General features: G+C 33.0%; 10 protein-coding genes and 1 long non-coding RNA gene across 13 annotated transcripts in view; 8 read left to right on the forward strand and 3 right to left on the reverse strand.

Annotated features, from left to right (window-relative positions):
• The window catches only part of LOC129313509 (protein transport protein SEC23 D), a 10,013-nt gene extending 4,066 nt beyond the window's left edge, over nucleotides 1-5,947 (reverse strand). Inside the window, exons 1-9 of the mRNA XM_054956695.1 lie at nucleotides 5,463-5,947; nucleotides 5,119-5,184; nucleotides 3,866-3,919; nucleotides 3,604-3,776; nucleotides 3,298-3,484; nucleotides 3,030-3,175; nucleotides 2,800-2,954; nucleotides 1,988-2,069; nucleotides 1,792-1,907 (exon numbers count right to left, since the gene is read on the reverse strand). Of these exons, the coding sequence (XP_054812670.1) occupies nucleotides 1,792-1,907; nucleotides 1,988-2,069; nucleotides 2,800-2,954; nucleotides 3,030-3,175; nucleotides 3,298-3,484; nucleotides 3,604-3,776; nucleotides 3,866-3,919; nucleotides 5,119-5,184; nucleotides 5,463-5,790 (1,307 nt within the window). The 5' untranslated portion in view covers nucleotides 5,791-5,947. The remainder of the gene's footprint in view (nucleotides 1-1,791; nucleotides 1,908-1,987; nucleotides 2,070-2,799; nucleotides 2,955-3,029; nucleotides 3,176-3,297; nucleotides 3,485-3,603; nucleotides 3,777-3,865; nucleotides 3,920-5,118; nucleotides 5,185-5,462) is intronic.
• Nucleotides 5,948-17,037: 11,090 nt separating this feature from the next.
• LOC129312887 (rho GTPase-activating protein 1) lies at nucleotides 17,038-21,680 on the forward strand. Its single transcript, XM_054955665.1, has 5 exons — nucleotides 17,038-17,649; nucleotides 19,351-19,471; nucleotides 19,745-19,864; nucleotides 20,357-20,587; nucleotides 20,937-21,680. Exons 1-5 carry the CDS (start codon nucleotides 17,516-17,518, stop codon nucleotides 21,477-21,479), a joined length of 1,149 nt encoding a protein of 382 aa, XP_054811640.1. The 5' UTR covers nucleotides 17,038-17,515; the 3' UTR covers nucleotides 21,480-21,680.
• A 2,081-nt stretch (nucleotides 21,681-23,761) lies between these two features.
• On the forward strand, nucleotides 23,762-24,841 carry LOC129314209 (protein FAF-like, chloroplastic). Its single transcript, XM_054957569.1, has one exon. The coding sequence runs from the start codon at nucleotides 23,963-23,965 to the stop codon at nucleotides 24,722-24,724; it is 762 nt and encodes a 253-aa protein (XP_054813544.1). The 5' UTR covers nucleotides 23,762-23,962; the 3' UTR covers nucleotides 24,725-24,841.
• A 1,657-nt stretch (nucleotides 24,842-26,498) lies between these two features.
• On the reverse strand, nucleotides 26,499-31,051 carry LOC129314585 (N-carbamoylputrescine amidase). Its single transcript, XM_054958064.1, has 9 exons — nucleotides 30,754-31,051; nucleotides 29,810-29,858; nucleotides 28,805-28,896; nucleotides 28,467-28,618; nucleotides 28,342-28,388; nucleotides 28,203-28,236; nucleotides 27,725-27,891; nucleotides 27,144-27,240; nucleotides 26,499-26,883 (listed from the first exon to the last, which is right to left on the reverse strand). The coding sequence occupies exons 1-9, from the start codon at nucleotides 30,837-30,839 to the stop codon at nucleotides 26,708-26,710; spliced, it is 900 nt and encodes a 299-aa protein (XP_054814039.1). The 5' UTR covers nucleotides 30,840-31,051; the 3' UTR covers nucleotides 26,499-26,707.
• Nucleotides 31,052-37,080: 6,029 nt separating this feature from the next.
• LOC129312743 (germin-like protein 9-3) lies at nucleotides 37,081-37,721 on the forward strand. Its single transcript, XM_054955429.1, has one exon. It carries the CDS (start codon nucleotides 37,081-37,083, stop codon nucleotides 37,690-37,692), a length of 612 nt encoding a protein of 203 aa, XP_054811404.1. The 3' UTR covers nucleotides 37,693-37,721.
• Nucleotides 37,722-42,604: 4,883 nt separating this feature from the next.
• LOC129314595 (uncharacterized) lies at nucleotides 42,605-43,954 on the forward strand. The gene is made up of 2 exons (XM_054958077.1): nucleotides 42,605-42,794; nucleotides 43,366-43,954. Exons 1-2 carry the CDS (start codon nucleotides 42,650-42,652, stop codon nucleotides 43,743-43,745), a joined length of 525 nt encoding a protein of 174 aa, XP_054814052.1. The 5' UTR covers nucleotides 42,605-42,649; the 3' UTR covers nucleotides 43,746-43,954.
• Nucleotides 43,955-51,424: 7,470 nt separating this feature from the next.
• LOC129314690 (NAC domain-containing protein 90) lies at nucleotides 51,425-52,675 on the forward strand. Its single transcript, XM_054958194.1, has 3 exons — nucleotides 51,425-51,595; nucleotides 51,689-51,975; nucleotides 52,088-52,675. Exons 1-3 carry the CDS (start codon nucleotides 51,442-51,444, stop codon nucleotides 52,346-52,348), a joined length of 702 nt encoding a protein of 233 aa, XP_054814169.1. The 5' UTR covers nucleotides 51,425-51,441; the 3' UTR covers nucleotides 52,349-52,675.
• Nucleotides 52,676-56,325: 3,650 nt separating this feature from the next.
• On the forward strand, nucleotides 56,326-60,087 carry LOC129312530 (vesicle-associated membrane protein 714). 2 transcript variants are annotated; one of them, XR_008593606.1, is made up of 5 exons: nucleotides 56,326-56,663; nucleotides 58,874-59,064; nucleotides 59,229-59,392; nucleotides 59,523-59,810; nucleotides 59,902-60,087. XR_008593606.1 is itself a non-coding variant. In XM_054955182.1 (4 exons), exons 1-4 carry the CDS (start codon nucleotides 56,447-56,449, stop codon nucleotides 59,611-59,613), a joined length of 663 nt encoding a protein of 220 aa, XP_054811157.1. In that variant the 5' UTR covers nucleotides 56,326-56,446; the 3' UTR covers nucleotides 59,614-60,087. The 2 variants fall into 2 exon arrangements, 1 of the variants encoding a protein (XP_054811157.1); XM_054955182.1 differs by having other exon boundaries at nucleotides 59,523-60,087.
• Nucleotides 60,088-62,536: 2,449 nt separating this feature from the next.
• Nucleotides 62,537-64,369, forward strand: LOC129314270 (neoxanthin synthase, chloroplastic-like). Its single transcript, XM_054957655.1, has one exon. It carries the CDS (start codon nucleotides 62,561-62,563, stop codon nucleotides 64,262-64,264), a length of 1,704 nt encoding a protein of 567 aa, XP_054813630.1. The 5' UTR covers nucleotides 62,537-62,560; the 3' UTR covers nucleotides 64,265-64,369.
• A 1,467-nt stretch (nucleotides 64,370-65,836) lies between these two features.
• LOC129312895 (uncharacterized) lies at nucleotides 65,837-67,416 on the reverse strand. The gene is made up of 3 exons (XR_008593756.1): nucleotides 67,248-67,416; nucleotides 66,514-66,579; nucleotides 65,837-65,962 (listed from the first exon to the last, which is right to left on the reverse strand). It is a non-coding gene; the product is annotated as an uncharacterized LOC129312895 (long non-coding RNA).
• A 2,927-nt stretch (nucleotides 67,417-70,343) lies between these two features.
• Nucleotides 70,344-70,521, forward strand: part of LOC129312643 (mitochondrial fission protein ELM1) — a 6,324-nt gene continuing 6,146 nt past the window's right edge. Inside the window, exon 1 of one of the 2 annotated variants that reach the window (XR_008593643.1) lies at nucleotides 70,344-70,521. This exon is cut by the window's right edge and continues 247 nt beyond it. The gene's annotated coding sequence lies outside the window, so the exon portion shown is untranslated. The other variant, XM_054955318.1, reaches the window with a different exon arrangement.

Consider the following 70,521-nt stretch of genomic DNA (forward strand, 5'->3'; position numbering starts at 1 on the left):
GTGTTTTGATTAAATTTGGGTTAGGATTGATTCTGGACAAGCAATCATCATGCTGATTAACTTAATCTTGAAAATATATATATATATATATATATATGGAGACTTGCATGCCCAACAACCTCTGAAATCCTCACCCATTCAAAAAAAATCATTTGGAAGCTAGGTAATTAGTTAAGATTATCAAATACCAGTATCATCCGTATTTGATCAAGTACCAGCAGAATATCAGTTTTATAAGAGAGAAATTTCAAACTTTAGGCATCTATCAATGTATCTGCACCTCAAGTATAAAATCACATAATTGCCTATTGAAAGCAGCAGTTTTTAGTAAAAAGCTGCGTCCAACAGCTAAAGGGCTAGTTTGTTTTAAATTAAAAAATAAGTTATTTTTAGGTAGTTTAGAGGTTTTATAAAAAGAGATTTATTTTGTAGAGATTTTATAAAAAGCAAACATTATTTTATGCTTGGTTATAATAATAAAAAAGTGATTATTAGTTAGTTATTTTTAAATTTTATGATATCTTCCTTGATTTTAGTTTTATAAAAATGGTTTATTATTATATTATTTTAAAATTTTATAACATTTTTGCATATTCCGTCGCTTTAAAACATTCTCTCTCATCCACCACATAAGACTATTTTCAAAAGCTACTCAAAGTGGTTTCTTGAAATAAACAAAAATCTGCTTTGTTTAGATTCTGATTATTTCCAAAAGTTTAAACAAACAAAATAAAAAACTCACAAAATAACTTTTTTTTTTCAAAAAATAAGTAATATTTTTCATGAAATAAGCTAAAACAAACTGCCCCAAATACATATTGCCATGGTTGGCAAAGTTACGGATTGTTTTGCAACTTTGGAGCTCTGTTGAAGAAAAGCATAGAACCTCCTGTCCTTTGTATAAGGGTTCATCAACCACCTCATACTTACCAGAATTTAGTTAAACTTAATTACAACAACAACAACAACAAGCCTTTATCCCACTAGGTGGGGTCGGCTACATGGATTGCAAGACGCCATTGTGCTCTATCATTTATTAAGCTTTTAGAAATATTATTAATTAAAAGATCACGTTCAACAACTTCCAAGAGTGTTCTCTTAGGCCTTCCTCTACCTCTCTTAATCGGACTCAAAGTTATATGTTCCACTCTTCTCACTGGTGCCTCCCTTGGTCTTCTTTGTACATGCCCAAACCATCTCAACCGATTTTCTACCATTTTTTCCTCAATAGGTGCCACCCTCACTTTTTCACGTATGTGCTCATTTCGAATTTTATCTTTACGTGTATGTCCGCACATCCATCGTAACATTCTCATCTCTGCTACTCCAACTTTATGCTCTTGCTGTCCCGTTAGTTAAACTTGATTATCATCATCAAATGTCTTAAATATGAATTTCTTTCCAAAATTACCTACGTTCAATGAAGGTAATTCTCTAATTGCTAGTGTTATTTAATTATATTTAATAGTTACACACAAAGGGCATTTTGGGTAAATTTAATGAATCAGACAATTTCTAAAACACCATGTATTAAAGACCATTTTAGAAGGACTGAATGGAGTATTAAGATAAACCAAAAAACAAGAACAACACAGTATCTGATGGAGAATAACATAAGATTTAGCTTGGTAGATTGCATAGAATACTCAATTGAAAAAGCCCCACAGCTCAAGTTGACATTATTCACATTCTTAATGCATAATTGTATATCACTTGAATGAGCGTATCAAAAGTTCGCAAGCATTCAAGCCTGTAAGTGCAATCTATAGTGGTAGTCAGATGCATTAGTACCTTGAAAACCCAACGTTGTTCTCAAACTCAAAATCATAAGCATATGTGGCGTATGAGTCACAACAAATGATGTGCTGAACATTTTCATATTGGGGATCTGGGAAAAAATGACCATACTGCAATGTAAAAATGCATTAATCCACAAGTAGATGAAAAAAGTGTAATTTGAAAATTTTATCCAATATCACAAACTTACAGAATGACCAGGTTTAAATTCAGTTGATGTTCTTAATCGTAGTACACAACCAAAAGCATATGGCCTACTCAGCATCCGATACCTTCAAAATGAGAGGACCAGGTATCATCAACCACAGTCAAATATTCCAAGGAACTAATACACATCAATTTTATCTCAACAAAACTAGTATTAAATTTCCAAAAAAAATTATCCAAATCAATGATAAGTTTTGGGGAACTAACGGAAAGAAAGACATGTGATTGGAGTTTAGGGTGATTGATGTTGTGTTGAGGGTCAAGTAGAATGAACGATTGGTGAAGTAGGAAATGAGAAAAGAGGAGGGAGTTCTTTATTAATTTATGAAATTAGAATCTAACTTCATAATCAACAAAGCCAAGCATATTCCCAAAAGGAAGTTTCTGAATAATTCATCACAGTTTGCTTCACAAAACATACACTTATATATACTTCCACATCGACCAGAATGATCTAACACATAAGCTACCAATTGCCTTCTAGGTATTAAACGCCTATTCTGTAACACAAATACTTTGCAATTTGGATAATACATGGACTGTTACTTAACATCTTTACAGATTCATAACCATCTAATCCGTCAGTACAAACAACAACTAGTTTTCTATTACTGCTATTTAAAAACTAGCCCCAAAGATTGACTCTTCACATATCCCGTATCCCGGCATTCTTGTGCCTCCTAGAGTACATGTGAATGATAGGGGGAGCTCTACCAATTAAGCAACTATGGTAATTTTACAGCCAAGGCAAGCAATGGGTGGGAGTATTGTGTTACCAAAGAGACTTGGACTTACATGTCCTGGGGCAAAGTTGAATCCTCAATACTTGTATATAATAATAAAGAACCCCCACTTTCAATGCTCAGGAACTTTAGGGATGCCAAATCTGTGTACTCATTTGTTACAGCAAATATGTCCACACAGACACCTGCTTGAACAGCAACAGCAGCCTGTAACATACATGTCAATTCTTCCACTTTTCACAAATAGGAGATATTTTATTAAAATAAACATAAGTACGATACCAGATCTTTATAGAATGGTGTCTGCTCAGGGAGTAAGGCACGGTCTGCATCCTCTCGTTTGCTGGCATATTGCTCTCCATATCTTCTAGTATCCAATTGTCCAGCTCCATAATCAGGAGGACCAGACAAGAAGGCAAAAACTCTAGCTGCAGTAGCATCCAATAGAAACAAGAATTACTTGGAGCCTTTAATCCCACAGTATAATGAACATGAAAACAATATGTTAACTAAAACATAGATAATGAGCTTTGAATTCAGTCATGCACACCTAAAGCAAAGGTGTTTCCATATTCAGATCCAAGGTAATTGAAAAGAGCTTCCATTGCGACCCCAAAACCACGCCCGCCTATCAGAACACCATCCAGTCCTTGACCTGCTGCTGTAGTTCTCTCCCATGAAGTTGTTGGTCTAAGTGTTTCAAGGGCAGATGCAATACGCTCCTTACAAGTTTCCACCTGCAACAAAATTATAGATTTTATACTGGAATCAGACTTTACCTATATATTTAATTGCATTTCAAAATGAGAAAAGAACTCAGAAAAATGTGGCAAAAAAATCCATATCATTAACCTACAGGAGCCAAAAACTGTAACAAAGGCATGACATCTTCAAGCTCAATTGATAAGGTTCCCTCTGTATCGGGAGGGATAAAAACATTTTTTACAACAGGTATAGGACCTTGAACATCATACAACCCTAATTTGTGGCTGAAGGTAGCAAGCCCAAAAAGTGAACCAGGAGCAAGAGCTGCAAACCAAAAATAATGATTAAGAACCAACTTCTAAAGGTTCAATTTTATGCAAGAAAGGAACATACAATAAGATCCAGATATTAACCTTCCAAAGCTGCCAGCAAGGCACTTTTAATGAGATCTAGAAACTCCTCTGAAGCTGCAGGTGAAAACAGAGTACTATATTATTAGGGAAACTATTTTTATATTGATGATTGAAGACTTCTATGGAGAATCAGATAGATAAGGGATAGACAAGAAGGGGATATGAAAAGGGGGGAATTCAAAATCATATAAGTTCCCCCTCTAAGCAATTTCAGAAGTTAAACTAGAATTGCAGATGTGGCTTTTTCATTCCACAAAAGTAGGGCTAAGAAACACATAGCCTCCATCACTTTACAGGCTGCAATATCAGTATAACTATTTAAATTTGAACTTCAACAATTATCAAATCACTGAATATCAGAGATGCTCAAAGCAATAAGTGAAATCTAAAGTTCAAAAGGATATTTGACTCTGCCCAGTTATCTTAAATTCCAAATTATAATTTCAGATGCCACCAAAGGGCTGTGCAGTGACATGTCCAAGGATTTAAACAGATAGAAGAAGCACAAAAAACAAGACAATAGGTTTTCAGTTATAAGAAATTAAATAAGCATCTGAAAACAGCCAATATATAAAGAATACTTTTCATTCTAGATTATCAAAGTGAAAGCATTTCCTTACAACCTTTAGATGTCTGAAAGTCCACACAAAAAACATTTCAAAACAACCATTATCTGAAGAGTGCTTTTTTCTTCCTGATAGGGCTTTTGTTCCTTTTAATATTCACAGTCATCAGACTTGGGGTATTATGAACCCGTGATCTCACACTCATCCTCATTCTTAAAGCAGCTAAGGAGGCATTGGATCCAATTCACAGTGTATCATCGACTCTTCATGAAACAACAACAACAAACGGCCTAATCCCACTAAGTAGGGCGGGTTACATAGATTCTTCATGTGTCACCAAGAAAATAAAATCAAATCAAAATAAGCAACACAGCATGCTAAAATATCCGCTAAATATCTCACTGATTTTACACTTAATTGAGTTCAGTATTCATCATAAGTGCATATTCAGGCACCAAGACCTATCGACGTGGTGAATGAAAATCAATCCAGCCAGGGAAGTACAAAATGTTGCAGTTAAATATCCAAGGTGCGAATTTCTTAACCAAGCAGCCATATTAAACCGCCCCAATTCTTAACATTCAATCACGAAGGTGCAGTTGGAAATTGTCAAAATTGGCATATAAATACGCAGTGATGCAAATATTACAAAATGAAGTAACCATTTATTAACCGCGAAAATCTTACAGGTCAAGTCAACAGCAGCAACATAGACTGGACGAGCATGCATTGCTGCTTCCTCTGATGGTTCCTCTGCAATAAATAACGAGTGAGCTATCTGAACAGCGTAAAGCCTCGTGGTGTGCTATTAACTTTTGTTAACGAACGATGCAGGAAACTGAGGGGAGAACAAATTAACTTCAAGTTTAATGTTTTGCAGTGCTGCCAGAAAATAAATAATACATGCAGAGACTTAACTCCGATGTATATAAAAGTAATTGGATAAGTATGGCGTTACAATTCCGTTTATTTTACTGTGATTACCGCAAAGTTTCCAGTCAACGGATGAAAATCGCCATAAAGGCACCTACCCGGTAATTCAAGATCTATGAAGGAGGACATCATCTCGGCACAGGACTGTGGGCGAGAGTATCGAGTAATAGCCTTGGATGAAAGGCCATTGAGGGTGCCGCAGAGTGAGCAACTCCATGACCACTGTTCAAGCTCGCAGTAAGTATTGAAGTATGCCCAGCAGTTCTCACACCGGGGCAAGAGGTGCCCGTCAGATCCATAAACTGGAGCTTGACCGTTTTCGTCCTTGGCCGCGAAAGGCGTCACCGTCACTCCCCATGGTAAACCGGAACCCTCCTGGGCGTCAGGGTCAATCGGGAAGCGCAGGACAGTTGCCCTCAGTGCCATGACTTCGAGGGAGCAAGAAATGCGCCGATCGTTCAATGTGTGCGCAGACCGCGTAGAACTCGAACGCCCGTTCTGGCGCTTGTTTTTTTTGTCACTTTTCCTTTCTTGCCGTTGTTGCTCGGTTTCTCAGGAAACAGACGGGTTGACCAGGTGGAACTCTACACATGAGTTGTACCATTCATAGTGTGCCACGTCATAAATATTGACAAGCCAGAACCCAAGGGCTGTTTCTCACTTTCGCTTTAAGTTTGATGAAATTGCAGTTTGGCAAGAATTGATTTACAAACATGATTTTAAATAGGAAAATTGAGATGAGATTGTTTAAAACTGAAATTGACCAAAATATCTTCATCACTTTTTGTCCTGACCACAATTTTTGGCACTAACTGGAGTTCGCATCACCGCGCGCGCATCAACCAGAGGGCGGATCTGGGCCCTTCAATTCATTTCAAAATAGATCTTTATTGTTCATTATAAATTAACTTTTGATGGGGATGAAGCAAAATCAATAAAAAAGACAATAAAAAATTATAAATTAATTTTTAATATTATATTTATTAAAATAAAAGTTTATAAAAATTATTAAAAAATAATATTAAGTTTATATTGTCCAAACTATATCTAAATAGGCAATTTATAAAAATTATAAAAAGTTTAATATTAAATTAATTCATCTAAATTATATATGTATTATCCAAAGTACACAAGGATAGTCAATTTAAAAAATTTTAATCAAGCCCAACTAAATCTATACTGGTCAGATTGATGATAAACAAAATTATTAAAAAACTTTAAATTTGATAAAAATTAAATAAAAATAAAAATGAAAAGCTTTAAGTTTGAATAGTTCAGATCCCATGGTGGTGAATAATTTGGTATCCTCTAATGACCATTTTTAATAGCCTAGATTTAATATTAATTTTTTTATAATTTTTATTTTAATAAATATAATATTAAAAATATTTAAAAATTAAATTTAAAATAAATGATGGAGATTATTTTAAGATAATTTGAAGGACCCTGATTATCTCTTGGCTTGATACACGCCGAATGCAATTGCCACTGAATGTGGGAAACAATTACACTATTAATCCTATGTAATTATTACAATTTTAGGGGAATTGCATTAAGGGTCATGAAAATAAAGAATATTACATTTTGGGCTTAAAAATTTTTTATACTCCTAGTGGCCTCTTTTGCAATTTTTTTAGGAGCAAAGGCACAATTTTGCCGGAAGGTTTTTCAGTTAAAAGAGTTAAAAATTTCTCAGTGTTGATGGTGAAAGGTAACTTTTAAGGTCTGTAGATTTTAAAATCTATCCATCCCAAATAGTACTTTGATTAAAAATATTTTATTGAGTTTTGATTAAGGATGTTGTCCATCATTTTTATGCTAAAATAAGAAATAGTTGTGAGGTGGACGTTTGGCCAAAAAAAAAAAGTTGACAGGTGGATGACAAAACTTGGTGAGCTATATAAGTTTCTAACGTGCACAAGGTAAATGTGGCTATTACATTTTGGTGAGCTAATAATTCAGCTGAATGATTTAAATAGCGTCATTCTTGCTTGCTAGTAAAGTGGCGACCGAGATGGTCTTAACTCATTTAATATGTAGTAGTTTTGTTTGATGAAAACATTTAATGGGGCTTTTACATAAAGTAGTAAAGTGCATATGAGATAAAATTTTTGTCACATAAACTGCACTGTGATGTTGGAATTAAAATTTTATTTGTGATTTTACTACTAATATGAGCTAAGGGTTTTTGAACCATGTAAGTTGATTATGAGAATTTTAGAGTGAATAAATTGTTGTATAATAATGATGGTTGACGTGTTTATATTAAACTTTTATATATAAATGGAATAAAATATGACCTAATATAAAGAAAATATGCTGTCAGAAACATTGAAGTATTTGTTGTGTAAAAATAAAGTTGGTTCTAAACGTTGAGTTGTATATTTTGTTAAATCTAGACTACTGATAAACTAAAATCGTATACACTTTTAGTTAAGGATATAATAACCTTGTGTTGTGCATAGTGAATATTGTATTATGCATTGTTTGCCTAACTTATGCATTTTGTTAAGCTTGGCCTACTGATAAACTAAAATCGCATAAACTTTCAGTTGAAAATATATAAACCTTATATTGTGCATAGTAAATATTATGTTGTACATTATTTGCCTAACTTGTGCATTTTGTTAAGCCTGTCCTCCTAATACACTAGACACTTGTTGACTTTTAGTTGAGAATATATGAATATTATTTTATACATAGTGAATATTATGTTGTACATTGTTTGCATAACTTATGCATTTTGCTAATCCTATACTACTAATAAACTGGAATCACATGAACTTGCAGTTGAGAATATATGAATCTTATGTTATGCATAGTGAATATTGTGTTGTACATTATTTGCCTAACTTGTACATTTTGTTAAGTCTAAACTACTGATAAATTAGAATCACATGAACTTTTAGTTGAAAATATATGAACCTTGAACTGTGCATAGTAAATATTATATTATACATTGTTTGATTAACTTGTGCATTTTGTTAAACCTAAACTACTAATAAACTGAAATTGCATGGACTTTTAATTTGTGTTGTGCATGATGGATATTGTACTGTACATTTTTGCCTATTTTGTACACTTTATTTCATTTTCATTGAAACATATACATAATTCTAATTACAAATGAAAAACCAATTCTAAATTACAAAAAAGAATATTAAAATATATACATCATCTAACTAGAAAAATCTAATTCGACAATCCTATGACTTTCTTTTCATTTGCTTGTTCCTATAAGTGCAAGTGGCCGTTCATGCATGACATTATTGGGGTGCTCCATTAGCCAGCACATAATATCATACCTCATACTTGATAGTTCTTGGGTTGTATATTCAGGCATGGTAAACGGAGGATGGTCAATATTCACGGTATTGTTACAAAATGTAAGCCATGTAATGAAATGAACTCCACAATTATTGCTGCACAGCAAAGGTGACGAATTGAGATATGAATCAACATTGATCATGTCATGCTTTAATGTGCCCAATCTACAAGTCAAGAACATTGATCAAAGTCATATCAACATCAATGAAGAGACTATATTATACTATAATACCATGTAATACTACCAAGAGTTCAATCCATGTGACTAATATTATATTGAAATTATCAAGCAACCAAAACTAAATTATATTTTACACGTGTAATGTAAATGTAGAGCTGCTTATACTAATGATGTATCCAAAGTAATTTATTGTCATGCCTAATCATTACGTATGCCATATTTAATTTAGCTATTCCTAATGAGCAAGTTTGCAAAAATCATTTAAACTATAATATAAATAGAGAGAAAAGGAATATAAATTGAGCATCATTTTAAAACTACAGAATAAGCACTCTCAAAATTAATAAGAATCTTGAAATGATACACGCCCAACTCTCAGATTAAGATAGATCGTGTTTTACATCCTTAACTCACATTTCAACTAAAATAGTCAAAGCTTTTCAATTAATTTCCAAGGCTTCAAACTAAAATCAAATATTACTAGAATCGACCTTTACAAATGAAATTCTCGATCTCATTATTCAATCAAGGTAGAATTATCCACAATATCACACCACGAGGAGTATAAGAGAGCTTTGAAGCAATCTTCCTGGCATTTTTAACTCAAGTGAACCGATGATAACATGAAACAAATGGATCATTAACTTTGAGGTATCATCATTTAATTGTCTCATTAATTATTAAAAAAAGAACTTCTTAAAATATAACAAGTTAAATGCTTTGATTATATATTCTTAACAGATCATCCATCAATCTATCATTATATAACAAGTTGAATGCTTTGATTGCAAGCAAGGTTTACATAAGGTCCTCAATATAAACTTAAAAGTGAAAGCCACCATTGTAAGAATGTAGCCGTGACTAGGCTCGTGGCTATAGCTATTAATGGGTAATTGATAAATTATTACTCTTAATCCATGATTAAATAACACTCATTTAACTTAATAGCTATAACCACCAGGTTGTTACTTTTTTGTATATGTGTAAGATCAAGAATCAATAATCTATCAAAAAAGAACCATTCTTTCTAATTTGGGTAAATAAATATTGGTTTTAGGGACAAATTAGATACATAAACTCGTGGATTGATTGAAGGATGTGTATATATAATCACTTAAGAAATCTAATAGGGGAAATCGCATTAAAGGTCTTGAAAATACAATATGATTACTGATTCATAATCAAGTCGCTAATATAGTGAAATTCAAGCCATGTAGAATATCCAACTTACTTAGTGTGTGTCTGATTTTTAGTTTGTCAAAAGCCCATTTGAAAAAAGTCAGTTTAGTAAAAGTCAGTTATTATAATAAAATTTGTGTTTGGATATATTTTTTTAAAAGTTAGTTTAATATACTGAAAATTATTTGAATTGTGATAATAAAATATGCTTTTGAATATATAATTACCAAAAAAATATTGATTTATAATAATTTGTAATTTTTATTATACAAATATAATATATTTGAAATATTTTAAAAATGTGATAACAATTTTAAATAATATAAAATTTAATCTATAATGCTAAAAACTTGATCTCTAGTTATTTGTACCTTTTAAATTTGTGACTTTAGAAAATGTGATAAAGATTTGTAATTTTTATTATACATTAATGCTAGAAATTAACATGATTAATTATTCAATTTACAATGCTAAAAACTTAATGCCTTATTATTATTATTATTGAAATGATGATTATATTTTTAATGAGTTGACTATTTTTTAAATAAAAGAATAAAAGATTAAACTTATGGCAGTATGGTCAAATAACATCATACTTTTTAAAAGTTTCAAATAGTTACGTTTTTTAAATTCATTTTCAACCACTGTTTAGATGTACTTTCAGGATGTACTTTTCTGTAAAATATTTTACACAAATAACTTCTAACATTTTAAAAGTAAAATTTTACTTTTTGAATGTGAAACGTGATAAAACCAAACGGGCCCTCAGTCTTCCAACATTCATTCAAGCGGTATATATTAAACAGAGAAGGAACAATTTCACAATAATCACTCTTCACCCATACGCACAGATTCAACAATGACAGACTTATTATAACTTTAACCACTAAAGCACACACATGCACGAAATCAATGAGGGAGAAATAAAATTAAAGATCCTTACCTTTAAATAATAATGATAGAAGTTAGAAGAGAGGGATGATGTTGCTCGGACAAGGAAGAGGAAGAATATGAGGAATGGCCAGTAATGTGTGAAGTAGGGAAAAAATGAGGGAGAGAACCCATAAAAATGCACAACAGGGGAGGAACAAGAAAGAAGAGCAAATGAAGAGGAAAATCCCCACCAATACAATCCTCTTCCGATAGCATTAACAAGCTATGGCAAGGCTTAGACCTTTAAAAGCAACTTCGTCGAACTCCGAAGATGACCTGCCTTCTCATTTGAGTGCGACAACCTCCAAAGACAACTATTACTCATACCTTCGAGCGCAACAAGGGTCGCACAGCTTTCTCTACCCCCTTTCTTTTCATTATTTCTTTAAAAATAGCCTTTGAAGATGAAACTAGAAAGTAAAAGGAAGAAGATAAAGAGTTGCAAGGGTTTTGTGTAGGTTTTATTTTCAAATCACAAGGGCAAAATTTTCCCTTTGGTTTCAAGAAAAATTGTAACAAAAACCCTTAGGCCTGCAGTGCAACATTAAAATTTTAAACCCAAAGTGCAATAATCTGTCTTTTTAGGGCTCTTAGTATGATTCCCCCTACAATTTTCTGTGCAGATATAATAATATACATGAACAATAAAAAATGTTAGAAACAATTTGATTAATACATTTTTTAAAATTTTCAATTTTTTTTAAGAAAATGATGAATTAAATTAGACTTTTAAATTTGAAAGTTGATGATATTATTTTCTTTTTCACATGATTAAATATTGTCAAATTTGATGCTCACTTTAATATCAACCAACGTATGCATACGAGTTGCTTTTTTTTTTTTTACTCACACACAGTATTTTCTTTTTTGGGAAACAACCTTCCTTTAGGCACGTTTTACGAATATCAGTTTAAATTTAAACAGGGTCCGACGTGATACTTGTTCAAAAATAACAACGTGATGTTTAAATAGCTAATTAATTTACAATTCTACTCCTTTCAAATCATAATATAAATTATAATTAATTAATTCATGATTTATAAATAATGTTAATTAAAACCTTAAATTTTTAAAAATGTCCACATCTTTTTATTTATATTCTTATTAAATATCCTATATAAAAGCTTTGATAATAATAACTAAAATTTTAATACATAATTTGTTTAAAAGGTTAATAAATAAAGTATGAATATAGTTGAAAAATAAATATAAAAATTATCAGATACCTTGTATATTTTGAATTACATAAAGTTTTTAAAAGATGTCTTATACTATAATCTAGAAAAAGTACTCTCTTCATCATAAATTATAAAACATTTTTTAAAAAAATTTACTATTTCAAAATATAAGACACTTTGATAAAAATAAGATTTTATTAATAATACTTTTTTAATATTACTCTTTTTATATATATTTTTTAATATTCTTCCATCAATGGAATATTAAATGAAGGATATTTTTTAAAATTTATATTTTTATTTTAAAAATATGAAATTATAAAGTGTATTTAATAAATTTTATTAATATATAAATTTTTTATTTAAAAATATTTTATAATTTAAGACGTAGAAAGTATTTGATAACTTCAATGATATGGTTTTTCGTTTGTTTTCATCTATCGCTATTTATGGGATTCAACACTGTTTATTTTAATTTTCTCACAGCTGTCTCACTTAACTTTACACATATAGACACGTGTTGAAGTCACCTAAAACAATTGCCTACCCTCCAAAACTAAAATCTCGTCATTTAATATGGATTTTGAACCAATTACTGATTATATGAATTAATACAATAATAAATCCCAATTGACTTAAACCAAATTTTTTAAAAAATTAGATATTCAACATTAGAAATGGAACCAGTAGGGAGCTCCAGAGTTGCCCTTGTCACATACAACTTAATTCACCTTTGATATTACTTTCAATTCAAATTATAAAATATTTTAAAGTAAAATCACACGCACCAATAAAATTTATTAAATGTACTTTAAAATTTTATTTTTTAAAATAAAACATAAAATTTTAAAAATATTTTTTAATACTTCATTTGTGAAATAATATTAAAAAGAAAAATATATAAAAAATAATATTAAAAAATATATTTAATAAAATTTTATTTTTGTTAAAATAATTTATATTTTATGATGCTGAATTTCTTATAAATGTGTTTTATAATCATGGAATCATTGATCATTACCTTCAGGCTCTTTTTTTTTTCCCTACCTGGGGAGAGCCCTACTTCAAAATTCATACTCCCCGTGGGGAACTTAAAATCTCGTGCTTTCCATGAATCTTAAATACACTTTTCAAATTATCAATTCATGATTGAAAAGTCTAATGTTTTTACGACCGTATCAAAATTAAGCTTAATCGTGCTTTAATTTCAACGTCTCAAGTCCCATCATTTCAATAGATCTTAATTATATTAACAAAAAGAAATCCCTTGGCGAACCATTTTAACGTCATCGAGATTTTATAACTCTGCTTAAACTTTAAAGAAACCCGTGTTCCATTAAAAGAAATAAATAAAAATAAAAGTGGTAGGTGAAAGTTTTCGTGCGATGAACTCTTCGTGGACCCAAAAATATCTCTAAGCTAGCTAGTGTTGTCAGTGGAGTCATGTTGATCACGCGGCAACATCACGCAAAGCAAACTATTCACATATGCTTCACGGTTTTGAAATTAATTAAAATAATTACACTTAAATTCTTCACAAGATTACAACATAATTAAACATCACAATGTTTTCTGACAACTAAGTGTAACAAAATAATAATATATATCAATGGTCATTTCTGTTATATTCAGTTATCAATAAATTTTATAATAATATTTAATTGTGTAGAGGAAACCCAGACACTATTTTCTCAATTAATTAGTAATTACTTTTTTCATGAGCATTCAACAACCTATTTTTATTGTTGGATGTGTGTGTTTGTACCTTTGGGTACATGTGTGTACATATGTAACCCTAATAATAATACAGTGATAGACGATGACAAACTACATTTTAATAGAGTTTAGTTGGGAAAATAACAACAAAAGATGGTTAAAAAAAATTTATATCAATCAAAAATTAGTTATTATCAAAATTTAAATGAACTGTTATTAATTTAAAATAAATTATTGTTGAAATCTAAATGATTAGTAATTGATAAAAATCAAACTTAAATCAACAAATATTTATTTTAATTTTAATAACAAATAATCCTTAATTGATATAAATTTTTTTTAATGGTTCTTGATTGATATTTTTCCATTTCAGTTTGTCAAATAATATTTCCAATGATAAACTTTTAATTCTAAATATTATTAATTATTTAAAAGTTGGGACTTCTTTGCCAACCTAACCCATGAACTTCCCGCAATCAGGCAATTAAAGCAACAAGAGGTAAATAAATTAACAATAAATATCATGAGTTCAATGTTTCGATGGACTGAATTGAGATATGATATTATATACCCGGAGGATGTTAAAATATACGAGGGTCATGAGAATGATGAAAGTTTTCCACACAAGATTAGTGCGTAAATAATATCATGATCATAAATTTCTCTCCCACCCTCTCAATCCTTGCTTGCAATTAAATTGGTGATATTTTTGCTTTCTCTCTTGTGGCAAGTTTTCCGCTATGCAATTCATGGGCACTTTTTTGAAAAGCGTACTAGAAATTTAATCATTGTTGTGTATTCAGGATTCCAACTCAATATGTACTAAGTTGGATTATTAACCCCTTAACCAGTTAATCAAGGTGTCTAATAGTAATTCTTAAATTTAGTTATACTTATATTAAAGCGCAAATTGTTAAATTCCTATAGTTTCTCAACGGGCAATAGTTTCTCTAATATATATCTCAGAGAGAGAGAGAGAGAGAGAGAGAGAGAGAGAGAGAGAGAGAGAGAGAGAGAGAGAGAGAGAGAGAGAGAGAGAGAGAGAGAGAGAGAGAGAGAGAGTCCATAAGACCATAATCACGCTCATCGGGTAACACGAGACATATTACGCGTCAAACATCCAATGATTTGGATGTCCAACGCATATCAACCAATTCCACTCATAACGCCAAACTTCTCTTCATTCTCAATCTTAATATGACTAACGTATATGTAGAGAGAGAGAGAGATTTGTTATTCTCATTGTCTACTCGTCCTCCTTTTAGAATTTTCTAACTTCACTTCCAAGGAAAACAATGCACTATCCTTGTATTCTATGTCCAAACACAGTTGTTCTTCTCTACGATGTTATTCATTTTTCTTTTTGTTATCACGTCTAGCTGCGATTTAAGGCAGCTTCTATGTTGGCGGATTTAAATTTAGATTTTAGATTCATTTCAAACCTCACATTTACAATCTTTTGTTTAGATAGTTTTCAAAATTTTAAATGAAAAGGGGAGATGAATTGATTTTCAAAACTGAAATAAAAAACTAAAAATGATAAGTTTATTTCTATTTATTAACAGGCAAGAGATGGGGAAAAACATGAGAGTTATAAAGATATCAAAAGTAAAAACACAAAGATAATAAAATATTTAAAATAATTAGAATTTTAGAAAATTAAGCTGTAGAGAAAATTTGAAATTATAAAGAAATTATTATTTAAAATAGACTTGAATTTGAATCAAAATCAAACTTATAAATTTGTGTATGTCAAAATTTCCTTATAATTCAAAGTCAAATCCAACTTCAAATTCTCATTAATCCAAATATATCACAAAAGAATTCACCTGGCATGCATCAGTATCATCCACTTCTTGTTTCAGGCTCAGAATGAAAGGCTACGCCAATTAATATAACTATATGCTTTACTCTCACTTATTGGTCAGCTATATTTATTTCTTATTCTAGGTAAATTTTAATTCGTTTTAGTTAACTACACATGTTACACACCTACACCCACACGCACAGTACAGCATATGAGTTCTTATGCTTCAACAATATTCTTCGTCTAACACAATCATGTACGGCAGCATCTTACATAGGCAAACTTGACCAATTAAGCGCACAGTATATTTCTATAGTATTTGATATATAAACCTCCGGTACTTTTTGATTCGGTGTAGTCTCAAAGTTTATTTGATAGGTATCATGTAAAGAATAAGATCGAGTACTAATGCTCTATATGTATAGGGCAGTATTATTTAGCATATTTTTGTGTTCGTCGGAAATCAAGGCCAAGTCCAATCAAGATTTTTTTCCAAGCGTGAAACAAAGTTAGGATTTATTATATTCTTATGAATTTTTTTCATGAGTCGGCTTTGTTTCCCCCCTTCTTTCTCACTCATTTCATAAAAAAGATGAATTTCATATGTTTTATTTTGCCTTTTTAAAATATATCTTTTTGAAACCAAAATATCAAATTTGAGTCAGCGCTCATTACTCAAATACAAGGTTTTCACAATATACTATAAGACCCTTTTTGGAAGAGATTGACGATCCTCAATAAAAAAACACTTAATGATGTATTAATTATATTTTTTTAATATTATTTTTATTTAAATTTATTAATCATGAGAGAAAATGTAAGGTAAATTTAAATTTTTTTGTTTAAATATAAATAAAATTAGGAATTTATTTTTTAAAACAAATTTAATGATTTAACAAGATTTTATTAGTTCTGTTGGGTGGTTAGAGCTGCTTTTTAATTATACTTCTAGCAAAATACGCATAACCGTAGTCCAAATTTCCAGTAGTTTTTTTTTTTTTTACCAACAAATTTGCAGTACCATAACAGGGATCCTCACTTTGAAGCTTCTGTCTAGTCTGAACCGTATAGGAAGCGACAAACCTGAAGCGCCACCAAACTCTGTATTATTATATTATCATTACTCTTCCAAGCTGCAACTCGCACCAGCACTGCCCTGATTGAATCATTCTTCCAGATTTTTCTCGCTCTTAATCATTTCCCACCAATTTTCTTCCTCTTTCTGTCTTTCCCTTCGCTTCTGTACTATGATATTATCCTTCTTCTCATTCAGAGACGCGCCCCGTTGTCATTGCTTTCTCGACGCTCCACAACACGCGATACGTAACTAATTTTAAAAATTCAGTTAATGATGCTCACGTCCCACATTCTGCTCACCCTTTTCTTCAAATCAACTCCATCTTCTCTCCCTCTCTCTGTAAATTTCTCGTTGCTGAACAAATCAACAAATCTTTCTCTTTCATTATTGTTTTCTTAGTCCACAATATCTCTCGAGCGTTTTTGGGGCTTCCGGTTTTTTATATTTTAAGAAAAGTCCCTTTTCATTGCCAGCCATGACCGAGGTCTTTCATTACCCTTCCCATTTTTCTTACTCGTCAAGGAGAAGCTCTTCCTCCTCTTCTTCATCGTTTTCTTTTACAGCACTTTCCAGTGATGGCTTTCTCTTTATCCCAGCAACTCAGACTCGCTCGTCTACTGTGAGCGAGGAAGGTTGTAATACGGCGACGTATTCTGACACTGAGGACGGATAATAATCACCGGACCGAACAACTTCCTCTCTCGGCGCTTCTTGCGACGCCTTTCAGGGATCCTCGATTGCTTGTAAGAGTAATGGGAGGGATGGAAATCGGATGGCCGTCTAACGTGCGCCATGTTGCGCACGTCACATTTGATAGGTTCAATGGTTTCTTGGGTTTGCCAGACGAATTCGAACCTGAAGTGCCCAGAAGGCCTCCCAGTGCTAGGTACTTCGTTTTTAAATTAAATTAAAAAAAAAAACTGTTGCAAGCCGTTTTCTCTTTTATATCATTTCTCCATTGTCTATACATATCGCATTCTTTCGATTAGGAATATGAATTATTGTTTTTATCTTTGTTCATGCGAAGAAAAATTTATGAGTGTGCAGTTAATGTGTCTGGGTAGATAGTGGGTGTCGTATGGATTATATTTGTGTGCAGTCAATAAGGAGAGTGAGTGTGTTTGTTTCTGGTAATTGTACTTTGTTTCTAAAATAATTTGAATGATTGAAATTTACTCAAAAGTACTGACGTTATTTTTTCCATGTAAAGACAATTCGGTTTTATATTTTCTGTTCTAGCGGTCATGTAGAGTTTTCAACTGGGGAAGAGGCAATGCCAAGCACGACGATTTTTTTTTTCTTAATTTTTTTGAGTTTTTTGTGAACGTGATCTTTAGTTCGGGATGCGCACGTTGCGTCTTGATGATTGGATCATGGAGTTTAAAAATCATTTTGTTCCCCATCTAATAATTGATGGGGCTTTTGTGATTTTTTGTTTTCCCTTTTAGGGTAAAATCCAAATTTTCAAGTTACTAGGTATGATTCAATGACAAAAAATTTAGATACTTTTCACAAGGTTTTGAGTTCAAAAGTTAGTATTTATACTTTCATTTAGTTGAATCGAAACTTTTTTTATGTTGTCCTTCATAATGGTTGGGTTAGAATGCTGCCCCAAATTCAGTCGTGGGTTTATAACAGTACGAGTAGGTTTATGTTGTTGAAGATCTTCACCTGCTTGATGATCTCGATAATGCACAAAAAGTAAGATATAATTTTTTGTCTTGGTATCAAGCGATTCTCTAGTTGTAAATTGTATTGTTAGTAGTTCGTACGCTTAGAAATTGCTACTAATTGAACAACATCTTTACTTTCATGCATTCCCATGTAGCATGAGTTGTCTTAATTGCTGCATAAATGTGCCATGGGATAGATCATCTAACAAGCACTGTGCTATATATGGCATGCATGTAATTTAATTGTGTTTTGCAAAAATAAATTAGCAGGGGAGGGTGGGTAGAGAGGAATAGAAGGCACAAATCTTAATATAACATATTACGACATAGGATGCTTGTGCTTTAGGCAAATTATATAATAAATAAAACATAAAGTCTCATATTAGTTAAAATAGAATTAAAAGAGGAGAGTTGAGGTTATAAAAGAGAAAGGACGGCATGAAATATATTATAGAAATTGATTTTGATTAGTTAATAAAATACTAAATATTATTAAAGGCGTTTATCTTTTTCGTGATATTTGGCATTCTGTTGATCTAATTAAAACTGTTTGTTTCCATTAAAAATTCGAGAAAATGATTGTTTCCACTGGATAATATCTAATATATCTTTGTTATAAGCTTTTCATTATTCAATAATGTTTGTTAAACAATTTTTTATGATAAGAATACGAATGTCTTTTTTCACTCGCACCCTGATTTTCTTTCACTTCCCGTACGTTGCAATTAGCATGTATCTTCCATGCTTGATTTTGCTTATACAAATAAAATAATGAGCAAATTTCTTTTTATGTTGGTTGTATGGGTCTATTTATGCTTGAATGTTAACTAGATTAGGATTCCTTTATTGATAATCTGTTTTTGCTTATTCTTCATGCAAGCACTCTAATTATTTCTTTTAATTGTCACCTATAGTGCAACTGTTTTTGGAGTTTCAACCGAATCCATGCAGTTATCGTTTGACTCCAGAGGGAACAGTGTGCCAACAATTCTGTTATTAATGCAAAGACGCCTGTATAGTGAAGGAGGGTTGCAGGTTTTAACCAATATCATTATTATCTTTTCATTATCACTTTCTCTCTCTCTGTTTTTTTTTTTTGGGTTCTATTTTACAGCTTCTTCTCACAATCCAGACTTTTTAGCTACTAGAAACACTATGCATAAAATAGCCAAACAGGACTGTCCTGCTTAACCTCTTCCTCTTTTCTATTATCTGCTCTAGACTCTAGAGGGACTTGCTCTCTGTTTAAGTTACTACCGTTTGCCAATATGATTATATCTGGATGAATTGTTAAATTTACTTGTGCAGGCAGAGGGCATATTCAGAATTAATGCAGAAAATAGTCAAGAGGAATATGTTAGGGAGCAATTAAATAGGGGAGTGGTCCCTGAAGGCATTGATGTACATTGCTTAGCAGGACTTATCAAGGTATAAAATCGCAAGATAAATTGCCTTTGATTCCTCTCTTCCGGTGCACTTTTTCAGATATCGTTTTATTGGAATAGTTGTCACGTCTCGCGATATTATACTGGTGAACGAATTCGCTCTCAGAATTTATGATATTTAGGACTAGTTTATTGCTACAGGTCTAGTGAATAATACAACTATATAAACCGACTATAAAATTGACTTAAAAGTACAATCATGTATAATGATTTAATAGCGAGTTAAATGTTGCATCCATGATATTGATTTACCTCTACCTATGTGTAGATTATTGCTGATAAAGTATGTTTTGTGTTTTATGAATATTATGTGAATATCTATGCGCTTTGACATGCTCGTGAAAAAATTTAAGGTCATGCGCTATCAGTTTCTGTGGCAGCTGCTAACTATCTGCTCTCTGTTTGTGTGATTTTGTTTTATGCCTAGTTTGCTCTCAATCTAACAATTGGCTTGATATTCTTGTACATTATCAAGGCTTGGTTTAGGGAACTGCCAATAGGCGTTCTGGATTCCTTATCACCTGAGCAGGTAATGCAAAGCCAAACTGAAGAGGAGTGTGCTGAACTGGCAAGGAATCTACCTCCCACTGAAGCTGCCCTCTTGGACTGGGCAATCAATCTGATGGCTGACGTTGTCCAACATGAACATCTGAATAAGATGAATGCACGCAACATTGCAATGGTTTTTGCCCCTAACATGACTCAGGTAGGTTCCTCAAAGTTCTTAATTCTGAAGGAAATGCAATGAACAAGTGGCATGGTACTGTCTCACCATATATTGCGGCCTCCCACGATGAGTGGAGCTAGAGGCTGAAAGTTGCACACTCTGAAAATTGCGACTCTCGTTAAGTTTTAAATTTATATATTTATTCTAATTTATAGTTATTCTCTTGGGATGTGCTGTCTCCCCCTTTTAAGTGGGTGTCTAGTGAAGTCATTTCAATCCAAAGAATAAAGATGCCGGTCTGATGGACTAGTGGTCGATCTATATAAATTTGATTATGGGTACAATATGTCAGTGACAATCTGACAGAATTCTGACATTCTGAATGCAGATGGCAGACCCTTTGACTGCATTGATGTATGCAGTTCAAGTGATGAACTTCTTGAAGACACTGATACTCAGGACGCTGCGAGAAAGAAAAGATTCTATAGTAGAATCTTCACCTGTTTTTTACTTAGAGCCCTCTGATGATAATAGTTACCATGGCCCCATACAGTTCTGCCAGCAAGATTCTGCCAAAGATAATGAAGAGGCTCAGGCCTTCACAATTGAAAAAACTGTCTCCGAACGTAACCCTGCCCCTGATTCCCTCCAAGAGACTAACTTAACATCTGGAGGAGAATCTGGCAGTTTGGTAACCTCTTCTGAAAACCCAGCATGTCATGAGGATTTGTATTGTGAGTATCCACCAAAAGGAAATGTTGTGAAGAGTAAAACAGGCCAATCCAACAATTCAAATTCAAGAAAGGGGTCGAAGAAAACCAGAGACCAGCAACCTACGAACCAAAGAACAACGACTGTTGAGAAAACTAAGGGAACTGGTAAACTGAGTCGCATAAATTCAAGATCTGATAAGGCAGAACCATGGCGGTGAAACAAGAACAGCCATACTGGAGTAAAGTTATTCTATAAACATTGTGGTACTGTAACTTTGTTTGATTGTTAAAGTGTTTATTGTATTGTATTGTTTCTTTTACTTCCCGGACTCTATGAATGCACTAAATTGTAACGAATTCTCGATCTGTTTGTTTACTTGTCTTCTCATATTTATTCCTGAATGATCGTTCCAATGTAATTGTTGCTTTATTCATAATACTTGTGGATTCCTACATTAAAATGAAACTCACTCTCTCTCTCTCTCTCTGTCACAAACACACAGAGGCAAAAGTTGTAGCTCTAGAATGAAAGTTGGTTGCATTACACTTTCAACCATTTTAACTTTTAGTTGTATCAAGAAAATGTTAATTCACTTTCATTTGAAAATTTCATCTTTCCATTTTCCCCTTTGATATTTTGCAGTTCAATCATGAAATGCACGTCCTTATATCAGATTTTTAGTAATATATTTATGCAGTATGATTTGTACGATTGAGAAGAGTCAGGTCCACCATATATGCACAAAATTGATGACGTTTCATGGGAGGTGGTAGACAAGTAGAGGAAAGAAAACCAGGCGATAACGGAACATTGGACTTTTATTTTATTTTGCAAAAAACGTGCAAGGAATACATCTGTATTAGTTGTATTTATATGCACATCATGATAAGCCAGTGAAAACGAGGGCAGAGAACCAACCATTTCCCATATAGGAGGATACAAGGGAGAATTATTGAAACCGAATATTCCTCGTGTTCCTTCCAGCAGTATAATTACAGGAGGTAAAACTTAAAAGGCTGGCAAGCACGCACGTTGCGGCTGGTATCCTGCCTTCCACTTCAACTGGTTCAAAAATCAGCATAAATATAGGATAGAAGATGCTTATTTGGCAGTAAAAATGACAGTTTCACCTTCTGTATATATGATTTTCAAACTTACACTTCACGAGAAGTGGGTTAGATAAACCTAGAAAAAATAGTAATTACCAATTACCCATAAATTATAGCGTAAAAGAGGGTTGTAGCATTGATTCGTTATAAAGATATCCTCTGTAATATATACAAGACAGATAATGCCATCCGAACCAAGGGCAAGTTGTCCTAAAAAGTCTTGATTCAAGCGGCACTTGCTTTGAATTTTAGTGTGAAAACTTGATGTATCCTGAACCAGGAATATGCATGTTTCTCTTGTAGACGAGTCTCCCTCTTAATAATTGCAATTGACTTGTTTTTATTTATTTTTGTAAAGACTTGATTATAGCAAGAGTTCAAACCTTGAGTTGCTGGATGAGATCATCCCAAAACCTGTGATCAATAATGTTCCTAATATCATGAAAAATTATGAGGCACTATTCAACGACTAGATAGCGCTCCATCTGTCCAATCATTTTATAGCCTAGTTAGATGATTCACACCACCTGGTGAACAACAATCCACTAGACAAAGACACATGGCGTTGGCATGGGCAATCACATCAGCAAAGCCTGGACGCCACCAATTTGGCTTTTAACATTCTAAGAAGGTTGTGGTCCTCTCCCCTTTTTCCTGCCGAAAGGGAATTGATGAAATGCTATGATTATGCCCTTAACTTAGCGTATCAAAGAAGAAATGACATATATGCATTTTACTGTCATTTTTGTCTCTCTTGCCCCGGTGTGAGAACTGCTATGAAAATTTTATCCATGTCAAATCAAATTTTATCGGCCCTATGAAAATTTCTACCCCAAACTGGACGCTTGTTTTGGTAATTTCACCAAGGTTGTTATGATTGTTCAATTCAACAAGAGGAAAAATTATATTTTAGCCTCCCACAAAATTAGTGCACTTTTAATCTGTACATAGAAAAATAATTTTAAACTCAGTTGTGGACATACTTTGATATTTAAGATAAGATATATTGTCTGTGACTTACAATATAAATCTTAAATTGTATTGTGGTAAAAATATAAAAAGAATCATCAATATCAATATTAATATTAAAATTACAAAAAGTCACGTTATTCACAAATTATGAATGCAAATCCATTTTAAGATAAATTTATGTTTATTTTAAATTTTCCTTACAGCTATTATAGGACCCTCTTTTAGTTTAAAAGAAAGTTAAGTTTTTAATGTTATGTTAACATGCTTCCTCACACAAAATCCACCATAATTAAAAAAGGAGTGATTATCAAGCTCATGTTTGTTTGGTTCTAAAAACACTACTGATATGCTCTTAAGTGAGTATAATAAAACCCAACTTCTACATATAGTAAGGTGAATCTCACCCAAATTACTTAAATTCAGACCAAGCTCAGCACCTAACTACCCATTTAATTCCACAGTCCCCACTATCACAAAAAGATTCCAAAGATCAGAGTTTACTCTTGGCTTTAGCTTTGCAGCTCATGCTACTCTCGTGCCCTTTTTCTTCTCTTCCCTTTCTCTCCATAAATAAAGCATTGATCTTCCCATAGAAGAATACTGCACAGAAAGTTCAGCCATGGCCGCTTGCAAAAGTCTACAGCACATCTTCGAAAACCCATTGCCAGAAAACCCAACTCTACTCGAATCGCTCTCACTTAGCCAAATCAAACCCATAAAACCCATAGAGCAAAGCTCCTTCATTGAGATGTTTGGTGAGCTCCATTTCAAAGAGAATCCAGACTTATCCTTTCCTCCATCAGCGTCTTATTCTTCAAACTCAGTAGACTCAGTTCCCCAGAAAGATACTGCGAGAGCTCCAGAATCAAAAAGCGGCGCCAAAAGTCTCCGGGGCAGTGAAAGTCTGCAACTTTGCACTGAGGGGCTTGGCTTTGAAAGCTCAGATGATGTGGAAGAATCGAAGAATGGAATGAACGAAAACTGGGAGCCGCTGAGTGTGAAAGAGGAGATTCCTTTAGGAAATTCAAGCAATGGAGAGCACTCTGGGAGGAGGTCTAGAGGAGGTGTAGGAGAGACACAGTACCCTCCTCCGATTTCTCTCATAGGGAAGAGCGGGAAGCCATCGGTTTGCTTCAAGTCTTACAGGGACAATGGGAGATTTGTGCTGAAGGAAATAAGAATACCTACCAAGGAATTTCTTCATGCTCATAGGGAAAATGGAAGGCTGAAACTTAACTTTGTTCAGCCTGATGGTGACATGTTTCTACAGGAGGAGGCCGAGGACGAGGAAGCTGAAGAAGAAGAAGAAGATCGTGAAAATGGAGAAAGTGGTGCAAGTGAAACAGATCAAGTAAATGTAGATAAAGATAATGATGTCTAAATCAGAAAGGTATCAGTTTTTAATAAGAAAACGGAATGATCTGTATTCATGAGTTAGGTGCAAGGCCTAGCTCATTTTGTATCGATTCATGGTAGGAATTTCTTCGATACTTGTGTACGTGATCTCTTCATCAGTATAGTATATCCGTTTGTTTTTTAAAGTTAGAAATTTGGGCGGCCGGGTCTCTTCGAGCCGAACAGGCCTGGCCCCTGAAAAACTCAAATAATCAAGCCTAACCTGAATTCTTTCAGGCTTCAGGTAGTTCGAATATTTGAATTTAATTTTTAAAATAATTTTTAATTATTTTTTTACTTTGAAATTAATTATTTTATTTTATAAAAAATACAAAATATATTTTTTTAATACTTAAACGATGTCTAGGACTCAAATATATGGTATTTTAGTATAAAATAATCTAAAATTTAAAGAATTAATTAATATTTATTATATTTTATATATTTTTTAAAAATATAATTTTCTTATTTGGATATTCGGGTCCAGCCCGAACCCGATCGAGCTTGACCCAAATTTTTTCAGGCCTATTCTGATCGGCCCGAATAGGCCCGAACATAAAAAAGACATCTTTTTTCTAAGCTCAGCCTTAAATTTTTTCGGGCGGATTCAGGCTAACCCATCGGGCTTGGCCCGAATTGTTGACTCTAATTTTTTTTTTTATACAGAAACTATTTCGAATCAAATCAGAGAGCTTCACTTGGTAAATGAGTTTTGTGAGATTAAACTGACCTGACGCGTTCTCTATTTCCTACAAATTGAGCAAGTCTGTAACCAAAAATATTTGACTCACTTAAAACTAGTGATGTTCAGCATGCGACTTTCTTTATTTTTTTAAAGTGCATATGAAACTTAATGACAAATTATTTTAGGTTTAGGTATATAACCCATCATTCGAGGATTATTTAAAATATATGCTACACAAATTTTAAATCCTCATATTTATCATATTCAAATATTTTAGAAAAGGGAGGGAGCAGAGAGAGATCTCCGTTCCTTTTGGTGCTTGTTTACGCAGAGATGAAAAGTCAAGAAACACAAGGCATATTCTTGGAAGAAATATGGCATCTACTTGTCCACAAACAAAAGGATATTTTTCTCACGAGGATGGCCACGGGAATACAAGAAAGCTCTTGCTAGGGAATCTTTTTATCCAGATTGATGTCTTTTGCCATTCAAAGGAGACACTTGTACTCATTCAAAAGCAATTATTTCTACCACCACCCCGTGATTAGCACTATCAGAACGTGAAGTTGGATTGTGACATCCAATCACATTTTCAGATAAACTAGTAACTACACAGACTGACTAACTCACCATGCATGTTGTGACAATTTAGACACTGCAATTCTTAATGACCCGTAAGGATCTTTTGTTATTATTCTCGATCTCAACTAACGTTCCTCTCTCTCTCTCTCTCTGTCTCTCTCTCTCTCTCAGTACAGTATCTTATTTATTTAACTTTTAATTTGGAAATTGAAGGCGACAAGTGGACAACAAAGTTTTGCGGAACCAATTGGATAGATTATTTTTCAGGAAACAATAAATTCATTTGATAAAATTGAAATATACTTTCAAAAAGGAAGAAAACGACATTTCTGGCTAAAATAAGATCTTCTATATGCAGGCAACATTAATTAACAGGTTAAATAAATCTGCAGGTTCATGCTTCAAATATCTAAGCCATTTGACTAATCTTGTGTGGAGTAAACAGCAATCTACAACACTATCAAGTCACATGGGCGAAACACAAGGCTTGAGAGACGATAGGAAGTGATTCAAAATTTCAGATAAATCATATCAAGTTAATGATCCTGATACAGAATATCCCAGTACTTGGTTGACTGGTCCAAGGCTGCATATTTTATTGAATTACACTGGGCTTTATTGATGGTAATGCATGTTGTGCCGTTAGAGGGCTAAACCATCCCATAAATAATTACATAACAGTTAGAGTAAAATATTTCTTTGTTACAGGACAGGATTGATGCCATCTAGTGTCAGAAGCACCTTATATAGGTCTGGCCGGCGATCACGATATACACCCCAGCAATGCCGTTTTGATTTGATCTTGTCCAGGTCAAATTCAGCAATAAGAACAGCTTCCTCTTCATCATCAGCAGCTGAAACAACTTCTCCAGTAGGTCCTGTTCGTTGAAACGAAGAATAAACAAGATTCAGAACAGCTATATCTGCAGCTAAATCCTCAGAAGATGAAGAAATGAAATTGAATTTAATGAACTATCATGAACAAAAAAGAGGAGGGGTTACAGAGCAAGAAAATACATTATCAATATTCAAGAGGTGAAAGATGATCAATGGTTTCATTGAAAGACCCCATTCCATCTTTAGTCAGGTATTAAGGCGTTTTTCCATGCACTAAAACAAAACAATTCAGAATAATTACCTGCGATAAAAGAGTTTCCGTAAAATGTAATCTCACTTTTGCCATGCTCAGTCTCAATTATCTCCTTTCCTATTCGATTTGAAGCCACAACAGGTACCTGTAAATTCCAGAATTATCTTATTTAATAGCTTGGAAAGTTTGGTATGCATATTTGCAGGAGTGGTTTAGCAATGGGCATGCATAAAAGGCAATGATCCCAAGCAACTTAGAAATACCTTTTCTCTAGCACATACTTTTACCAGACAAATGTTGATCAAGAAAGTAAAGATTTAAGTAGCATTTACTGCATTCTTTTCTTAATTTTTCCAAGTATTTGAAAATCTACTCATAAAAAATCAGTTGAGATATACAAATAGAAATCCCTATACTATTTGGGGCATATAAACTTAAATATTTCTTATGCTTGAATATCTTGTTAACGATCATGCCCAAAATAATTCTTATTAATAGGGTTTCAAGAGCAGAGGAAATTGTACTTTGCACATACCAAACACCACCTTAGTGAAATTTCTAAAATAGAAACACTAATGTACATATAAAAGAAATATTTGTGAGCATGTCAATTGATTTACAAAACCTACCAAATTGGCCCCAGCATGTCCCTGCATAACCCGCCTCCAATGGTCACGGGAGTCTAGCCCTTCATCTTGAGGCTCAGACCCAATAGCAGTAGGATAAAACAAAACCTCAGCACCTTGAAGAACCATTGCGCGTGCTGCCTCGGGAAACCACTGATCCCAGCAGATAGCTGGCATTAAAAGAAATTAAAAGAAAAATATAACAACTGTCAGATTCAATCTTCTGTATCCTCAACCAAGTTCCATCCGGCAGAAAGATTAAAAATAAAACTTCTGCGATGTTATTTGTCACTGAAGTACATCATAAAGAAAAATGAAAACCAAATAACTGAGAAAAACTACAGGTACAATGCCTTTCCGTCCGTCATAGATGTCATCATACTAAATACCGAATGAATTCGAAGTGTTAACATCATCTTATTAGAGAGCAGATCAAGAGAATAATAAGTTGTAAACAATCAAAGTAATTGCATCATCTTACCAACTCCAATCTTTGCAAATTTAGTCTGGAAAACCTGTTTTGAAAGACATTCAATGTTATGAGAACATCCCAGAAGCCATAAACCACAAACAAACCATTAAAAGCAGAAAACATTGATAAATTTATCCTTGGTGCCCACCTTAAAGCCTGTATCACCCGGATTAAAATAGAACTTTTCCTGGTAACCTGTAGAAAAGGTTATTGATTTAGGATGTTTAGAAGCTAAAGTATGCACAAATAACTTCATGAATCAAAATTTCATACCCGGTCCATCTGGGATGTGTGACTTTCTATAGACCCCAAGATCAGTTCCATCAGCATCAACTATGGCTATTGAATTATAATGTGCATTATTTGCCTCCTCAAAGAAGCTAACAGGTATGACTACGCTTAACTCTTTAGCAAGTTTCTGCATCCTATAGCATGTAAATTGAAATTGAACAAAAGTATATGATTAGCTGCAAAGTGAACGCACATTAAAGTCAAATTCAAATTTTGATCCTGTCCATTAAAGGCTTAACAAGGATCATATATGATTCCAGACAAAATGGCATGCCAACATCGACTGAGAATGAAACTAAGAAAACAGTTTGTCAGTGAACCTTAAAATTGTCGGATGGCCTTTATGAGGCTTAGCTCTTTGAATGTAATCCTCTCTCTGTGCCTGACAGAAGTAATAACCTTCAAAGAGTTCCTACAATCAATCATTCATGAGTATGAACTAATCAAATCAAGAACCCATCAGGAATGGAATAACCATCAGAAGTAATGAGTCCACTTCAATGTCTATACTGCCACTATATATAAATCCATTGTTTCCAAACAAACACTAACATCAAGAAAATCAATTTCCATCAGATGGAAGGGTCTTAAGCTGACATAAAAGTTAAGAATCAAATGAAGCAAGACCACCATCATAGAATCATTCCTGGCTGAACAACTTATATACAAATAATGTATAGGTGGAATAGCACATTGTTCAATTCTAAAATCAATTCCATTTGACGCAACATAGTAAGATGAACGATTTTGGTTTCTTCATCACTTAACCAGATCCTATGTTTGGCATCCAGAAATATTGCTTTGCTTATCAAGGACAACAGGAGAAAGCTAATAATATAATCCTAACTACATGCAGAGGGGTCAATGAGTGAAATGATCTTGGTTTTACTTAGATAGAAATTGAAATCCCTCGAGCTGCATCCATATTCTACAATCTCAAAACAGCAAAAACACAGTAAAGACCAACTCTTTGATACCAATTTCTTTAATCAATTTTAACAGTCATCTTTTGCCAAACACTAAAGCCACCTTTATAATTCTAGCCTGAATTGCAAACTCTGAGGTCCTCAAATGTTATGCAAATGTCTCCAGTTCAATGAGAGAACAACGGCATTTGCAAAAGCAACAAATGAGAAGCCGTTGTCCAATCAGATTACATGCAGAAGGAAATCTCTTCATGAAATAATTATGAACCACGATCTTTTAAATTATAAACGAAAGATATGAATTCTACAAAAGATGTAGTGTTTATAATTTCTACAAATAGGGCAAAATAAGTAGGAAGCAAACAAGAGCTAGACAGCCCGCATTCAAGACATACGCACCTGAATAAGAATAATATTTGCGCCTTTTTTATGAGCAGCTCTAACTAGCCTGCACAGATGAGCCAAAAGCATCAAATGACACCGATAGATATAATGTCATTGATCATTTCAGTAATTTTTTACCTCGTATGATTATGGAAAAGGGGGAAAAGCAACATAGGAAGTGAAGGCCAGAAAGACACAGTCCAGGAGATAGAACTATAGGTACTTTTTAGCATCTAAATGTCACAGAACCCATAAGATCGAAGTGTTTCTAAGCATCTAAGTAGCAGCCAGGAAACTTAAAAATGACGCCCCTTTTTCTGTTCGAGGGACAGGAGCAGAATGCTAGATCGCTTGCATGCAGAACTATTGCAATTTGCAAAGCAACTGCAAATATTCCAGGGTTGAAAGATGCGAAATGAGTTAAACTCAGTTCAAACAAATAATTTGCTCGATATATTAGCGCAAGTAGAAACAATTTTAACCTGGAACCAGAAATTGGATTCTAACAAAGAATATGGCCCTAGAATTGTCAGGAGAGTTGTGTACGAACTTAATATGGATTCCTCAAGGATTGTTCAAATCTTTGTTTAACTGCAAAAGTTCTCTGAATTACTTCGCCGTTAAGAAAGTTGTCATTTGCGATTCCATATAGAAGAGCTAAAGGTTTCTGCTGTGGCACAAAGCAATGACATTAAACATTCGAAGGTTTACGAAAGCTATAATAATTGAACGGTGTTCCTATCATTGGAAAAGCAAAATTTAAAATCTTTTATCACGGGTAGCTCATAGTTTTCCTTACAATAGTCATCAAGTTCAGCTTTTGAACATTTAGGGTGTGATTTAGAGCTGTAAGGATAGATGATCAACCAAAAGTGAATTCCAAACACGACATATAGCACTAACAAATTTCGATCCGAACAGAATATAGTAAAGGGGGGTAGAAGAGTGGCAATGACCACCTTTCAGCGGTGGCGACATTGGTCGAGACGTCGTCTGTGCAGGAAAACTGCAGAGCTGAAACCACCACGTTTCTGCCCTTCTCCATTTTGTTCGCGTGGGTTGCCGCCCCAACGCACGGAGTTTACTCGAGACTCGAGAGTATTCAGTTCGATGAACCGGCTCGGTGTCCCGTGTCCCGTTGCAGCGCCACTTTGTTTGAGATTTTTTTTTTTTTTTTTTTAACGGCAGCCTTGCGGAATACGATTCAGGTTGAGGGGTGTGTCGTGGTTGCCTCAAAACGTGGCTCCGAAGCGTGGTTCCAACCCTGGACCTAAACTCAACTCAAGCCATAAACGTTGAGGGTAGTTTTGTAATTGCATTAGAAACGTAAAGTGGTAAGGAAAGAATATGGGAACTCTTTTAGGACTCCTCTCTTGATATGATTGAAGAGTGGGTAACTGGTTTAATCTTTGAAAAAATATGTATTAAAAATTATTTTTACTCGTCAACTTTACCAAAAAATTATTATAAATTTTAAATTTAATTAAAAATTAATTCTATTTCTTAACATTAAGTGTTCCCTCTTTTATCATTCATGGTGTTAAAAATATTTAACATCTATTAATTATTAATAGGTCTTATTATTTTTTAATATTTTTTATCAAGTTAATAATCACTCTTGTCCTTCAACTTTTATTTGAATGATTAGTGAACACCCTCAACTCAAATATTTTATAATAAAAGATATTAAAAAATGTAATGTGAAGTCCACTAACAATCAATTAATAGTAAAAAAATGGCATGATGATAAGGGAAAAGAATTTTAAAATTGGGAGACAAAATTAATACATAGTTGAGTTTAAAATTTTCAATAACTTTTTGGACAAAGATGAGAAATAAAAATGACTCTCAACTCAAAAAATATTACTATCTCAATTTGGTCATATTCATAAGATAAATCAAAATTAAGCATTTGTTACTCTCCCATGCATGTTCACTAAAAAAGATGGCGAGCAATTGCAAGATGGCACATAACAAGATTTGTTGGGATTTTTTTTGGCCAAAATCCATGGCTCAATATTCTGAAAAACTTAAAGGTAATACCACCTCCCTCTTAAATTAATTTCAATCTCTACTGTGTAAAACCATTGTTACCAATGATGACCTATAGGTATTTCAAAAATGCATTTGACATACTTATTTAACGTGATTACTTATCCTAAAATTCAAACTTGAAATCATAAGATAAGTTGATTCAGCTCCCTCAACTAATTGAACTAAATGTCCCTTGGTAGAAGTGTCATTTTTACTAACAGGCTAATTGGGGATAACAAAAATGTTTTATTAGATAAATTAAAAAAATGCACTTACCAAGATCGTTTACAGATTAGAGAACTATAGGTCACAAGTGATTGATTAAATATTTACTCTATTTCAAAATACACTACAAAAAAAATTGATTTAACAAGGGATGAATCCTTCACTAAATGACATATATCCCTCATTAAATGAAATTTAATGAGAAATTCCATCCCTCACTGATTTCATTACAAAAAATAGTCTCACTAAATTTAGCAAAATAATATATTCCCTTGCTAAATTAGGCAAGGATTGGCTATATTTTAAAAATGGCAACCTTCTAGACATAAGGCTAGATGGGAACCACCAAAACCTTGATGTTAATGATTAAGTTAAGCATAATGGAGCAACTTCTCATAGAGGACTTATCAAAGACAATAAGGGGATCTAGATCAAAGGGTTTAATAAAAACTTTAATTATCAATCCAGCACTATAGCTAAACTGAGAGCGATTTTGGAAGGACTTAACATACACTGAAATGATAAAATTACCAAAGTGAATGTTTGTTTTGATTTTATAGAGGCGCTTTCCCTCTTAAAAGTAACTTTGATCAAGGTCATCCTCATGCGTCAATTTTAAGGAACATCCATAACCTCATAATGAGATTTGGGAAATCACTTATGATCATGTCTATAGAGAAGCCAATCAATGTGCCGACTTCCTAGCCCACAAGGTTTCGAGGGATTATTTCGATATTACTTTATTTGACATACTGCCTATTGACTGTAGAAGCTTTGTGGCTTCTGACATGACCCAATTTTGGTCTCGTTGCATGTTTTTTACCATGGCCATATATTAAAAAAAATGGCCACCTAATGCTATATCACCAGTGCCTCGCCACCTGTCACATGTAGGTCAGCTTATGCCATGTCACCTACCATTTCATACCTCATCACCTTTCACATGTGCAATGACTCATGCCATGTCATCATCCACCTCATGCCATATCACTTGCTCATTATTGCATCACATATTCATTATACTTATGTCAAGGTAAAGACATGAACCCTAACATGCTACCTTGTCCAAGTCTTATACTTTCCTTTCTTACCTGTTAAACTAAAATGCATCTACAGTTATTAAATAAGAAATTAAATACATGTTATTTAACTACATAGATATATCAAATAATATATTATAAAAATACACATGCATATTATATTTTTATTTTCAATTATTAATATGCTAATATATTTATATTTGTATTTATATGACTCTTTGTATTTTATTTTTAATAAAAATATTATTTTTTAAGGAAAATGAACTTAAGATAAAGAAAATATTAAATATTAAATACTTTTAGTGTGAATATTTTACTTAATTTTTAAATATGATTTTTATTTTTAAATAAATATAATTAAATATAAAATTAATTAAAAGTCATTTCTAATTTTTTTTACAGTAATTGGCTAGGGACAGAATCTCTCGCTAATTATCTAATTTTAGAGAGAAATTAACAATCCCTCGTTAATTTAATCTAACTATAAAATCAATGTCCCTCGCTAATTGCGTCACTAATTTGATATTTTAAAGAAAAATAGACAATTCCTCACTAATTCATGTTTTTCTAATAGTGATGGTAATATAATTTTTTCAAGGCTAAGTGCATAATAGGTTAAGATAATTTTGAAATCGACTGACAAATGACTTCAAAATCAGTATTGCACCTGAGAATTTAGAAAAATATGTTTTAAAATTTGATCTTTAAGATTTTTGTTTGAAAAACATAACTCTCAACCTCTATACTTTGCACGCAATTTACTATTAGTTCCTATACCTTATTTTTAGTGCTCTTACAAGTCCTTACAATTTTCTTTATCTGCACTCAAGGTCCCTACGCTTTCAGAGGGGTGTTAACATGGCATTGATGGTGTTAATTATACCAATGTGAATCTTATATGATGACATGTCAGTTAGTACCTCGTATGTATTTTTTTCTAAGAAGAAAAGGAAAGAAAAACTTGTGTGTATTTTTTAAATAATTATTATATATATAAAAGTAGGGTTTAAGATTATGAGAAAATGTCACGTATTCTTTTTAGGTTTACTACAATTTTGTGCTTTAGATTGCCTTACCTGTGATTCTGTGCTCTAAAATCAAATTTAGGGTTAAGTTTGGGATAATTCATTATTTTTTAATATATATAAAATATATTATTTAGGTTTGGAATTAGGATAAATTTTTTTCACCTTATGATCATTAAAGAAAATACTCCCCTGAGTCCTATTTATAAGACATATTTTAGAAAAAGAATTTGGTCCAAAATATAAGATATGTTTTAATAATTAAATTATTTTTTAATTTTATCCTTTTTTGATTAACGTGAAGGTATTTAATGTAATTATATCATACTATCATTATTTAAAGTCAAAGGTCAAAATAAAAGTACATATCACTTTTTTTATGATATCAAGAAAAAAATAACTTTTCTTAAGATGTGTAAAATGATTAAAAATGTCTTATAATGGGATTGAAGGGAGTACAAATTAGCTTTTCTTTCTTTCTTTTTTTTAAAAAATACACACCGACCACTAACTAACACGTCACCAAATAATTAATAGTGTTATTGTCTACATCAGCACAATTAATACCAATAATGTCACATTAGCACTCTTATGAAAGCGTAGGAACCTAAAGTATAGATGAAAAAAAATGTAGGAACTTGGATCATTAAAAATAAAATATAGGAACTAATAACAAATCACATATGAAGTGTATAGACTAAAAATTATATTTTCCTTTTCTTTTCTCTTCTTAACAGAACTTGGGATACTTTGGTACTTTTTTTTTGCCAAAGGATATTTGAATACTTAATATATATTTCTGTCCAATCTGTTAAATAAAAATTTAATATATAAATAACATTGATTAAAAATAAATGACATATAAGTTTTTTACATGTCTTTATTTAATTAAAAATGAAAAAAATTAAATATATAAAATCAAGTATATAAGTTTTTTTTCAAAACATACTTCTAAAATATTGAGAGTATAAAGCCAGCTTTCTAGTTGCATAAGATTGCCACGGCAGATGCTAAAGGGCTTGGTTCTCGCAGGCATGTTTTATATACTTCTATTAAAGTTATTCATTGGTTGTGTAAGGTTTGAATTTGAGAAAAAATCAAATTAAATCAAACCAATCAATTTACTATAATTTAATATTTATTTTGATTTTAATTGATTTGTTTCGGTTTGTGAGTAGTTGGACTTAGTTTGATTTAGATTTGGATGAGTTCAAACTTTTTTCATGAAATATTTTTTATAATCATCTATATATATATATTCACATTCACCAATAATTTTCACCTATTAATCATTGTTTTAAATTTTTCTTCTTCTTTTTCAATGCAAGTCTTGGAAACGTGAGGTATCATCATCTCCCACCCATACTAATTCAAATCCTTTCTATGTGAAATTGTTATTATCAATGATAACCTGGCAATATATTTTTGACAAACTTATTTAACACACTGTATAATCCAAAACTCAAACTTGAAGCTAACTTAATACTCAAGATTAGTTGAATCAAACGCCTCTCAATTAAATTTATCTTCGTTCAAGTTAAAAGGATAAAAAATCTTTTCCCATCATGCAAACCAATAAAAAAGATATGGTTAAAAAAATCTAATCCAAATCTAAATATTTTATTAAATTTAGTAAATGATCTTGTTGAGAATAATTGTGAGAAGAAATCTTGTAAATTGGACCACAAGAGATATTTATTAGGGAGGATGACAAAGAGGTATCAAAATGATTAATCAATTCAAGTTAAGTTTTAATTACTAAACTTCAAAAATTTGTAACTCAATCTCTCAATTTTGCAACAATGTTGTAATAAATTTACAATTTATTTTTTAAATTTTAACTGGATTGAAAAATAAAAAAAATTATTTTTCCTATTAAAATTTAAAATATAAGTTGTAAATTCATCACAATAGATTTATAAAATTGAGAGATTGAGTTGTAAATTCTTAAAATTTAATACTTGATATCTAACTTGAATTACCTGATCTTTTTGGACCTCTCTATCATTTTTCCTATTTATTATCAATCAATTATGATTTGGCGGCAATTATAAGGCCTTCATCATAGGTTAACGTTGATGATCATTGGCTTTGCCTGTGTTAGTCGGTGTAAACTTCAAGAATGTGGGAACATTCTCCAAATGAACAAGCTAAGCTGTGATATTCTCTCCTCACTTTCTGGCCTTTAGGGATGCTTCAACAATCCCCTGTTCACATCTTTCTTTTTATCAAGTAAAAGTGAATTTTTAGTGCTTTTAATTTTATATCAGATTATAGTTTAATTTCTTAACTTCAATTTTCTAATTCTAACATCCTTAATTTTAAATGATGATTAATTTCTTGTGTATCAACTATTTTATTTTAAAAAATATTAATATCTGAGAATGTTTTTATTAATATTTAAAATTAAAATTTTAATGCCAGCAATTTTTTTTTTCAATAAAACTAATCATTTTAGGATTAGTGAAAGGAAAAGACACTTTATATAACTAAATAACTAAATAATGAAAGGAAAGGCGCTTCTCCCTTTTTATTATCATCACACAATAGTACACGCGAAACAGCAGCTCCTGAAGATCGGTTCAATAATGGAAAACTAGCTTGGCTTAGCTCTGCCATGCTGGCATCTTTGTAACGTTCCTGGATGACTCTCCAATTTCAGGGCCCAATCGGATCCATAACAATAAAGCTCCATACAATATAATTACAAAAGGATAAAGACAAAACTGGTGCATCTTCTGCAAATACTACTTCGTAATCTTCTTCTCAACTTGTTCTTATCTGATCTGGACGGCCTCTTGATCATCATAGAGACAGAAAAATCCCCACAACATTCTCCTCAAAATTTCCAACCCAGATAGACAACTTCTATAAATAGATTAATTGCTCCTGAAATCAATCCAAGCCACCTCATCTTTTCCAACCATCAAGCTTCAAGCTTTCATATTCAAACTCTCGAAACATGGCCTCCGCCAACCTTAAACTCTGCTCTCTGGCTGCCTTTGCTCTTGCGATTGTGCAGATAACAGTGGCAGGTGATCCAGATATCCTTTTTGACTATATTGCCCCAAACAATGTCGATGGGAGCTTCTTCACCTTCACTGGCTTTCGTGCCATTACAGAACAGCCGCCACCCCAAAGCTTTAAGGCCACAAAGGCAAGCGCGGTAGAGTTTCCTGCAGTTTTTGGACAGAGTGTCTCTTATGCTGCCCTACAATTCCCTGCTGGCAGCATCAATCCACCTCACACCCACCCTCGATCTGCTGAGCTATTGCTTGTGGCTCAAGGAGCCTTGCAGGTAGGGTTTGTAGACACCACCAACAAGCTCCTCACTTCCACGCTTCAAACAGGAGACATGTTCGTGTTCCCAAAGGGACTGGTTCACTTCCAACACAATGCTGACAATAATCAGACTGCTCTGGCTCTCTCTGCTTTTGGAAGTGCCAATGCAGGCACTGTCTCCATCCCCAATACTCTGTTCAACTCCTCCATTGATGACACTGTCTTGGCTTTGGCCTTCAAGACTGATGTTGGCACCATTCAGACTTTGAAGAAGGGCTTTGCTCCCAAATGAGCTTGATCGATGGGGTTCACCGGCCGTACGTCGTCGATCGAGAGTCAGTCTCTCTCTCAAAATAAGTAATAATAATTGATTCCGTAGAAGCGTTTGTGTTCAAATTATTGGTTGGTTCGTCATTTGGTTTGGCTGCTTCAGTGTAGTGTATTAGGGAGTGTGAAAGACCTTGAAGATAATCATGTGTTCCTTGAAGGGGTGGATGAACATTTGTGGATTATCTTTTCCCTAATAATAAAATTTGTTTTGTCCACCTTGAAGTTATGTTTTTTAAGCCCACTTTTAATCGACCGTTGTTTAAATGTGTTTTAAGGATATGTTTTTCTATAAAATATTTTTTTTCAAATAGTTTTCAACATTTTAAAAATAAAATTTTATTTTTTGAATATGAAAAGTAAGGTTTTCAAACGGAATCTAAATTTAATTACTTGAATTTATATCGATAGTTTGTCTTTAAATTTTAGTATTTTGTTAAATCTCTTCATACATAATCGATTAGCATGTTACATTCTTGGGGATTTGTATATATCCGAAGCAAACATGCAGCTTTATATTAAGATAACAAATAGACGAATTCGATCAATATTTTGTTTGGCCATAATATTTAATGGTTCGTTTTCAACAGGAAAATCATTAAAAAAAATAAAATGACAAGTTTGGAGTTTGAGCGATAGAAATAGATATTATGGAATTTAAATCCTTTTTTCTAAATTCCATAATACAAAAATACAAAGTACAAAATTTTTTAGTGTTGCGACCTGTAAATTTCAATAAAGTTATCATTTTTTAGATTTTTTCATAAAATACAAAATTTTCTCTTTTTTCCTTAAAAGAGTAACTTCATAAAAATTTACAATTTAAGAGGATTTAAATTCGATATTATGATATGTAGATTTAAAATTGACAAGAGGCTATTGATTGCAATCAACATTCAAGACATCAAGAAATAGTCGCAAAGGACAGCGTAACTATATGTTAACTTGTGATAAAATTAAAGAACTAAATAATTTACAGTATATTCTTGCTTTTTTTTTTTTATAATTCTATAGCACATACATTTTTACGCAAACTGTATTTTAGACCTAAAATGGCTACCAAATGCTATATTTTTTCCCCCTCCACAAATATTCACTAAGATAGGTGTGAGGTAATATTTATGGTTAATATCTATTTTTGCGCCTAAACTATATATTTAGGAGTACCAAATATGCTAAATTTTATTTTAGTTAAATTAACAAACCCTTAAACTTTTAAAAATAGGTCACACACCCAATATCCTACCATTAGATCGATGCTAATGGGCATTAAGCGAGCAAGTGGAGCTCAAAAATTTGAAGAGTTGGCAGCCGCATGTCTCCATCTTATCATCTCACCCCCCTCTTCCTTTGTGTTTGATCTCGTCATCTCTTTGGCCAAAAAAATAGATCTTGCCACCTCCCTCCCTCCCTCTCTCTAGTCCACAGCTAAACCGATGAGTACTTTCCTCCTTCTCATCTCCATTCACTCCCACTAAGGCCCTTTAGGTTCCTGATCGATGGCAAGTTTAACACTCCCTTGTCCAATCTCTTCTTCCTCTTTGATTGCCTCTCCCTCCTCTGATCTTCATCAATGGACTCAAAATAGGCGCATGATGAGGGTGTGAGCTCCGTGGATTCATTTGATGTGGAGGCTCAAACTTGGCCTTAACAAACACCTCTGCTGCATCATGTACAAATTTACATCTTGACCCACATATTGGCACAAATAGTCAATACACCTACATTTAATGGTCAATGTTCAATAATTTAATGGTAGGACAATAGGCGAAGAGAGTGGATGCGAAGAGCTTGCTGAGGATGTCCACAAACCCTACTTGTAGGGTACCCTGAGCCACTAAGAGTGGCTCAGCAGATCGAGGGTGTGTGGGGTGGATTGATGCTGCCAGCGGGGAATTCTAGGGCAGCGTAAGAGACACTCTGTCCCAAAAGTGCAGGAAACTCTTTCATGCTTGCCTTCGTGACCTTAAAAGTCGAGGTTGGTTGTTTTGTAAGGGCACGAAAGCTAGTGAAAGTGAACAAGTTTCCAACAACGTTGTCGGGGGCGATTTAGTCAACGAGTATGTCTGGATCACCTGCCCTTGTTATCTGCACAATGGCAAAAGCAGCGACAGCCAAGGAGAGGCGTGCTTTAAGGCTAACGGACATGTTTCGAGATTATGAGGATGGAAGCTTGAAGAGCTTCGAGGAAAACAAGAAAGATGATGGCTGGCTTGAATTAGGTTGAGAGATGCTTCGGATTGATTGAAGCAATCTATTTATAGCAGAAGTCGAATACATTTGAGTTTTGAAGATTACGAGGTAATTCTTCTGTTGCAGCAGTCCGATACTGCCATTTAACAAGAAAAGGAGATGGGTGTTGAGATAGTAGACAAAATTTTGTAGGGGCCAAAAAAAAAAAAAAAGTAAGTGTCACAATGGCAGACAGCAAATTAAGATTGCCATTGATAAAAACACATTGATGATAGCATTATATTATACGGAGTACATTATTTTAAAAGTCCCACCAATTTTTTCACTAAACCGCTGGCTGGAAAAGGTTGTAAAATTAATAATACAAGGATGGTACCGAACAAGCATCGTGCCTGACATAAAGAAAGTACATAATCAGAATATCATGAAATTTCAACAAGAAAATTAAAGGATCCGCCCTTTTCTAAAATTATTCCTCTAACCTCCCCACTTCATTTAATATTTTGGCGGCCTTTCCATCCAACTCTCTCTCTCTCTCTCTCTCTCTCTCTCTCTCTCTCTCAAAAATGAGAGTCTCTGCTGCAAATTATGAGATTTAACTCTTATGAATTTTTAATTTGCAATTGTGATTTTTGTATTTTTGATCATATAAATTAGTCTTTGCAATTTATCTTTCAATAAAATTTTTCGCATAATGCCTAACTATATATCATAAATACGAGTAGACGAAATTTTTGGAATTTAACTATGGGTATCCTGATAAAAATTGAACAACATGCATGTGATTCTGATTGCTAATTAAAGCTACGTAGGTGCAGATGCACTCAACGAGAAGCAAGGGAAAGGAACTACTTCCATGTTGGCTGGTAAAGCGGTTTTCCCTTTGCTTGTACTTTTGTTGGCTTCATTGAATTTTCATAACACGCCTTTATTATTTGCCGCCATTAATAAGATTTCTTCGTCATATAGTGTGTAGACATAGTTTTTCGTGGACACGTAACCAATCTATGCGTGGTATATGTATAAAATCTCTAAAACAAAAATCACTGTACGGCTCATTCTCATATTTCCCATAGAATACTTACAATAGTTTAGATAAATAACACATCAAAAACCTCTTCTAATTTACGGCTATATCGTCATCTTTTAATATTTATGTTGTTAACAGAATAAAAATGACAGCTTTCACCTAGTAAGAAAAAGGAATATAAGATTGACGGAGGACGTACGAGAACGAGCAAGAAATATTGTAAAACGAGATTCTTTTTACGTGAGCGCAAGGGGGCAGAATTTTACGGATTTCGGTAAAAAATTTACCCAACGTGAATACGCATACGAATGGCATAAGCATGAATTGAACAATCTTTATTGCATTAAATGGAGGTGTTTCTTTCTCGTACAGGCAGAGGGTCCTCATCATGAATCAGCAACGCCTTTCGGTTCTTTAATGTTCCGAGTTATGGCCGAATTTGACTTTTCACTTTAGTTTTGTGATGTTCAATTTTTCCTTCCACCACACGTATTTTATGTATACAATAATATTTCTCCTATTTAATTGTGAATTAAAAGGGAAAAAGTCGGTGCATTGTATATCTTCTTTAACTTAATTGACATATATGACCACGTTTTTGTTTAGGATTAATAATTAATTAATTGACAATTAATTATTTCCCTATACAAATTGGATGATATATTTTAATCAGACGAGCTAAGTGGTGAATTTGAATTGATGTATGATATTGATTAACATTGAATCTAATTAAGGAACAACAGAAAGAGGTCATTGAAATTGTTGGATTGCCGGATGAAGGGGGAATGTTTCAAATTGCACTGGCTTCTGCGACAGGGTAAATTGAATTTAAGCTAAAGGCCAACAAGTTTTTCGGATTTATTTCATTGCTTCACAGAGATATAGTTTCAGTTTTGACCATATACATGATCATACAAAGTTTCTATGTAGGGGGTCTGACCATAGAATTTCGAAACAAAAAGTTAAGATAAATTTACTTTAGTCTATAAACTTGAAAATGCTAAATTATATCTCGCCAAATTAAATAACAAATTACACAAACTTTTTTGAAGTGTTCATTAAAGTTACATTTTTTATTTTTAAAATTATACATAGATATATCTTAAAATACACGCTATATTTTAATTTTAAGTTTTTAAATTTTGCGTTAAATACATGGAACATGTCTATTTTTTGTCAAAAGTAATGAAAAACAACTTTTAGTTTTAATATGGTGATTAAAAGGTATATTATTTTAGTTAAAAATTAAACTTTGATAGAACTAGAATAAATATGGATATGATTTGGCAAAGGAAAAAAGAAAGAAAGAAAGAATCCATGTAGTTTACTATTTAAATAGACATGTGACTGTGTTAATTCATTTTCTTTTGCTTTGAAAGGGATAACTTGAGTGCCTAACATAGATAAAAGTTGAAGAAGTATTTAGACAAAATAATGGGCAAAAGTGAGTGTATATTATTTAATCAATGAGTTATATAAATGAAGGAAAAGGGGTGAATTACTAGAAGAGGGAAATGTAAGTTTAACCGCGACAATTGTTAGCAAGATACCAACCACTAATGTGAGCTTCTATGACTCTTTCATTTAATGCGCTCTCACATATCGCATCATGCTTCCATTTATATAAGCTGCCTTCTTGTTTCATCTTCTCTTCAAATCAATTCCCAAGTGCTATCTTCTGCATCTATCTGTTTCATTCATGGCGTTTCCTCACTTTCTGATCACTCTTCTCTTTGCATTAGCTCTAGCTTCCACCTTCGATCTCGCCGCATCCCAAGTCCTCAAGGCCAAAGTCTCTTGCTTTGACTGTACCACTCCCAACAATAATCACCAATCTCTCTCTGGTAAATTCTTCCCACTCCTCTCACTCTCATTCATATTTTCGGATCCGCGCGTGTTCGGGGTGTGTGTACGTCTATATATATATATGTATGTATGTATGTATGTATGTATGTATGTACGTACGTATTGTCTGTAATATCAGGTAACATTTAAATTTTTATGTTAATAAAGGAATTAGTTTGTTGAAAGTATATAAAAAGTATATAAGAAAACTCATGATCAATATGCTTGTCTGGACAATTTTATGGGCATACTATTCAAATTTTTTTTTTAATTCAACTCAACATATTTAATTTCCAATTGGTGTAGCAGTAGAATTCCTTATGAAATCTCAGGAGTTTAACCCATGTAAGATAATAACGAGTTACTCCGTTTATATTTAAAAAAGACTGTTAATCAATTAACTAGAACATAAATATTGATAACAAAATAATTTAATTTGATCTGCATATGCCCATAGATAGCATGGTCTTTCTCAACCCATAGAACCTAAGCTTCAAGCTTTTGATGAATTGATGAAATTATTCCCAGTTAACGAGTTACATATGATTGCTGGTTGAATACTGGTGACAGAGATCAAGGTTTCAGTGAAGTGCGAGAACGTGAGAAAAGCGGTGGTGGCAAGCACAGAAGAGGATGGGTCCTTCAAGGTGGAGCTTCCAAGAGACCCCAAAAACTCAGCGGCTTCTGATGTGAAGTGCGTGGCAAAACTGCTGGGAGGACCAAATCAGCTTTACGCTTCAGAGAAAGACAAGGCATCCCTAATAGTGAAGACCACAGAAGCCAACACCTACACCATCTCCACTCCTCTTGGGTTCCTCACATCATGCCCTCAAAACAAGCTTTGCAAGTTTGGTTCATCAGAGACCATCGATATTCCTCTTCCTCCAGAGTGGGGCTTTGCGCCTTCCAGCTACTACATCCCTTTCTTCCCCATCATTGGAATTCCCTAGTTATCTTATCTCTCTCTCTCTCTATATATATATACACACACACATACACAAGCGTGTGATTATATATATTATTTATGTGTCTATGGAACGTACCATCTTAGTTGATCTTGACGACGTCATCTACGGTTTTGCGTTGTATTGTTCTATGTGAAGTTGTCCGCTTGTCATTACTTAATATATGGATTATGGGGTATGTTTTATCTTGTGCATGTACTTCTGGTTCAGATCAAAAGATTATACTATAAATTAATAACGGTGTCAGGCAATCAGGCATGCTGGTCGATGGATCTTAACCTCCGGCAAAGGCAAGAGTGAAGTACAGTGATGGGTCCTCTGAACAATTAATGCGAGTGTCTGTGTAGTGTATGGAGACCTTGGACCTGGTCATTGATGATGGAGATTACACAAGCAAGATGGGGGGAAATCTGAAAGGACAGTGACATTAATTATGACCAGCAGGTGCTGTCTGCCTACAATTATCGGCCAACACCAGCCACAAAGCTGGCCTTAGCAACCTCTATTCTGAAAATTTTTGATGTGTTTGAATTAACGGGTATTTAGATTTAAATTAAATATTTTATCTAAATATATAAAAAATTATAAATTTTTATTTTTATTTTAAATTATATTTTTTATAATTTTAAATTTTTTTAACAGTCTAATTATTTAAAATTTTAATCACTTTAAACATTTTATTTTCTTTGTGCTTTTATTACTGATATATCTATGCTCTTATATATTTTCTCATCTCTTGTTAAGTAAAAAAATAAAAATAAATTCATTATTTTTAATTTTTTATTTTTATTTGAATCTCAATTCATCTCTCTTCCTATTTAATTTTTTAAAATTATTCAAATAAATAATTTTAAATATGTAGATTTTAAATGTGAGAGATTCCAAATTTAAAATTCAAATCCATCTATTTAAATGCTACATAAAATTATTCAATTTCTTAATGCTTAATTTAAGATAAATTAAATCTATAAATATAATACAAAATGAAAAAAATAAAATAACTAAATTTTATGTATTATGTATGCATCACATATATTAAATACAGACTTGACAAGACACACGCACAAATAATATTTCTAAATTTGAGATAAATTAAATCCATAATGTAAAATACAAAATAGAAAAAAAATAAAAAATTAAATTTTTAATGCCTCGCGTTCTAAGTAAGAAATTAATATCATCCTTAAAAATATGTCGACGACGTTTCAATTTCAAGAGATTTTGTGTATCATGTTAAAATAAAACATCATGCAATAGATGAAGGAGAATAATCGATAAATTAACAGTGACCCTTTTTTTATAAAAAAAAAACGTGTTGCAATGGGATGCAAAAATCAAAATGAATATTGATTCATTTAACGATAAAAGTAAAATTACTCAAACTTTAATTATTTATAATTTAAAATTTATTTTTTAAAAATTTAAAATTTAAATTGTTTTTAAATATATAATTTAAAACTTAAATTATATATTAATTCTTAAAAAAAATATCGTATAATAATCAATCCTTACTATAGGGCACCTTTTAAAAATATTTTTTGAATCCCTGAATATAAAACATGTAGAGGGTTATTTATTATCATTTTTAATTTTAATTTTATTGTAAATTTAATTTATATCTTATCATATACTTTGTATCTTTCTATTTTTTTAACAGAATTAAAATAAAAAAATTAAAATATATTTGATAAATTAATTATCATTTCTCGATTCTTTTAAAATAATTAAAAGTGATGTATAATAACAATGGCAGAGGATATATTATTTAATTTACCGGGTCATAAGATGGACGCGGAGAGACGAGGGAAGTGACTTGTGAGCAGAGCTTAGTTTGGCGAGCGGTGAAAGACACCTCGAATATGGCCCACACACTTCGCTGTCCTTTCACTTTGAATTTGAACCTTTCCCTTCCCCATTCACACCAATTCGTATTTGCCTGGGTTTAGTTGAAGCTGTAGTTTAAGGGGCGCGTTTGGATTTCAGTTTATATTTAAAAAAAATATTATCTCTTCATTTAAAAATATAAAATATTTTTAATTAAATCTCATTTTTAATAAAATAATTATCTATATTTAAATTAATCTCATTATTTTATATTTATTCATATTTAATGGAGTATTTTACTTTAAAATAAATATAAAATGACTTATTTAATATGAGCACTTTTAAAAAAATAAGAATACATCTTAAAATATTAAAAATACTTTATATTTTTTAACATCTAACCCTTTTTAATGAAGGAAGTATTTGAAATATTTAATTATTTATTGAATTTAATAAAAGCACATCTTAAATATAGTTTGAATATATTTTTGAGAGCTGTTCGAATAGGCTTTAAGTCCATTCATTTAATAAACATTTCACATCACATAATATGATAATAATTATTTAATTTAATTAAATATTTATTAGAAATTTTGCCACATAATACTCAAAATGTATTAAATTTTAAATTTTTGAGAGAGACAATATACATATAAATATTTTAATCCTAATAATTGTTTTAAATTTTTTTAAAAAAATTTATCTTAACAATTTTTAAGTATTAATATAATTTAATTACTATGTAGCTGAGATACTCAATGAGTGAGTAGGATTATGTCAATTGGAATCTTGCATTTACCCCTACCTCTAACTTTGTTTTTTGTTAGTTCATGACAATTGCGTGTCACTTACTTAATTTACATCCCAACGCTGGCTGCATTCACTATTTGAATATGTTAAAATGTGGACCCGGCTTAACGCGAGAAGGTTGCGTTGATTAAAACTGGCCCAACCCTGATTTGGTAAGGATTCGTGTCAAATTTATAGTCTTAATATTAAAAGGTCCACAACCTCGCTCTCTTAGTATTTTGAATTAAAATATGGTATTAAATACTTCATTCAGTCTAAGATGTAAAAAGTTTTTTAAAAAATTTGCATATACAAATAAAGTTCATATTTTCATAAAAATTTATATTTTTTTATCCCTAGTCTCAATTATCAATGTATTTTATGATGAGTGGATAGAATTGTCAATTAATATTGGCCCTTAAAGAGTTAAAGCCTAAACAAGTAATTTTAATAAGTTTGATTATGTTTTAGGGCTTCCTTTTATAGGACCAGGCCCAACCCTAGTCCTAAAGGGTTGAAGAGCCGGCCCTCAAGACCTAAGCCCCTTTTTTTTCAATTTAAAATTTTAAAATATATATTTATAATTCTAAAAAAAATTGTTACACATAAGATTAAGGTTAAAAATAAATTTAAATCAATTCACACCACAATTAATAAAGAAAACTTAAATATCCAGTCTAATATTAAATAGCAACATCAAAATTAATATCAATAAAAATTAGATTTAACCAATATTATCAACTAAATCTTAATAAATGAATGAATGAGAGATAAATGAGTCTAATATATTCATTTGTTTTAGTTATCTATTTAATCTTCTATTTTCTATTTTATAATTTTTGTAACAAAATAATAAAAGGTCTTAAAAGGGCCTGACTTAGCCCTAAAAGGTTGACCCTTTTATTTTCAGACTTAAAAAAGTTGGCCCTTTTAAGTTTGAATTATCATTTTTCACTCTAAAATAGTGGCCCGGATTTAATTATTTTCAAGCTTAAAAAGACTGACTCGATGGGATCGGCTTTAATTGATAACTCTATAAGTGAGAGATAAATTTATAAAAGAATGTAGGTTAATAAATATAAGGAAAAATATGGATTTTTTTTAATATATAGTAGGTTGTTTATGCTTTGAATTAAAATTAATTGAAAAAATATTTATATTTTAGACTGAAGAGGATATTATATACTGTACACACACGCTCTCCGCCCCTCATCCCTCCTGAGTCCTGACTCTAACTTAATGCCCACGCACTCTGGGGTTACTCGCTCTCGATGATTTTGAATCTGGACAACCGGATTACAGATTAAAAAAACCATGTTAGTTGGTATTCAACAGCATCGTGTCATTGTTTTAGCCCCCCCCCCCCCCTCCCCAAAAAAAAAGGTATCATGTCATTTGCCATTCTGCTCAATGGTTATTAGTATAAAAAATATGCCAAGTTATCAAATAAAGATAAACCCCCCTCCCCAAAAAAAAAGGTATCATGTCATTTGCCATTCTGCTCAATGGTTATTAGTATAAAAAATATGCCAAGTTATCAAATAAAGATAAATAAAAAAATACTATTAGTTTAAAGATAAATAAATATTTTATTAAAAATAAAATTTAATTAAAAATACTTTATATTTATAAATAGAGAGAGTACACGAGTTTCTTTACATAATTCAATTTCTCCGTGTAAAGATTAAAATTGTTTGTTTGGGAGAAAAAAATAAAGGTCCCTCCCAATCGGAACAGGAATTTTTTTTTTTTGGGTCACCATGGTGCACAATGTGTACCGTAGCATTTTATCCTGGGAAGAATACTACTACTATTATATCAGGGTAATTGTAAATTATAGTCACAATCTGTAGATTTCATCAGCATAAAAAAAAAAGTTTTCTATGTCTGTAAGTTGATTCGGTCCATACACTGGGGACAAAAATGTATGACACATCGTACCGAAGTCTTCAGTTCGCGAAGCAAACGCAGGAGACTTTTGTTGAATTTTTCTGGTGAATTAATTTAAAATTTATCTGGGAATTATTTACGTTATATTATTATTAGGGAAAGCAAAACATCCATGGACCCTAGAACACAGAGATGTCAAATGTCAAATGGATCTTTCAATAAAAAGGTCATATTCTTGTACGGGGGTATCAAGCAAATGTTGACATTGCTTCGCGTGGCCCAAATTTAGATACAAAGACCAAGTCCCCTTGACATTACTTATTATTATAATATATGACTCCCTCAACAATATAATGGGGTCTCACCTGGAATAATTGTTTTCGGATAATGAAAATACTTTTTTATTAGTAATTTTTTGGTCCAATTCTTTTTATATTTATTAGTGGTTAAATTTCAATGGCTGAATCCCTTTCAAAGTACATCGAGCTCTTTTTCATAATTCATCAGGGCAAAAGTTTTAATGGGTCAAGTCTTATCCCTTCCCTCTAAGCCAAGTAAGAAAAAAACCTCATATCTTGAAGAGATCGGTTTCGGTGCTTATCATTGTGATGAGATTTAGGCCCTCTAAGTAAAAAAAAAAAAAAAACCTCATATCTTGAAGAGATCAGTTTCAGTGCTCATCATTGTGATGAGATTTAGGCCATCCAGATTTTGATCTGGATGGTCCAGATTTAAAAAATTATTATATATTTTTATTTTTATATTTATTAAAATAAAAATATATAAAAATTATAAAATAATTTTAATAAATTTTTTATTTTTAATATGACCTAAATTTAATTTAGAGGGTCCAATTTAATATTAAAATTTTTATAATTGATATGTATTGACTATCTAGATGTACTCTGCACAGGCTATATTACAGTTAATTTGGCCTGTGTAGAGTATATCTGGATAGTCAATATATATCAATTATAAAAATTTTAGTATTAAATTGAATCCTCTAAATTAAATTTAGGCCATATTAAAAATAAAAAATTTATTAAAATTATTTTATAATTTTTATATATTTTTATTTTAATAAATATAATATATAATAATATTTAAAATTTAGAACATCCAGATTAAACTTTGAATGACTCAAATCTCACCACAACCATGAGCACCATCTCATATCTTGAATGCGCCATGTCATGCTTAGATGGCAAAAAACAGACGAAATGATGATGTCTTGTTCCTGGATCGGTGAAGTGTTGAAGAAACCATTTTCAATTTTTCCTAGTGAGACAAGGCCATTACACAGTAATGATTTTGTTGTCCGGAGAACCAGTGCATGAGCAAAGCTAAGGATATATTGGTTTTTTTGGTTGGATTCATGTTATGTCTATAAAGAGAAAAATTAAAAGTGCGCTAAAAGAAAGGGGAACTTTTTATACAATGCACAATGACACAAGAAATATTACTATTCAATTTTTTATGCTTTAATTTTTGTTCGCTCTCAAGTCCCAACCCGACCGTTAATGGTACAAGGTTTAAATTTAAAGCACTTTTACAAGTATTTAAGCCTTTTACAGCCAAATCAAATGTTTTTTAGTTAAATATCAAATATATCGACCTGAAGCCAGAGCTCACAAGCAACTAAGTGAAAATATTACTTAAAGGGAACTAATACAGTTCCGTATCATAAATCCACAGCTTCCAACTTTAGTCGGGTTGTAATGGAATGAATTCTCTTCTTAAAATTGAGGCTATATTTGGCCGGAAGGGAGGGGAGTGGAAGAGAAAGGGGGAAGGAAACCCTCCAATCTGGAGGAAGCTTTGGAGAGAATGAGAGAAAAAATTTTAAAAAAATTTTCCTCAACAAAAAATATTTTTAAAATTTTTCCTCCTCTCTAGCCAAACAAGTTCCAAGGGTTTACACATATATGAGTCTACATATAGGCATGGCTTCAATGCCATTGGAATGGAGATCGTGGTCCTGGCGCAAGGTGCCCGTGGTGGAATTCTAAAAGATAGGAATGGAAGTCGGATTGTGGGTTTTAATAACAAGGTGGGCTATGTTCTTCCAATTATTTCTGAAATTTATGATATCTATAAAGGGCTAAATTATGACAGGGCAGTGGAGATATTACGTGATTATGTGTAGGCTATCTCCATGATTTTAAGGGACAATTATAATTATCATCCCTTTCAACATATCATTGATGCCACGGGGAAGATTGCGATATAGGAAATTGGATTTTTTTTTTTTTTCATTTTTTGTATTGGGAGGACAACAGGGAGGCAGATTATCTTGCTACTCCGTGTCATAGTCTTCCCACTGATTCCAACTTCTTTGAGTCTCCACCAGTTTTACTTACTTTTCTTATCAGGATGCGCTGTTGAAGCTTTGTGTTTTTTTTTTTTTTTAATCGTTGTATGAAATATTCTTCTGTATTAAAAAAAAAAGAATGCATTCTCTAATTTACTCGCTGGTGCACTCCAAGTGAAAGGAGTTATAATTATCTAACTGTAAGATTTTGAGTTAAAATGTATATAAATAAAAATGTATTTGAAGAAGTTACTTTCAATTAAGCTGGTTATGAGAAAATATAATTTTTGATCTTTGTATAATTTTTTTAATAAAAAAAATTTAGACAATAAGTTTTGGAAATTTATTAGGATCAGAATATATTTTCACATTGAACAAGTACCTATAGAAGCATTTATAGATAAAAATTTTGTTGGTTGATCTCTGCATAATTGTCTTTAAGCCATGGTGTTCCGGAATGCAAAGAATAAGACCCAATAAAAAAATCTTGGATGCAAGATGGCATGTATTAACAAAACGACACATCAGACTAGAAAGTTAAAAGTGCCAGAAAGCCAACGACTTGTTCAAAAAGGGTCATTGGATATCACAGACACTCGGACAGGCATAGAGCCAATGAAAAGAAGGGAAATTCCTTTTGGGCCACAAAGACGCATTCTCACTCCCACAAGGCCACAACCGCGTGGAAGTTTCCACTTCCATCGCCCTCTCTCGCCAAAATTTCTAACTTCACACGCTCAATCTTCCTGTCCCCACCACTTCTTGTTTACTTTTTTCGTGACTGTATATATTCACTTCTACATCATCTCATCTCAAAACATGCAAATCTCAACTAAATCCACAACATCAACATAATCACGTAGCCCAATGGAGGCTCCTTACCCTGGTTTTCGCTTCTACCCAACAGAAGAAGAGCTCGTCTCCTTCTACCTCCACAACAAGCTCGAAGGTCTCAGACCCGACATGGACAGAGTCATCCCTGTTCTTCAAATCTACAACGTCGAGCCCTGGCAACTCCCACGTACTCATTCACTCCCTTGTCATCATTAATAATGTAGCGTATATGTCAGAGTCATTTCATCGTGTCTGATATATTACTTGTGCATATGTGCAGAGCTTGCTGGAGAAGCATGTCGCCTGGATACAGAGCAATGGTTCTTCTTCTCGCCGAGGCAAGAGAGAGAAGCAAGAGGAGGGAGGCCCAACAGAACCACCACTTCGGGATACTGGAAAGCCACCGGTTCTCCGGGTTACGTTTACTCTTCCGATAACAAGGTGATCGGCGTGAAGAAAAACATGGTTTTTTACAGAGGCAAAGCTCCCACCGGCAGGAAAACCAAGTGGAAGATGCATGAATACAGAGCCATTGAACCCTCCAACTCCGCCGCCTCCATTCCCACGGTACGTACGTACATACATACATACATATCCTGATCACCACTTTCTTTACGTAAGGCTTTCTTCGTATATGTATACTCGCTATGGAAGATTCATCTGGGTGCGTGTGTTGTAGTTGAGGCACGAATTCAGCTTGTGCCGAGTTTATGTGATATCGGGGAGCTTCAGAGCATTTGATCGACGGCCATTTCAAGGGGACGGAGCCTCTGGTTCTGGTGCCGCAACTAGTATTCCTGATGGCGAAGGTCGGAGAGCGAGCTCGTCGTCCGACACTTCAAACTCAGGAGCAGACCATGCAGAAGTTGCAGAACGGAATGCCAATGATGAGATTGTACGAGAGCCTCTGTGGGAATGGGAACAGCTTAATTGGCTCTGATGATTATGGGAATGAGATCAACTTAATTAGTTGCCTCTAACTCTAGGCGCACCTGATAATAAGCGTTTAATCTGTAACATAGTAGTCGTGTTTGATTTTGTTTATAGAGAAGAATTTATTCTTTCCCCAAAAAATAACGTGGATATTAAGATCCTAGGAAACCAATCGGGTAGTCGTTGTCTCTTCATCGGAGCAATTAGGAGTTTTTCCGCACTCTGCAAAAGATATTACACGTCGTTTTTGTATTAATTAATTAATTCAGTATCCATCTCAAGAGTAATTGTCTATTTATAAATCCATTTACTATATATGTTGATGTGAACGGGTCACCGGTGAAATTGAATTTGTCTTGTTATTTTTCAAAACACGTGTCAAGATATATCATCGTTGGCTGACAGCTGTGAGAACGTGAAAGATAAAAACCCCGTCCATTCGGGACTAAATACAGGAACATTTGACTAATTCCCTCCGGTGCGGTGATCCGTGAAAATTAATTGCCTTTCTGCACATGTATCTTGAACATATTAATTCGGATTTTGTCTGAAGTGTATTGGCACAAAATCAAAAGTACATCTTATCTCGAAAATAAGTTTAAAAAATTGCCACAAAGGGTATTTAATACAATTAAGAATAAATAATAATAAAATTTCTCTCAAATTATGTAAATAATAATTTAATTTTTAAAAATGTCATAATACCACTGAAAGTCCTTAAGAATTTATTTATCAATATTTTTTTACGAAAAAAAATCATTTTACTCTTATTGACAAATTATGATTTATTGTTTAATTCTTGTAATTTTTTTACAAAATTATAATTTTTTAAATAAAAGTTGTAAATGGAATATGTTATTTTGAGAGTTTGTTTTTCAATGATAGAAATTACACTTGATAAATTATAATTTTTTATTCAATTCTTGCGATTCACAAAATAAAAGTTATGATTGGAGCATGTTTTTTAATAATAGAAATTACATTTGATAAGTTATAATTTTTTATTCAACTCTTGTGATTTACAAAATAAAAATTGTGATTTTTTAAACAAAATTGATGATTGGGTCTCGCTATTTTCAGTAAAGGTAAAATGATATTTAAAAAAAATTATTGACAGAGAGATTCCTGAAAACTTCATTAATATTATAGCATTTTGATGGACTGAATTATTATTTACATAATTTAAAAAAATTTTATTGTCATTTTTTTAAAAATTAATGTGCAAATTTTTAAAAGATGGTTGATCATTGAATATATATGTGTGTGTGTGTATGCATGCATGTATGTATATATTTTAAAGGTCAAAAGATTATATTAAGAAATAAGAATATAATATCTTACAGCTGAATATTTATAAAAGAAAAATTATAACAGAAAAAGGAATCTATAGGCCATTGATGGTTAGGTTTCACTGTTCGGATAGAGTTGAATTGCTTGAAAAAATGAATTCTATCTTGTGTGAAGCTGTTCGTCTTGCAATTGATTGGATTGTAGTTTTCTCGATAAGCTTCAATCAATAAACTATCCAATCTATGCATTTGTTCCAGTTCGCTCACGAATTCAAGGATCCAAACTAAGGGTGTTCAAAACCGATCCAAATCGAAAGGATCAATCCAAACCGACAAAAACCGATCAAAACCGAACAACAATCAGGTCCGCTTCGGTTTTTATGATATAAAAACCGATTGGTTCGGTTCAAGTTCGGTTTTGAGTACAAGAAACCAAACCAAACCGAACCAAACTTGATTAAAAAAATTCTATTTATTTATTTGTAAAATATAAAACCATTTATTTACAAGAAGCATTTTGTTTTGAATTTTTTATAGTAATAAATAAACATTTTTAAAATACTTGAATGAAAATGCATAATATTAAGTGATTATAATAATCATACTATGATCATCATTTAATTATTTACAACCTAAAAGTCTCAGCATTCAATTTATCTACAAAAAACATTTTGTTTTGAATTTTGTATAATAAGTTTTTCATTATTTATTAAAATATAGATACATAGATAAACATTTTTAAAGGATTTTAACGAAAATACATAATATTAAATAATTTTAATCTTAAAAACTTATATTAATTTTTATGATTAATTATTGTTATCACATTGAAATTTTATTATATTTTTATACCTTTATTTATGAAAAAAGGAGTCAAAAAGAATTAAATTTAATTTTAGTACATAACACCATTATGAAAATGGAGAAAAGGAAAAAAAATTAAACAAGTCCATTAAAACTTGATCAAGACCTTAACCAAACCGAACCAAACCGAAAATAAAACCGAACCAAACCGAACTTCATAAAAACCGATCAGGTCTCAATTATCAGTAAACCGAATGGTTCGGTTCGGTTTGGTTTTTGCCCAAAACCAAACCAAACCGAACCTATGAACACCCCTAATCCAAACTAGAATTGCTTGTGGGTATGCAAGTTTGAAATATTCAAGATCTTTGTGGTGAGCATGCCCGATGAGAAATTTGCAAAGTTCTCTAGAGTTGTATAAAATTAGAGCTCCATAACAATAACTTTCTATTTCTTGAGCTTTGTTATTCCAATCTTCCATCTTTGAGAGATGGTTAGTTGAAATGTCTATTTTAAAGAAAAGTATCTTATTATTCTTATCTTCATTTGCCTTAGTTATCCTTGGTTCCTGCAAAACCTTTAAGCACGCATTCTTGAGAAATTCTAATTCACCTTGAAATTCTTTGATTACATGATTGGGAGAAAAGTTAAAAGATCCATGTAGCGCTTGATTTCTCTTGAACCAAAGAAGATGACGAAGGAAAAAAAAAATCCCTTATAAGTGTTGAAATCTCTTATCTAGAATTAACTCAGTTGATATGTTAATGATCCAGTTAACAATACCTATGGAAGAAATTTCACAAGTTCCAATACCAAGCAAGCTATTTTAAATAGCTTTTGTGAAAGAACAATCACAAAATGAACATTTCAAGGATTCTTCATTATTACATCCAAAAACACAATGTATTACGGCTAGGACATGGTGATGAACTAGATAATGCGACAGTAAGGATAAGTATATAATGGTCAATAGTTGAACAAACCCTTGCAATGTAAAATAAAAAACCCGCAAAAAAATTTTAAGTGAATGCTTTAAATCACAAATCAACATATTGATCATGTTCAACTTGAGTTCTCATCACCCTAGTCAGGGTGATGAGATAAATTGTCCAAATTTTTATCTAAATAATCTATTAGGATGATCTAGATTCAAAATTTTTATTTTTATTTTTAGTTTATATTTAGTAAAATATAAAAATTATGAAAAAAGGAATATAAATATATTTTTCATCAACTTAGATATATTCAATCTAGATAATTTAATATTAAAAATTTTAATAATTTTTATAAATTAACTATCCAGATTTAAAATTTCTAACTTGCAATTTTTTAAATCTTTTTTAAAAAGTGACTATTAAAAAATTATCTTTATTTTTAATATTTTATTTATCAATGTAAAAATTATAAAAAATTAATATTAAATTTAGACTGTTTAAAGTATATTCAAATAATTTATTTGTAAAATTTTTTTAAAAATTAATATTAAATTAGGCTACTTAAATTAAATTAATAATGTTTATATCGATGCCGTATATATTGATTAAAAAATTTATAAGCTTGTGAAACTTTTCCTTTATAAAGATCCAACTAAAATTCCAGCTAAAAAGAAAACCTAAAATCAAGTTAAAAATACCAAATCCTTTCCACCTAATCCGTTCGTCCATGTAAAAGTTTTTTATTTTTTATTTATTTTTAACAATACAAAGACAAGCATCATTCCATGTAAAAGTTTAGTCAGGGCTTAATACAGAACCAGCCAGTAATGGACGTGGACTTACCGGCGGACAACGATGATGAGAATTATAAATTTACGATCCTGTCCTCTCCAAACATAATGAAAATAGGAGTAACACGATGCGATAATAAAATACTAATAAAATAAGAAATGATCGCCAGCGAATTCAAACTTCCAATCTTGTCCTTCTTCTCCCGTGACGATGAGGCCTCGAAGATCTAACTAGACTAGAAAAGGAAGAGAGAACAGAAAAGCTCTGCCAGACCGCCAATTCCCGATGGCGATTCTTTATGCTCTGGTGGCTAGAGGTACGGTGGTGCTGGCGGAGTTCAGCGCCGTCACTGGCAATACGGGCGCCGTGGCTCGCCGGATTCTGGAGAAGCTGCCGGCTGAAGCCGACTCCAGGCTCTGCTTCTCTCAGGATCGTTATATCTTTCACATACTGCGATCCGATGGCCTAACCTACCTCTGTATGGCCAACGACACCTTTGGAAGTTAGTCTCATTCCCCTCCTGACCATTTCCTGAACTGATTGTGTTTTCGTTCATTCGTTTTATAGTAACCAGTGAGCATTGGAAAACGTTTCGTCCAGTGGGTATATCGTTATTGTATATCCTGTAGGCATGGTAACACGCGCTGAATAAACGTCTAGGGAAGTGAGGTTTCTGGTGGAAAAAAGTATTTAGGGTTTGACCTGGTGGAGTTCTGGTTATATCGTGTCTCTGAAATGGGGAGTGTCTATAGACTCTATTCTAACGAATATAATTTTTTTCCTATTCTTTTGTCATTATCAACCAATTAACGAGCACAAAATTTCAGTACTTAAAAGAAAGAACCGGAATTCATTAAGCAGAAACCAGGCAATGCTGGAATTCAGCTTTGGTAAAGATAGATATTCTTTGCAGTCTTTCGCAATCTACAGAGGACATCACTCTATCATTCTGTACTCAAAACTTCTTCCATTGTTCAATATTTGCTACCATGCGTTTCAATCCCACAGCCCTCACACGGATCGTGCGTGGCACACATTTAGTCTAGTCAATACTTTCTTAAAAATATTCCTCTCTGGAAATTGTAAGAGAGATTATCGAAAAGTTCTAAATGAAGCATCAAACATTCCAGAAAAACAGATTATTCCTACCTCCTGTACAATGCTTCAAACTTCAAAGCAAAATACCCTGAAAAACCTGTACATGGTAATTTCAAGAAAACTCGTCCTTCAATTGTTTGACTGAACCACACTACTCCACTGCACTCCATTGATTGCATAACGTCCAGCATCACTTGACTTCCTGTTTATTGCAAACCCAAATTGTCTAATTTTTGTTGATTACCAGAACAAGCTGCAGCTTGAAATTCAGAAACATTGGAACATGAATTTCAACAAGGTTTTTAGAACCAGCCTGTACCAAGCGCCAGCTATCTCAAACAAGTCTATCACTAACTCATGCAGCTAACTTTCCATGTGCCTTGCAAAGGACATTGGATCTCCCACCCACTCTCTCTTTCAGAAACATGGGAACATTGAATTTCAACAAGGCTTCCAGAAGCAGCCTGTACCAAGCACCATCTATCTTAAACAAGTCTATCACTGACTCATGCGGCTAACTTGCCATTTACCTTGCAAAGGAGATTGGATCTCCCACCCACTCTCTCTTTCTCTCTAACTTTACAAGGAATTCACAGAAATAAAATTCAATGGATTCATTCTCCTTGCAAATTTATGCACGCGTTCTAGTTATTTGTCCTTGTTTACAAGTTTATGAAGCACAAATTCTTTTTCATAATGGTAATGCTTTTACCTTACACCAACTGGTCACATATCAATTTTATGGCTGTCTCCTGACCTATGTTACCTAATTCATGATATTCCATGATGCACATTGGTATCAGTACTTGGTACACTATTTTGTGCAATTCGCACTGTGAGTGGGCGGGCTTAGCTTGTATGCTATTGATTCACTTGGCATCACTGTTTGGTTTTGCTTGGATTCATTTTTGTAATATTTATTTGAAAAGTATTTTGCTTATATTTGATAAAAATTCAAGTGCAGGGGCCCCCCCCCTTTTGTGGCAATATGAATGCAGGGAACTATTTTGTATCACACTCACAAATCTTACCCCTCAAAACTCTACATCAGTGGGTAGCATTCTAGAAATATTTACAAATCATACTGCCCGTTCACAGGATTGGGGTCTTTCTCTTCTAATTTGGAGTTGATTTACAGTTAATCATTTGTAGAACTAGAGCCCTTGTGAAAAGTTTCCTGTCCTAAAAAAGAAGGAAGTGTTTTTAAGTCCAGCTTCAATTTTAGCTTTCTGCTTTTACTAATCTTCTTCGGCTTCCATCTTTTACATTTCTGAAATCCTTACTACTACCTGGAGAGAATTTCAAATTTTTCCTAACTACCCATCAAAGGATATTGAGTATTCTTGGAAACAAACACTACAAGAGTTTGGTGCAGGTGAATATTGATCATCTTTTTGGAAATTCCATAAACAAGTTATCCCTTGTAAGATAGTTTGAATTCTACTAACATAAGAGCTACTGTTCACCACTTTATTTAATCCTTCATATGACTTTGACTAATTTTCTTCACTAAATAAGCGTTGAATTCGATTGGATATTCATTTTTAAGCTGTGATGTTGTTTCTTCATGATTCTTTTTCTAACTTTGTGATGTCTCATTTCTGCTTGGCTTAGGGAGAATTCCTTTTGCTTACTTGGAAGATATTCAAATGAGGTTTATGAAGAATTACAGCCGAGTGGCCCTTTATGCACCAGCTTATGCAATGAATGATGAGTTCTCAAGGGTTTTACATCAGCAAATGGAATTTTTTTCTTGTAGTTCTAGTGCAGATACTCTCAACCGCGTGAGGAGCGAAGTTGGTGAGGCAAGTGTTATTCTAGCCAAGCTTTTTGCATCCTTTCCCCCCTCCTCATCTTTCCTTGCCATTTGTTGTATCTGGCATGATCTGCATCCTCTTTTTGCATTTATGATGGTTAATATTCCTTTGGCCTTATTGGGGGTCATTAGAGCTTATAATCTGTCATTCAGATTCGCACTATCGTGGTGGAAAATATTGAGAAGATATTGGAGAGAGGTGACCGGATTGAGCTTCTTGTGGATAAGACAGCAACAATGCAAGACAGTTCGTTTCACTTCAGGAAACAATCCAAGCGCCTCCGAAGAGCTCTTTGGATGAAAAATGCCAAACTTTTGTAAGTACATAGGTTTTTTCTATGATTTGTACTAAAAGTATAAATTTTCAAAATTTACATCGTAGATTATGTGATGCAATGGCTCACATCAAATTTTGCCTTAACCAATTTTGCTTCTGTTCTTTGACAGGGCATTGTTGACATTCTTGATTGTTCTATTTCTTTACTTCATAATTGCTGCTTGTTGTGGAGGCATCACTTTACCATCCTGCAGATCTTGATTAGACACTTTTGCTGTTTAATATTTCGGAGGCTTGCAACTATCAAGATTATTCATGCCAATATATATCTGAGAAGATTTAAGCTTATCAGGTTCAGTCTTTGAGTTGAGCGAGTGGAAGTGACATCCATCTGCAAGGATCCAGAAACAGTTATATATATATATTGCTCGTGTCTTTTTTGGTGCAGTATCACAAGTGTATGCTGAAGTCTGATTAGTTACTATTCTGTGATTAAGAGGCGTCCCGCTGTAAATGTCTGGATTCTTACCATTTTGCTTTATTATGTAGGTTAAAATAATTATTCTTGGTTAATTGCATGGAGTGTGCTTGGAGACGCTATGGCCATAGCTATTTGTTAATTAGCTGGATCGGAATATGATGGCAGCATAGGTCAGGGAGAATTATAATCGTTCAAGTATTTGTTTGGTGTTTGATCCTCCGCTTTTTAATACGATACTGGTTTGATGCCTTGTATGTGTGAGCTTATTGGCGACAAATGATGATGAAACAGGCTCCTCTTCCTCCTCCTCCTCTTGAACAAGCATTTTGGCTTTACTTGAGGAAGATTAAAAGATGACTGAGGAGTTTTTGATTGCTGGAAATGATAGGAATATAATGGATTAATCAGATGAGAACAAAAATAAACTAAATTATCCAATTTCTTATGTTATGATAAAATTCAATAACTCATATCATAAATAAATGAATCATTACATCTATCACAAGTTTTATGAATTATAATTTTTAATTTTATAATAATTGAGTATTATTTTTATCCTTCAACTTGTCATTGAGCACTTTAAACTTGAATGAGTGACTTGTCCTTTTTAACTTAAGAATTTTGTTGCTTGGTGCCATCGGTGTTAATGTGGTTTAAAAATTTAGGTCTCACTTTTGGCTCACCTAATCTTTTAAAATATTTTTTAATAATGAAATATAATGGTGGGCTCACTCTGTATTTTTTTTAATTATATTCTTTACACCTTATCCCCCTCTCTCATTTCATCTCCCATCTCAAATCTTGTGTACGAAAAACAAGCAACTAACTTACGAATATCAAAGAAATTAGTTACTTGAAAGTATTCACTTTTTGTTGGTTAAAAAAAGAAAAAAACGGAAGCATTTACTTTTCATAAGGATGTTACAAATTGTAATTTTCTAAACATGTCTTAGTTAATTTTGAACTTTTACTAAAAGTTTAATGCTACATATAAAGCTATCATACTTTTAGGTCACACTTGGTTCAAGAGGAGGGGAGGGGATGGAGGGGAGGAAAAATTTTATCCTCCAACCAAACAGGGCCTTAATGAAGAATGTGAGAAGAACTTTGTAATAAATGAGGTAGTTAGTTTTTTATATTTAGGATGAAGAGGAGGCTTCCTAAATTCTCTTTTATATATATATATATATATATATATATTACTTGAAGGAGTAATTAAAATATAGCATTTTCTTAATTCAATTTTTAATCTTATATTTGCTTAATTAAAAGTTGAAGAAATTCTTTAATTTCATTTTGCATGTTCATCTTTCTCTGATGTTAAGAATTGGAATGCGTCGCAGATTTAGCATGATCTAAATCCCCAACTAAACACTAACCAGTCTTCTAATAAAACTTGTATCACTACATGTGAAAGCAAACTGAAAGCAGATTTGTTCATTGGAACTCCAAAGTCCAACTTGGCCTACACTTCATGGGACTCGTATTTTGCTCTTGTCATGGTGACGACATCGACATCTCCCTAGTTTAACAAATTTTTGTTTAGCACTCCCCTAGATAACGCGCGCCACGCCGACACGACCGAAAGATTAAACCAAACAAAAAAAAAAAGAAAAAAAGAGAAAAGAAAACTGAGCATCCCATGTAGGTCCGCTCCAAGATTCCTCGTTGTCTCTCTATTTTTTTTTATGCTACGGTTGGTTAATTCTCCAATTGAATCTGACCCAAAAAAAAAAAAAAACAGAAGAGGAAAACGGATATTCAATAGACAGTTTGAGGTTGTCTATTAACTAAATACATTATTCCTCTAAACTTTAAATCACATATATATAACTTCCTTAATCTTTAAAATTTTACAATGAACCTTCTTCAATTCTTATATTTATACAGATAACTCTACATGTTAATTTTATATATTAGTTATCTATATATAACTCAAAATTTAGGGAGATTATCCGTATATTAATTAAAATTTAGAGACTTAAATGTATATAAAAATAAAGTTTAAGGAGATATATAATTAAATATTAGGGGTTATTTGTATAAACTTAAAAGTTCAAATAAATTTATTATTAACTCTTTAAAGTTAAGAGAGTTATTTATACATGATTTAAAATTTAAGAAAGTCTTGCACAATTTAACCTTCACTAAATGGTGAAATGTTTGTGAAAACATTATTTGCAGCAGAGTCATAGTCGAACTCACAAAAAAAAAAAAATATAGTCCTTAATTGGAGTAGAAGTGCTAACTCCCTAACCAATCACATATTAAACTAGATGCCATTTTTGGATTAAAATTTAAAATTAAAATATCTTCCTCTTTCTTATTAATATAGAGACAAAAATAGATACGCACACAAATATGCAAATGACACGTTTTGTCAAAAATTTGTCCACTCCCTCTAGGCACTATGTTCTGTTTGCTGCATCATGATGCTCTGGCCAACCCCACAAACAGACTTTACCCCCTCTCTAAAAAGAGTTTGTTTTAATATCTTTTTTTGCATTTAATTAACCTATTAGCCTAATACCATCATATTTTCCTTGTTGTAAGAAAGCAAAAAAAAAAAAACGAAAAGAAAAAGGAAAAAAAAAAAAAAGTCTTCCGCTGCCCTGAGAGGGGTCTGCATCTCTATCTCAGCCTATCCTCAATGGGATTCTCAGTTTCCTCAAGTGAAGGGGACATGTCGTTGGGTGTAGCAAACTTTCCCTGCAGATAGCCAGGATTATGCCCAACACTCCAACGTGGCCGAAGTATGAAACCAGACCAACCAAACAAATCTTCGGCTTTAAAATGAAGTTGCGCCAAAATCAGCACCGAGAGCATCTCATTTGTTTGGTTCACTCCACGATCCCTTCTTGTCTCTTTCTTCCTTCCTTCCCTCTTTTCTGCCTTCTCTGTTCTCTCCTCCATCACCCGCCTCTCAGAAACATGTCTTCCCTCTCCACCTTCTTCTCACCACCACCTCATCAAATTTTCCACTCAACCCCACCTTCATCACTCCATTGCCCAATAACACCGTCACCGTCTTCAACCAAGATCAGAGCTAGCACCTCCCACAGTAGCACCAGTAAGTTCGGTAATTTCCTTCACTTACAGCCTCTGCACAAAACCCAAACCTTGGATTTCGATCTTCCCCTGCTTCACCCATCCGATCATCGTTCTCGTAAATTCGACGTCGTCGTCATCGGTGCTGGCCCAGCCGGCATTCGCTTGGCAGAGCAAGTGTCGACCTACGGTATTAAGGTTTGTTGCGTCGATCCCGACCCGCTTTCTCTGTGGCCCAACAACTATGGTGTCTGGTTCGACGAGTTTGAGGAGCTGGACCTTCACGATTGCTTGGACAAAACATGGTCCATGGCTTGTGTTTATATTGATGACAGCAGGATCAAGTACTTGGACCGTTCTTACGGTCGGGTCAGTCGGAAGAAACTGAAGGAGAAACTAATCGGACGAAGTGTCTCCAACGGGGTTGTGTTTTATAAAGCGAAGGTATGGAAAATTGAATTCCAAGAGTTTGAATCTTCGATTCTATGTGATGATAACACTGAACTCAAAGCTAGTCTAGTTGTCGATGCAAGTGGGTTTAACAGTGATTTTATAGAGTACAACACTAGGCGTAGAAACCACGGATATCAAATTGCTCATGGGATTTTGGCTGAAGTGGAAGAACACCCTTTTGATTTAGACAAGATGGTTCTAATGGATTGGAGAGATTCCCATCTCGGCAATGAGCCATATTTGAGAGAGAACAACAAAAAGCTTCCAACTTTCCTATATGCAATGCCATTTAATTCCAACCTGATATTTCTGGAAGAAACTTCCCTCGTGAGCCGTCCATTGTTATCATACATGGAAGTGAAGAGAAGGATGGTGGCCAGGCTGAGACACTTGGGCATACGAGTGATTAACGTGTTGGAGGTTGAGAAGTGTTTGATCCCAATGGGAGGGCCTCTTCCTAGGGTTCCCCAAAATGCAATGGCTTTTGGCGGGAACTCTGGGGTAGTCCATCCTTCAACAGGGTACATGGTGGCTCGAACCATGGGTCTAGCCCCGGTTGTGGCGCGGGCTATAGTGGAGTGCCTTGGGTCGACCAGGATGATCAGGGGGAAGCAGCTTTATGCTAAGGTTTGGGATAGTCTTTGGCCAATTGAGAGAAGATTCACAAGAGAGTTTTACTGTTTTGGAATGGAGACGCTATTGAAGCTGGATTTGAATGGAAGTAGGGGTTTCTTTGATGCTTTTTTTGACTTGAAACCTTGTTACTGGCAAGGGTTTCTCTCCTCAAGGTTGTCTCTGAGGGAATTAGCTTTCCTTAGCTTATCTCTGTTTGGACATGCCTCCAATCTTTCCAGGTTTGATATTATCACCAAGTGTCCTCTGCCTTTGGCTAGAATGATGAGCAATCTCGCTTTGGAATCTATTGGTTGATGGAAAAATTATAAACTACACGTACATTCATACCTGTCTTTCTCGTTATGCTTGGAAGAATGATAACATTTTATCAATACTCAGTAATTTGATGATTTATGTTTACATATACCATCTAGACAATTGAACCATTTTATCTGATTCTTCATCTTATCACCAAGTCATTCCACTGTGATAACATTCTCACCAGTAAATTCGCATGTTAAATGTAAAGTTAACTTCAATTACATTACTTTGGTTCAACCAAAAAAAAAAAAAAACCTTCAATCACATTACTTGATCTTACTGAATTTGTCAAGACTTGAGCATGTAAATACAGTATGTTTCGTTGAATTTATTATTCCATTGCCCTTTTAATAATTGATGGGCTTAATATTTGTTTCGGCCCAAAAAAAAGTCCTCTATTGGACCCAAAAGAAATTAAGTTATTTGGTTGATGTTCACAGTGATGAGCTCTGTGATGAGATTGAAATTTAAATGGTTCAAATTTAAAATATTATTATATATTATATTTATTAAAATAAAAATTTATAAAAATTATAAAATAATTTTAATAATTTTTTTATTTTTAATATAGTTTAAATTTAGTTTGAAAGGTTTAATTTAATATTAAATTTTTTATAATTAATGCATATTGACTATTTAAATGAACTTTACACAATTCATATTTAATATTAGATTAAATTATTAAAAATAAAAATTTTATTAAAATTATTTTATAATTTTGAATTTTTTTATTTTAATAACTATAAAATAAAAATAAATAATAATATTTTAAATTTAGACCATCTAAATCAAGATCTCATCACAGCAATAAACTCCTCATGAGCATTGAAACCAAGTTCAGTTATTATACCTTCGTGAGTTTTGGCCCTGCCCTTGTAGTTGATTCAGCTTTTTGGAGCATTACCAGACGCGTGATCATAAGTGGTATAACTTAAGCTTTTGGCGCAATAGTAATTTTGTAACAGCCCTCCTGGGTCACCACTGCCTCTCCAGGGTCTTTTCCCAGGCGCTGGACAACACACATGTCACCACATGATTGCCGGCTTCCCCGCTGGTGGTACAGTGATTATTCCTCACCCCACCCCACCGGGGGTCTTTTGGAACCTCCCCAGACTCGAACCTCCAACCTCTACCACCTTAACGAAGTTGAGGCGAAGTCTGGTACCACTTGGGGAAGCCGGCAATCATGTGGTGACATGTGTGTTGTCCAGCGCCTGGGAAAAGACCCTGGAGAGGCAGTGGTGACCCAGGAGGGCTGTTACATCATATGTAACACCCTCAAATTTGCAAACTGATTTTTCGCAAATCATTAATTCAACAAATTATTATTTTTTATTTTGAACCCTCATCATACCCTTATCATGGTAGAAAAATTTCTATCATGGTACATCCAAGACAATATACCACAGGTCTTAAAATATCTAAAAAAAAACAATTAGAACCATGAGGGACAGACAGGATCCTCATGGCATGATATTTAAATCAGGTCATGAATCAAGAGGGATAGACATAATCCTCTTGGACATATAAATGCATTTAATAAAAAGGATTAGAGTTTACATGCTCCACAAATAAGATATGTCCTAAGTTGGCACAAGATACATTGTATAATCCAAAATAAGAGGCAACGTAAAAGATGGTGTCTCATACACCATAATTACACCTCTGGTGCTTTCTCGGCCGGATTCGTTCCTGTAAAAATATTAACCACGGGGAATGAGACTTAAAAGTCCCAGTAACCAAAAATTAATATGTAATGATGCATGCGGATGTAACTAATCATGCGATTGCTAAGTGGGCACACAAAACATTTAACCGAACAATATTTTCAAACAAACCGAACAAGTATTTAATTTGCATGACTGCACCTTATATCCTCCTTTCGCCATGCTCGGACGCCAAATCACCCGGCCAAAGGTAAGTTGGACCAAGCGACACGCCACTCATTGGGTCCAATGAGGGCTTACCACGTGGTAATAATTAACCGAACAGAAATTCTCATTAACACCATACATTAAAATACCCTGACAAGTCATGCATCATTCAAATATCCAAACAGAAATATATCCGAACAATAATATCTTATCATGATAAACAAAAAATAAATTTTTAACCCACTTGGCAATGATTTCACATAAGTATATAACAGTATTTATTTTCAATAATTCATAATTTTTTCAAACAACAAAACAACACATAACCATTCACAAACACACCCATCACAACACATTAATAATGGTTACCTTGTGTCTTGAATAACAAGTTCCCCTTCACAACTCCTTTTTCACCACTATCTTTGTCAATATAATCTACATAATTATTTCACAATACTATATATTAATTTTACATTAAAATAAATAACTCTAATTTAAATAGTTAGAAAGTCTTAGATCTATAATCCATATTAACACTAATTTAAGATTTATGCCTCATTTAACTTCCCAAATTCTTTTCTAAAATTCTCGTACCCTAATAAACTATTTTTTTTATCCTCAAATCACTTCTAGTATCGCAATTTCATCCTTCTATATTCTAAAAATTGGCCCAAAAATAAATTAAAAAATTTTAGATTTATCCTGAAGCCTCAAATCACCTTTCTATAACTTTAAAAATACCTATTCATACTTAAATAAATATTTAATAATCAGAGGTTCATCCCTACATCTCAGATTCTACATAAATTCGACCATATAGATCTAGATTTTAACTCAAAAATTCTTAAACATGAGTTTCAACCTCAAGAAAGTATTCTATAATATTTATTATATCCCTAAGAGTTTTAACCTATATTTTTAATCCATCATATCATCAGATTAACTATCCTATAGAAAAAAAATCTTAATCAGAATATTTACTCTATCCTATAAAATAATCATATAACTAGAAAGCTAATATTATTTAGAAAATAACTATAAAATTAATTTTGTAATTAAATAAATTTTTAAATGCTAATTTAAATAGGAAAGTTAGAACATACCTGAAGAAAAGAAAATAATTTCCCTTGTGAGAAAAACGCCGAGCAACGTGAGAGGAAGAGAGAAAAATAATATAAAAATGGGATTGTGGTCCCAAAATTATATTAGAAAAAAAAACTATAGGTTTGAATTTAATTATTCAAACCTTTGGGCCAAAAGTTGCAATTTCCTCTAAATTACATCTTAGCCTCTCATGCTTCCTAATGCACACAACCCCTCCTTTTTATACATGAAGGCACCTCTTCTCTTCCCTCATCTAACTAATGTGGGACTTAAAAACAACAACCTTCCACCCCCTTTTTTTTTGTTCCTTCTACCTTCTCTTTTTTTTAACACACAATAAAAATTATTTATGTATTATATCTTAACTAAATATTGCTTATGTGATTTTAAATTTAAATTTTTAAATTTATAATTAAATACCTAACCATAATATCATTTCTAAATAACCTCAAAAAATATAAATTTTTATTATTATCATTTTTTTTCTTAAAACCTAAATTCCATAATTTCTTTATTATATAAAAATTAAGATGTTACAAATTTGCTGATGTTAATTCAGGAATTTAACAGTTTAGTTTAGTCTTCAGTAGTCTAAACTGGAGTGATCGTCATCATTCGATATATTTAATAAATTTTGTATGATGTCGTGTTATTCATTGGTCAACTCAGCCCAAATTTTAAATTTAAACGTACATTTAGTTATGGTGATTAAGTGCAGAAGAAAATATAAAATATAAAATATTCAAATTAGAAAATACTATCTACTATTATTTTCCAAAAACACTGAATTCCTATCCACAGTAAACACGTGTGGGTAATTAGGGTCAAATAATTTTATTACCCGCTTTTAATCTTTGACATTTTTTTAAAATATATTATCGAAAGATGCTTTTTTTATGAAAAAATGGTAACATATCAAAGTAACAATAAACTGAGATTAATATCCAATTTGGGCTATAAAGTCATGGACTTTAGGTTAAAGGATGGTTTACATTTCAATCGCATATTTGTTATATTCTGAATCCTAAATTATTAAATTTAAAATAATTTTACTTTTACTATTAAATTAAAATAAACATTCATTATTTTTTTAAAAAAAATGTAATCTGATGTGCAATTTTTCCACTAACCCCCCCTCCCACCCTCTTTTAACTCAAATTACATATAAGGCCTCATTTTTTAAAAAAGTAACAAAAAGTTTGGATTAATTTATCTATTGAGGTGAAACCACTCTAAATTTAATTATTTAGAGTTCAGAATATATTACATATAAGTTTAGAGTTTAGTTCAAGGTTAAAATTGAATATTAATCCAATAAATTAAAACAGAGATAAATAATAGAGAAATCTTGCGTTCCTCAGGTGCCATATAAATGAAAGGCAAATAAAAGTGTCCTGAATACATGTGAATACCAAACTGGAAATCAAGAGAGTCCACATGAAAACATGATGCCTAGCATATAAATGGCGAAACTGGAACAGAGAGTTCTGATACAATAGTAACTGTACAGTGTAAAATAAACAAGCTGATTAGAATTTGGCTAAGAGAGAACAGGAAGGAGATAGCTAAACACTGTAAATAACTATTTTTATTGACGTTTATTTTTGGCATATGTGAATACAGTTTACAGAGGAAAGGGGAACTTCAGAGCTGGCTCGTGAAAATGTGGAGGATGTTCATGCATTGGTGGTAGCTGGTGAGCTGGCCGGGTTGGTGACGCAGCAGGTACTGGTGGAGCGGCCTTATGTAATGTCGGATTCGGGTCAGATACTCCTGAATCTGCTGCTGGTGCATCCGCCGCAGCTCCACGTCCTGGAGGCGCATAAATGCCACGTCCTCCTCCTGCCGCCGGTGGCCATCACTTTGAGCTTGGCTGATCGCCGCCGATGCAGGGAGAAGCCTGTGGCGGCGAATATAAACCAGAAGCCTATCAATGTGCCAAAAGAGCCGGCGGATATGCTGGCGGCATCGGGAATGAGTGTGGTGGCGGTGGATGTGGTTCAGCCATTGGGAGCGGCGAAGAGTTCGGAGGGCCACCGCGATGCGATGGAGCGGAGGCAGGGGCGGGTTGTGCGATTCCATGAGTGAAGATAAGGAAGGAAGGATAAGTAATTGAGAACTGTGTTGATGGTTGCAGAGAGAATTAGGTATCTGAAGGAGGAGGGGAAGAAGAGTTGAAGATGCGAAGTGAAGGAGAGTTAGTTGCAATATGTGTCGAGAAAATGTGAGCGCTATGTGGAAGTTTGTCTTGTGCTGCCGTTTTCTCTTCCACTTGCGGGGCTTGGTGGTTTCCACAGGTGTCGCCTTTCTACCCCTGAAATCCCGCTTCTGATCTGACCGCTTTACTTCGTTCCCCCGCAGAAAAGGGTTAAAAGTTAAAACAACACGCCCTTCTCATTCTCATGTATCTCGGGGACGCAAAATTGGAATTCTCTTACCAGGAAGAACATACGCCAAATGAAATTCACGCCAAATTTTCACAACATGCATTTTCATTTCTAAAAATTACAAGTCGTGTGTTACACTTACACCTATGGGAAAGAAGGTATTTTTCAAATTAGGGTGCCAGCTGCGCAATTCCACGTGCCCGTGTGCGAATCAAATGGAAGCTCACGTTTTGTGAGAATGCGAGGCATCGATTTTAATACTTTATATACTACATACATACATGTGCTTTTTATTTCTATTAATACCCTTGAGCTTAATATTAATTGTGTTGATTCTTTATAAAAATAACATTACTCTTTTTATTTTAAAATATAAATCAAAAGAAGTTTTGACTGGAAGTCAAAAAAAGTTGAATTTTACATATTAAGCAATGCAACAAGCACATAGAAATATTGATTACATTGTCAAATTTGCCCCTAATAAGTGCACTGAATATTGAAGTAGTTGGGAAAGCAATTAAATTTATTGAAGTAAATAAGATACAATAGAAAAAATCTTAATAAAGACTTATTTAAATTTAAAAAAAATATGTAAAATGAATTTTTTTCCAACAAAAAAAAATTAAAGTAGATAAACGAGGGCTACGCGGTGTCTTATAAAAGTCGTGAAATGTCCGCCCACTTGAATTTGATTGGCTTCTGTTTTAAATAAAGCCCACGGGCCTTGCTTCATGCAAATGGCCCTCTCCGCTTTATTTCGCCGGGAACTGTTACCTTGACAAGTTAGCTTTTCCGGTTGGGAACGACCCATCAAGGTCACAGTGTTGGGGAAACTGTCCCTTCTGGTTTTCTTCTCTATCTGGAAATTCCACCTTCTCTGCTGAGT

Source organism: Prosopis cineraria, unplaced genomic scaffold, assembly GCF_029017545.1.
Source record: "Prosopis cineraria cultivar Desert tree isolate PC_DT_omini unplaced genomic scaffold, ASM2901754v1 PC6, whole genome shotgun sequence".
NCBI lineage: Eukaryota > Viridiplantae > Streptophyta > Magnoliopsida > Fabales > Fabaceae > Prosopis > Prosopis cineraria.

Bases quoted from the DNA above. Each gene is read 5' to 3' on its own strand.
- LOC129312887 (XM_054955665.1), top strand. From the start codon at position 17,516: ATGGGAGGGATGGAAATCGGATGGCCGTCTAACGTGCGCCATGTTGCG. The intron at 19,865-20,356 runs GTATAAAATCGC...TACATTATCAAG, and splicing joins GCTTAGCAGGACTTATCAAG to GCTTGGTTTAGGGAACTGCC. The intron at 20,588-20,936 runs GTAGGTTCCTCA...TTCTGAATGCAG, and splicing joins TTGCCCCTAACATGACTCAG to ATGGCAGACCCTTTGACTGC.
- LOC129314209 (XM_054957569.1), top strand. From the start codon at position 23,963: ATGGCCGCTTGCAAAAGTCTACAGCACATCTTCGAAAACCCATTGCCA.
- LOC129314585 (XM_054958064.1), bottom strand. From the start codon at position 30,839: ATGGAGAAGGGCAGAAACGTGGTGGTTTCAGCTCTGCAGTTTTCCTGC. The intron at 28,389-28,466 runs GTATGAAATTTT...CCTTTTCTACAG, and splicing joins ACACATCCCAGATGGACCGG to GTTACCAGGAAAAGTTCTAT. The intron at 28,237-28,341 runs GTGGGCACCAAG...CTTTCAAAACAG, and splicing joins CGGGTGATACAGGCTTTAAG to GTTTTCCAGACTAAATTTGC.
- LOC129312743 (XM_054955429.1), top strand. From the start codon at position 37,081: ATGGCCTCCGCCAACCTTAAACTCTGCTCTCTGGCTGCCTTTGCTCTT.
- LOC129314595 (XM_054958077.1), top strand. From the start codon at position 42,650: ATGGCGTTTCCTCACTTTCTGATCACTCTTCTCTTTGCATTAGCTCTA. The intron at 42,795-43,365 runs GTAAATTCTTCC...TACTGGTGACAG, and splicing joins TAATCACCAATCTCTCTCTG to AGATCAAGGTTTCAGTGAAG.
- LOC129314690 (XM_054958194.1), top strand. From the start codon at position 51,442: ATGGAGGCTCCTTACCCTGGTTTTCGCTTCTACCCAACAGAAGAAGAG. The intron at 51,596-51,688 runs GTACTCATTCAC...GCATATGTGCAG, and splicing joins CGAGCCCTGGCAACTCCCAC to AGCTTGCTGGAGAAGCATGT. The intron at 51,976-52,087 runs GTACGTACGTAC...CGTGTGTTGTAG, and splicing joins CCGCCGCCTCCATTCCCACG to TTGAGGCACGAATTCAGCTT.
- LOC129312530 (XM_054955182.1), top strand. From the start codon at position 56,447: ATGGCGATTCTTTATGCTCTGGTGGCTAGAGGTACGGTGGTGCTGGCG. The intron at 59,065-59,228 runs GCAAGTGTTATT...TCTGTCATTCAG, and splicing joins TGAGGAGCGAAGTTGGTGAG to ATTCGCACTATCGTGGTGGA. The intron at 59,393-59,522 runs GTAAGTACATAG...GTTCTTTGACAG, and splicing joins ATGAAAAATGCCAAACTTTT to GGCATTGTTGACATTCTTGA.
- LOC129314270 (XM_054957655.1), top strand. From the start codon at position 62,561: ATGCCCAACACTCCAACGTGGCCGAAGTATGAAACCAGACCAACCAAA.